Source organism: Branchiostoma belcheri, unplaced genomic scaffold (assembly GCF_001625305.1).
Source record: "Branchiostoma belcheri isolate BF01 breed outbred unplaced genomic scaffold, Haploidv18h27 scaffold13, whole genome shotgun sequence".
NCBI classification, from domain to species: Eukaryota; Metazoa; Chordata; class Leptocardii; order Amphioxiformes; family Branchiostomatidae; genus Branchiostoma; species Branchiostoma belcheri.
The window spans coordinates 850,370-922,458 of record NW_017802713.1 but is presented as its reverse complement, the minus strand read 5'-3'; the positions used below and the strand labels follow the sequence as shown (position 1 = coordinate 922,458).

Below are 72,089 nucleotides of genomic sequence, written 5' to 3'. Positions count from 1 at the left end.
AGCTTCCCATGTAATTCACTTGCAAAGAACATTTACAGTACACAATGTAATATATTGTCACTCCCAGTTGACTACGACATACATACAGTTTGTATACACGTCTGCAGTTTAATTTCCACCTATCGCTATTGTATACTGGTGGTATGATACTATGATATATATATATATGGTATAGAGTATCTGTTAGAACGTATTCGTATGTAACAAGCCAGCTATAAACTGGCTTTAACACTGTCCTGTTATTTGGAGGACACAAATTCACACAGAGATCTCATATTGTACAGAGCAGATCCGTTTTGGAAACACTCATCCACAGCTTTTCATGGTTGACGACCTAGGACCTTTTCCTTGATTCAATCTAGCAGGATACCCTGTGAATAATATGCTCGTAGCCCTTTGACCCCCTATTTCTTTTTCTTGGAAAATTGCCATGATAGAGTATCGCCTGCATGTGTTTGAAAATAGTGCTTTCTTCTGTGTGCTTAGATATCCGGATATATATTATTTGCCCTTTTGAACCCTTATATATATTTCTTTTTCCTGGAATATCGCGAACGCCATAGAATCCGGAATTAGGTTCTACATGTGTTTATATGTAGTGTAATGTCTTCTCCTACATTGAATCATGTTAACGTCGGGTTTTGTACTGCCTTTTAATACCAGTACACACAGCGTAATTGTGGCCTCGTCCCATAATAGAAAGTTAATTGGCCGAAGCGGGAATAAGGAATTTGCTTCAGTAGTTTCCCGGCCATCCGGCGCACGTCTTTGGTGCTGAGATATCCGTGGTGAATTATGTGCATTCGTGTGTGCCGCATCATATGGCCTCAAAATCGGTAATAGATTCATTTTTATTTTCTTTCTTTGATGCCACAAAGGTTCATCATGAATGAAAGCGCAGTTTATCTTCATTTTTATACACAAAAGCGTTAACACCAGTACTCAGTTGTGTCCAGTAGTGTTTAGGCCACAGGAAGTAATTTTATGGATGACATCAGCGCGCGCATTAATTTCGCCTGATTTTGAAAAAAAAAACACGAAATTTTGTTGCCTTCTGACATGTGGTCAACATGCCCAAAATGGGCAAAGATGTCTGAGATTTGTTGATACATACCCCTATTGCAGCTCCATGGTCTGAGCAATCCGACAATATGCAGAGCCAGCTGCTATCGGTAGGGGGAGCTAGGTAGCGTTAACATTTGTCGCTAGAGGTCCTCGGTGAGTTTCTGGGGAGATTTGTCGGACACATGACCACAGAACTTTGGGCGTGTTCTGGGGTTAAATTTGACTCAAATTGTCCCACGGACAAATGTATAAGCAAGTAAAATATTTGCACAAATGCCGAACTCATTGCCCCAAAGATGAGACTTGGGGGGTCGTGCGAAAGCGCACCCTTGCGTCCTGCATTTGCACTGCAGTATTCAATTGCGCACCTCCTTTTGTCGTTTTACGAACGCCACACCATTTACACTTTTAGTGTAACAGCGCCCATTAAAAGTGCTCTGACGCCCTATTTAGAAATATATAGATTATCAGGGTATCAAGGTTTATTAAGCAACATGATCGTTAAGTGCAAATCCATTGTTTGATTCTGTCAATTGGTGATTAGGCCACATCAATTTAATTTGTTGCTTCTCGGATCGCCATGTCCATTTTTTTCTGATTTACAAAAAAATAATGTTTTTTTTTGTTCTAAATCAACTGCAAAATGCTCAATGAAAGACATATTTTGGCCCCAACGGATGAAGAAAGTCCTCTTCTTCCTAGTTCTTAAAGGTTTTCAATGTAACAATGAAATTTTGCTTCATTAAAAGTTAAAAAAAATCTACTGTTTTAATCATAAACCAGCCTGGTATGTTCACTTCATGGCTCATATTGTAACATTTCCGGCTATCATGGGTTGCCTTGGCCTGTTTTGTTTTATTTCGCCCTGTCGCTTCATATTTTTTCTGAAAAAATCCAAGAAACTTGGCTATATATATATCCTTACAAAGAGATATCCAGCCATACATTCTGATAACTATTTTGGTGACCTTTTACCATCTCTTTAGTTGCATGGTGTCTTCTATAATGTGGATAACTGCACTAAATAGCACCTTACGCAAACTGTATATACAATTGGTATTGTGATTAATTTCGACTGAAAGTTAATTTCTGTTCTTTTGTTCCTGGTATTGTGATCCTTAATTGAAACTTTATTCGCAAAATCATGCCCGAAGGCTAATTGCTTTTACAATCAAGTATCAACAGGAGATAGGTAACAACTGTCTGGGAAACTTCTACTTCTACTACTAAGCTATTATGGGGTTCGACTTCTTCTTTGAAGGCAGTGGATAATGAATAGTCCCACATTCTGCATAATTAGTGGGTTTTGTGATCTTAGTAGAAATGCAGTTTTTGGTGATCTTCTAAATGACGAAAGGATGGAGAAATTGTTGTAACTGTCTGAAATAATCTGTTTCTTTCGGTCTCATAGTGAGGACACTGGCTAACGAAATGTATTTCATTTTCCACTGCATTCATTGTACAATATTTACATAATCTCTCGTGCACAGGTAGTTAATGAACGTCCCTTAGCCAAGTAGCTCGTATATATCGGTACACTTTATTTTGGCAGCTTTTCCCAATTATCATCTGCAAGCACAATTCTTTATATATTGGAAAAGTGTATCTCTGACAGATCAAATTCCTACTGCGTACAGTCAGATCCCGGTGGCGCCCCAGCCTCATTAAACTCATTTAGCATCAATGACAATCTGCCAGAAGCACCCTGATATCACCTGTATGTGTCCTATTATCAACATATTACCTGGCGTCGTATCCAACTCGGTTGGGTTAAGGCGGCCTAGGCTGATATTCATGTTCGAGTTCCGCCGTGTGTCTGCACGATTGCCACAAACATGTTTCGAACCCGAATCATGTTCCACCATGTTCGATATGACGTCATTCGAATAGAACGTGTGTTCGAATTCGGGGTTACCGGCGGTCATTTGTATGTTTCCCCTGTAAACCCGCGTTGTTACGCATTTTATTCACGGAGTATGACTTAAACGGCTTTACGCCCAGCTGAAAACAACATAATTCATCTTTAGAGTAATCCATGTTTACGTATTATCACTTTTTTATCAAAATTGTCCGAGGCTATTTTGCATATAAGTCGAAATTTTTTAACTGTGGCGATTATTTAACAAAAAATGACAGAAAAATAGCCGTTTCTGTCGTTTTTGGCCCAAAAAAACAATGTAACTGTCATTTAAAACAAAATAGCCTCGGACAAAAATAATAAATAGGGGGTTGGCTTTCTACTTGCAAAATATCATGATGAAAGGTGTTGTTACCGCTTGGGCGTAAAGCCATGAAGTAAACAGCTTTTTTTTAACCAAAATGTTGATTTTTAACCCAAAAATTCAGAAGTAGTAAAAACAAAATAACCTTTATTCAATGTGTTTCAAGTACTACTAGAACTGTGTGAAGTTAAGTTGTGATGCGACCAAGCTATCAAAAGTTACAGCCATATGTATGAAATACTAATTATAGTTGGCCATAGGCTGCCTTAACCCAACCGAGAATTAAAATAGCTGCCATGCAGCAATGCTACCACCCTGAACGTTGGAAGTTTATCCATATGTCGAGTGGCTTTTGTCACAATTAGGCCACAACAAGTAATTTTTATGGATGACATCAGCGCGCGCATTAATTTTCGCCTGATTTTGGAGAAAAAAAACAAGAAATTTTGTTGCCTTCTGATAACATGGTCAACATGCCGAAAATGGACAAAGATATCTGTTGCCATGCCGGAATTCGAAGGTGGATGGCAGATAAGTATAAAGAGAGGAGACAAGAAAAGGCTCTGATTTAATGTTTTGTTTCTTACTTTGATGCAGTGATATGTGATGTTGGCTAGTGTATGTGTAATGTTCCCACTGAATCAAAACCATTTGTACAATGATTGAGTCAAAATTTTAAAATGTAGGAACCTTGTTTTTTCTCGGCCCGCCCTGTTTTTTTTTCGCCCGCTCGCATTAGATTTGGAGTTTGCGGAGGATGTCATCCATAAAATTTACTTGCTGTGGCCTTAAAAGGAAATGATTGATCCTCAACCGTCTTGCCTTGATTCTGGATCCGTTGATCTTGATTTGGTCGCTCAGTTGGATTTAATGGCCGGGAATATCTGCATCAATGGGCAGATTACTGTCATTGATCACTCTTCATCGGTGGGGACAATCCTAGTAACTGCCTGGTGTACTTCGATAATGACAGTAATAATACAACTGTTAATCGCCATTGTTTTCTTCAGGAAGACTATAATATAGTATATAACTTTCCTTTATAATTGTGTACCTGGGGTTTTCAGGCAGACACCCCTTTTCTACGCACAACGTTTAATGTCCCTTCATTAGGCCTATAGGCCACAGCAGGTAAATTTTATGGATGACATCCTCCACAGACTCCAAATCTAATGCGAGCGGGCAAAAAAAAAACAAGGCGGGCCGAAAAAAACAAGGTTCCTACATTTTAAAATTTTATCTCAATCACTGTACAAATGATTTTTATTCAGTGGAAACATCACATCTACACAGCCAACATCACATATCACTGCATCAAAGTAAGAAACAAAACATTAAATCAGAACCTTTTCTTTTCTCCTCTCTTCATAGTTATCTGTCATCCACCTTCCGGCATGGCAACAGAATCTTTGCCCATTTTCGGCATGTTGACCACTGTCAGAAGGCAACAAAATTTCTTGTGTTTTTTTCCAAAATCAGGCGAAAATTAATGCACGCGCTGATGTCATCCATGAAAATTAGTTGCTGTGGCCTTATAATGCCATCTTCAACATAGGTAAAGTATATGATGTGTTATACTGAATGAAGCAAATCTTAACGTCAATTGTAGTTCATTCATTCTGAAAGAGCTCAGAAAAATGGGACCGTTGTTTGGTTGGCATGACCTGGAAGCCCTGATCGTTGAAAACAGCACTTGTGCATGCTGAAGATGATCGTGGCGTCTTGAGTGGCAGTGCTTTCCACAGATAAGGACAAGTTATGCAACTGACGTCTTCTGGGAGGCATTAATGCGTCTATTTACTATACAAACTGTTCATGAGAGCTGCACCAACAGAGCTTTCATCAGGGAACTGATAAGGCGGATGCTGACAGGCATATTCATAGCCGGCAGGCTGTACGGATGCGCACAGTCACGTCGTGTTTATGACTATGACATTTTCAAACCAGTAGGCGTTACTTTTTACTGTCTAAATGACCTTTGGTGAAAAGATAGACGTGTCGAATGAATGTCATTCGATTGTATTAAACCCTGATCATGTGACAAAGTTAATAATACCCCACCAATATTGAAGTGGGGGTTGCTGAACTTAGCACTAGCCGCGAGGAAGAGATATTTAATAAAACCAGACAGTTTACGTTCCTGCTTATTAGATGTTCTTCCCCATATACAATATCAAAGTGTTTGGCAGTTATCTACAATCTTCGGTAAAATGGAAACACTAGACATACAAGCAATCTGTGTTTGACTAGTCATTTGGGAATGTTTGAGTCGCCAATGTTCTTTGTTTATATGGTCGTTTCTAATCTAATCTATAGTAACACAACGTTAGGCCAAAAAGCAGTTACTCAAGCAACTGGATATGATTTTGAAAACGTCAGACGCTTCAGCTAGTATCCACTAGCTTTCGTCAGTGACTGAGAGACCAGACGGGAAATGCAGGTTTATAAGCAGTAACTATTGATTGATATGCAAATAAAGTGAAGACAATTTTTTGAAAGTCGAAAAGGGAACAAAAGTCAGACAAGTGAAGACAAGAATGCAAATAAGTCAGAAAGCTCCTGTTATACAGAACTGGTATAACGTCTGACGTGTCCAAAATCTTATCCAGTTGCTTGAGTAACTGCTTTTTGGAGTATCGTATTACCTGGATGTCTAACCTTCATCGACGTAACACAATGTTATATTGTACCATTACAGCCTCCGTAGGATGTAAAACACTCTCAACGACCAGGATCACGACAGCCTAGCGAGAACGACCTCTTCATCTATTTCTTCAATTACTTGTGGTTTGGAGAAGACTGTCCTTATCAGTGTTCCAGATGTGGCTTCATTACACTGCCTGAGCTCTGGCCTTGTCGTCTGACCTGCTTTCCTCTGAGTTTATGAAGATCAAGCATTGGTTAGGGTGAGAGAAGGTTACGACCAAAAGTTCAGTATGGGATATGAGGATCTCATAGTATAGGATAGAATGTACATCACATTGATGCTACGAAATTAATCATTATTGACTTTACTTTATTGCGGCAGTATAACATTAATAATAATAATACGGTGGTGCTGGTTAGAATATAGAGTGATGTACAGAGACATTATGATATTGTTATATTGATATTCGAACTGGAAAAGTTTTCTAGTCAGCATCAATTACTAACATTATCTGCATTTACATAAAGGAATGTCATTGGTATCAAGGCAATTTTCAGCCAGTATCTTAATGTTTCTTGAAAAGCTTCCAAGAATATAAGCTGTGAGCTGAATCCCTAAGCAGCGTACATATTGTACAATCTTGATTACCTCTTAGATCACAGATAGACGACACAATGGACCGACAGGATTGATAGTGTTCAACTTTGTAATTACGTTCTTACCAGTAGTTCCGGTGACTTGAGTTTAACAACAGCACGTACGACACACCTTAACTTTCACGACTTTTTACACTGCCAGGCTGGCTAATTGTGCTTTCCACTGACGTTTCTCGGTCATGCCCGGCAACAACTTTCGAAGTTAGTAGTTCTGCTAGTGTCAAGTTGCAGCTGTGCTGTTGCAAAATGTATTGGCTTTCGAATCGGTGCCACATTTACATTTCATAGACCTGTCCCACAAAATGGTTACTGGCCTGTTTTGTTCCTGACACTTGGGATCGATCCCGTGACCTTGTCAAGAATGATCGCTTCACATATCATTCAAACTCCTCTGGGTACACGATGGGCCAAATTATTGCCTCAATCGATAGCTTCCTGCCTGGGAGCCTTCCTTGGTTGCTATGGCCCCGTAATAGCAATGGAGGAGAGAATACGTTCAATAAAGTAGCAGAATAAAGTATAGCAGAAGTCAATTCACAAAGTTGTGCGTCACAAACGTTGGACTTACAGCTTTCTTGACTTTCTAGAACGTAAAAAATAGATTTGTTCTCTTCTAGGCTCAAATAGAACTAATTGAAATAAGAAAAAAAGGAATTTGAGCAAATATGTCTGTTATGGAAAACATATTTGGGTTATCCTTGGCAAGTTGTTTAGAATGGCCGTAATACTGGAATTAGTTGTGAGGTTCTATGTACTTAATCTATGGTCTATTTGTTTGCTGAGCACTGTATTGAAACAAACTAAAGTAGTCCCATTTTAGATGTTTATAAGGGATAAAATTCACATAAAAACACTGTTTTAATGGTTTCTTATCGATTCGATAGCTGAATTTCCAAATACCAGGCATGCCGCGATGCACCCTCTCATTGATCACTTACTCAACGGCTGTCAACATCGAATATTGGCTGTCAACGATGTCACAACACCCCTGGAAAAATGCCGTTATCCATTCACACACAAATATACTTGGCAGATATTTATTATTGGCAAAAATAAAGGAGGACTTATTATTAAACGTTCCCTGTAAAGCCCGCACCGGTTTGTCGTAGATAATCGTGATTATGTCCGGGGGCTGTCGCAAACTCAACAATGTTGAATCTCGTGCTAGGATATTGGTGATATCGTTCATCTTATTGCAAGTTATGTTATGGCCAATATTGTATCCAGAGCCCAACGCAACTGGAGTATCCTTAATAAAGATCTTAACGTTGATATGGGTATTTTATTGCCTTAAAGACATCCAATGCGATTTCAGGGCAGCAAAACTGGAAATTTTCTGAATAAGGCAATCTTTATGATATTGATACATACTGCTTCACATTAGCACATTTCAATCATTACTTCATACTTTGGCCATGGGTACTTAAAACTGGAATAACAAGCCCCAAGATGAGTCCTTTATTTTATGGGATGTACCTTAAAAATCAGCTCAGGGCCCTTCCAGTAACCATTTTTCCGTCAGAATGTTGGGTATTTTTGCTGAATGAGCATTGGGGTAGTGTAGTTTCATCTCAATATGTAGATAAGTGACTAGAATATTAACGTTGGAAAATCGGGTTTCCAAGTCCTAAAAACTGCACTAGATGTCTTCTCATAGCCGCTTCGTTTCATCTTGAGTCACCTTTGTGTTAGTTTTTTGGTTAACAAAAGATCCTGTTCAAAAACAAAAGACAAAGCACAAAACCAAACGATCCGTACAACGTCACCGTGTGATTGTACAATTACCATGTCTGGTGCATCGCAGCGGGAGTCTAAATATTGACAAATCGGATGCTTAACAACAAAGCACAACCGCCTTCGCGATTATGATATACACTATACAATAAACATTACGCATATGTACGAGACGGAAAACGCCATTTTCATAAGGGCTCGGAGTAAACTACCGCTACCATCTAATTGGGCACTACATTTTCTTCAATACATGAAAGGATACACGTACGTATGCTATGGAACTGCAAAATTGATCTCAAATCGACGTAGTGAAAGAATCAGCTTGACGATAATAAAGATTGTTGTTTGGATCTATACATTGAGATAAAACAACGTATATGATGCCAGTTCGTTTTGGCACGGCATCAGCTATGTATAATTTTCCATACGATTTCATGTATTTTTGTTTTGCTTCCTGGGCCTCCTTGGAAATCAGCTATTAGAATGTAGCTGTAGGAGCTACCCAGATATCTGCTACCAAGATCTCCCTTTGGAGATATTCCGGTGTCAATAGAACCTAGCTGTAATAGACCCAACAGCCAGAGGCTAATTACACTTGTTCCCGTAAAATATACTTCAGATCAAAAATGGCTGAATACGACAGTCAGAAAGTGTAAAATTCATGCCTTGTGGTAAAATGTAATCCTCCCAGGATGTAATTGCTTGTCGACGTGATTTATGAACTGGCATTAAATAGGAAGATTTACACAAATACTAAACATAATAGGACTCGTTCGTCATGACACAAAAGGACCGAATGATTCCCTACATCTTTAACATACCGTTCCATCATTTATTGAAAACCCCTTTAAACTCACGAACGGTAACAGCTACAACCGTTCATCTGTTAAATACGTTTATTAACAACCTAAGGGAAATAAACATCATGCGTATGTCTGATGAATACGTTAGCGTGTTTGCAGAATCGTTTGATCTTTTGGCTGCCTTTCCAAGACTTACCAGTCGCCTGACTAAAATGTTTCCATCGACTTTTGTTCCATCCGAGACGCCTTAGGGACTGAGGCTGACATCTAAGAGAGGCCCTCAGAGAGGCGGCAATGGAGCCCCACTGAGACCCATTTTCCGGCTTGGTCGCGATGGCCAAAGCATTAGACACAGAAAATCATTGAGACGACTTTCCCTAATTTCCTGGTCATTAAGGAGTGTTTCCTGAGAGATGGAATAATTGGTATATAATCCTTGACCTTCGAGAGACTCGGGCCTTGAGCCCACTGTTCGACTGGTTTATAAATAGAAAATCAAGACATGGATTTGGCAGACGTGATCAGTTGAGGCAATGGGAGTGCGCAGGGCCACGAGGCATACAGGTAACAGGCTGTTAAGCTCTACCGTGGGGAGTAATCTTCGTGTAAAACGCCATTTCTCTTTGTGCAATTGTACGTGGGAAGGATGCGGGAAGCCTGGTGGGGCGCTGCTGGTACACCGGTACGTCTGGCCGGCCTCCTCTCGTAGGTACATGTGGGTGGCGATTGGTGCAGCAGCTGCTGATTCTATTCTGGTAAGGTCTAGTGCCGATTCATAACGATGCTGTAATATTCTCATAATTTTAGCAGTGATATTGTTGAGATAGAATACATTTGTATGCCGTGGTTCAACAATATATACAGTGGTGGGTGCCAGGCACGTACGTATAGGTTTCTTTATTGCCTTCCTTCACCCATACCGTACCGTCTAGAGACGACGGATGTTGGTGATGATTTTTACCGTGACCGTTCTGTTCACCAAGTGATGATCAACAGGCAATTACCCCGTGTTAGAGCCACACAGGGTTCTCCCTGCCGGCATACCGGCACTTGACATCTCGCCAAATTGCGAAGGGGGAGACAGGAAATTGTAAGTAACGCTAAATCAGACACGCGAATTTCCTCGGGACTGTGGTTAGTGCCAAAGGTTCCGTCTTGCGGTGAGTTGCTCAGTATCTTAGAACTCCAGGACTCACCTTTGCGCTGTAGTGCACGCAACTTGATTTACTTATCTACGAAAGCAATCCGTTATCCCATGGACCAACTTTAAATCACAAAGCGACGCATTGTAACATGTTAACTCCGTAATAACTAAACAGGTCGACCAAGACGAAGGCAATTCTTCAGAATCACTGTCTAGTACGTTTTGCATCAGGTAAAAATGTAACATTTTCTTCGACTCGTATATGCACAACGGATCAGGCAACGTTTACCGATAATCAATATTTTCTTTCAAACTGATAAATATTACTCTATTGTTGGATTAATATAGATATGAAAATCTCTCACAGGTATTTTTACGTTTTGCATCAGCCAAGAGGCTAACATTTTCTTCAACTTGTATATGCATAACGGATCGAGCAACGTTTACCGATAATCAATATTTTCTTTCAAACTGATAAATATTACTCTATTGTTGGATGGATTATCTATAGATATGAAAATCTCTCACAGGAATCTATTTACCATGTTGAGTCAAGTACATTTTGCCATCAGCCAAGAGGCCAACATTTTCTTCAACTGGTATATGCACGACGAATCAAGCAACATTTACCGAGAATCAATATTTTCTTTCAAACTGATAAATATTTCTCTATTGTTGGATGGATTATATATAGATATGAAAATCTCTCACAGGAATCTATTTACCATGTTGAGTCAAGTACGTTTTGCATCAGCCAAGAAGCTAACATTTTCTTCAACTCGTATATGCACAACGGATCAAGCAACGTTTACCGATAATCAATATTTTCTTTCGAACTAATAAATATTACTCTATTGTTGGATGAATTATATATAGATATGAAAATCTCTCACAGCTATTTTTACCATGTTGAGTCAAGTACGTTTAGAATCAGCCAAGAAGCTAACATTTTCTTCAACTCGTATATGCACAACGGATCAAGCAACGTTTACTGATAATCAATATTCTTGTAAATTGATAAATATTACTCTATTGCTGGATGAATTAAATATGTATGTATGAAACTCTCTCACAGGACCATTTTGAGGATAGGGCTTCCTTTTATCTCATAAGATGATGTATATCTAATTTTTTTGGTTTGATGATAAAGCATTGCCCTGACGGAGACCATATACCAGTGTACCGGCATAGGGTGTCCTAATTGGGTGCTTGTCCCATCCCAGTGGGAAGGTTGTTTAGACAGGTGATTCTTCACGGCATTACGTCGTCTCCTGCTGCGCTACCTGCAGACGTTTCATACGTCATATTGTTAGTTTTCCATTGTCTGACTCATCTGTACCGCAGCTGCCCTGCTTTTAGAGCCACCAGCTTCGGAGTGGATTACCAGCTATGTTATTAACATTAGGCTACACCGACTTAATTTTATGGATGACATCCTCTGAAGACCCCCCAAATTAGTGCGCGCGGGCGAATAAAAAAAAATTCTGGCCAAAAATAAAAATGCTACTAAAACACAGGAGTACAAAGCTGGTATTGTGCATTTCCAGCAGTACATAGCGACGTACACAACAAGCCGACACATGCTGGCTTTTTGTGGTATTTATAAGTCGGCACTCAACGTATGTACTGAGCTCTTGAGTCGTGGAGCTTTGGTGCCATCGGTGCCATCCTCCCGGGTTACTACCGGCTCTGTATTGTCGGTAACTACCCAGGCCTAGAGCCAGGCCAGACGTGATCTTTTGTTTTTGAGAAAAGGCGAAAATCAATGCGTGCGTGGATGTCATCCATAAAAATAAGTCGGTGTGGCTTTAGCAACACTAGTTGCAAATTCAAACATTTTATCGTTTACTCAACAATTCATTACCGCAACAAAACGCCTCTAAAACTCATTTTTCCTATATATATATATATTGCATTGTGTCCTACCTTTTCACTGCGTTCCTCATTGGGTGGGAAATTGGTCATGTGCTTCGAACATCTTTGTTTTTTATTACATATGTACATTATAAACAAAAGCGGTCCGAAAATGGTGCCTTGAGGCACCCCACATTCAACATACGTATTATATATATCATCTGCATTTTCTTTATATTGAATTCGTTTTTGTTCATTTATCCGCTCATTATGTGTAAGTGGTAGCATTAAAATAAGTTTTAGGTACATGAGTGCGTTACCACTTTGTGTTGTACTATTCTCCTTAATGTGTGAACAATAAAAACAGTAGGTCGCATATTTTACACTTCCTTCCTTCCTCTAAGTGCTTATAAGGATATGTTAGTATACAATAACAACGGCGTTGGGGCCAACTTGATGTACAATCCGCGCAAAGTATAACCAAAAATGTTTCATTCCATTAACATTAGCACTACAATAAATCATATTTTATACTAAGTTTTCGTTCTAAAATGATTTGGGGCATATTCTAACTAATTTTAGGTCCAACCTGGTGTGCAACAGGGCAACCCCTCACGTTTAACCTAAAATGTTCTTTACTGGTAATTGTATGAGCCAAAAGAATATCTACTTTATGCCACACCAATTTAATTTGTTGTTTCTTGGATTTTTTCAGGAAAAAAATGAAGCGACAGGGCGAAAAAAACAGGCCAAGGCACCCCATGATAGCCGGAAATATTACAATATGAGCATGAAGTGAACATACCAGGCTGGTTTAATTAAAACAATAGATTTTGAAGTTTTAATGATACAAAATTGCATTGTTACATTGAAAAACTTGAACACCTAGGAAGGAACCAACCGTTGGGGCCAAAATATGTCTTTCATTGAGCATTTTGCAGTTGATTTAGACCCCCCCCCCATTTTTTAAAATTTTTTTTGCAAATCAGAAAAAAATGGACAAGGCAGATCCGAGACACAACAAATTAAATTGGCGTGGCCTTAAAGCTATTGAATGTTCGCGGATGATATGCAGTGTTGCTTGTGTTAGCGGTGGGTTAATATGTTTACCCGGGCCGGTACTTTTGAGAGTAACGTAGGCTTAACAGGGTATTTCCCAAACGTCAAAACAAATCTCCATTTTCATCGCAAGTTCGTGTCCTCCTGGAAATGTAAGAGTTGCAGCATTGAAATGCTAATTATCAGTTTGTGTGCCTCGTAAAATGTAGGGCAACCGTATCAGCTAGGATCTTTCTAAAGTACACATTTGGAATTGCAAGCTCTAATATAAGTCCTTTATGTCCTACACGTAGGAGTTTTAATGTGATTTATGGGTCGTTTTGGAGGCAGGGTTTTCTTCATAACCGCATCTATATTTAATGTTTTCTGGAGATGCCTGCATGTTAGGATTAATTGGCCATGATGTTGTAATGGAATATGGACGCATCGTGGTTATCGCTAATTGAAGATTCTGAAACTGATCGATATCTGCTTCTGCCCTGTGGTTGATACAAGGCCATGTTTCGAATAACCTTATTTATGGGTCAGAGAAATAGATTACGCTTAACATTAATTTTATCAAAACGATTGGAAAATATACGACAGAGCTCTTAAATGATAACGATCGAGGCAACCATCGTAACAAGATATGTCTGCTGCTTTATTTGATCAACCGTGTGGCCTGTGGACTTTAACATTGTAACGGTGTAACTATAAGGGATACCTTAGCGATGAGAGGAAAACCTCTGGGGTCAGGCTGTTGACATACATCTTATGCTGTATACGCGGAGAGAGCAACTTTGATCCAATGCATGGAGAACCGGATTGATTTTTGTCTGTCTGGTAATAGGTCCCCATTGGTGGAGATGACTCGCTGGCTGAGAAAATTGTGGACTGTCTTCGGGGAGTCGCCAACACAAAGCCATTTCTCTGTCTGATGGAAGAACGGGTCACGCTATATGGGCACAGTTATGAAATCCCTTTTATAACCATTAACGGGGATGTCGACTGGCAGACGTGCCTTGGGCAGACAGAAGCCAGCGTTCTTTGTGCTGGAGGACTGCTATAGTCATGGTAGGTAGTTTGGCAACAGCAGTAGCCTGTAGTTATACAAATGGGAAGAGCGGAGGAAATCGCATGCTTAGCCGTATATCTATGCAGCAGTGGGTGTATGATGTTGCTGAATGTCGCTTCTCATGTCCATCAGCTTGGGAAGGGATGTATCAACCGTAGACGAGACAATAGCCTCTGTACGGTAAACATACTTACTCATTGGCGGTCGGATTATGCAACGGCTAAAAGGATGACCAATTAGCCCAGATCCTAATCATCAACGAGCAAGGCTTGATCTAATATCCGATAATTCCTCTTGATTGAATCATCTATATGCAGCTTATCGAGGATTGTGGTTAATCGTATCTCTCTAACCGGGATAAGTGCCTGAGCGACATTGCCTCGCACTCTGCCCCTTGATTTGAGACTTTTGGTAAACGAATCGATGGCAATTTGCCGTGGTACCATCCTCCGCGGTCCGGTGTCTCTCACATTGCTGCCAAGGAGCCACATAGACGGACGGCGGAGACGTTTAGCCCGGAATTAACCATTGAGCTGTATCTGGTGGCACTTTCTTCACAAGATGAGGCGCCGATGCTTATGGGACACCGTTTGTCATCAAGATTGTGATGTATACGGACAGCCATCAAATGCGTAATGTTCCTCCGGTCAAGCGGACAGTGATGGCGCCTGTGATCTTTCGTTTGGACGTTCCATCACTGCCAGCGTGACAACAAAAGGTACGTCCATTACTCCTGCACATGTTGCTGTCCCTGGCATCTCGCTGATGTCCGTTCTACAGGCACGGGTGTAATAAGGTCACCCCTGCCATCAGCCTTTAGAGAAGGTAAATGAGATGTGTTAGGGGATAAACTCCATCAGCCGTGACATATGCCGCCAGGAAATGTGTTAATTGTCGATGGCACACAAAAAAGGCTGCATGCGGCCACGATACTCACGATACAGGAATCAAAGTACTAGTATTGTGTTTACTATGATATAATTTTTTCAGGAAGTTTACAATGATAGGATATAAAACTTTATTGCATGTTCTTGCCCAGATGGGCTAAATGCACAACAGAGGATATGCAGTATGCAAAACATGAGTATTTCATACTGGAAAGCTATATTCTAATGCAAAGTTCTAGGAATCTATACATTACAACAATACTATATACTACCTATCATCTACTGTTAGTTGCCCTATCTTCTCTCTTTTTGTAAACATTTGGAAACACAATTACATAGTTTGTCTACTGTACAATGTAATTCTGCAAATAACGCATATAGGTGTAGCTGGTTTGCCTAATTCTCAAATGCCCTGTACATAATTAAGGCCAAAGAAAATAAAGTATTAGTATATAAGTCGTCTTTAGTCTTATCACACGAGATATTGAATTGGGTTCTCTACTAAACCGTCTTTCTCTTTAAAATGTTTTTCCTCCTAGTAGGTTATACTACAAAAGGTCGTCCTTGCGCTAGGACAGTGTTGGCTAAAATTAGCTCGTGTGTTTAATCCATATCAATTTTAATAGCAGTCGAAAACCCTATGTAGGTCAGCAAGTAATAAATCAAAGTGCTAACGTATATTGCTTCGGCAATCAATTTTTGGACTGTGGCACCGCGCTATCTCGTTTTTTTTTACAAGACTACACATAACTTAACAATGCATAGATGGTGCAAACCGTTTATAAATTCTAGCTAAAAATATTATTCAAAGCTGCACTGTGTTGAGATCACGTTTTGCAATGTAAATGAAGTTTACTGTTCTTAATGTATCTTAGTGTATCATCTTCAGACCGTTACGGTATGATCGATCGTGGTCTCCACATTGTAAGGGTGACAGAGGGATTACAATAGTTGTGCTGCACTTGATCGATGGAGTGTTGATGATGTAGAATATGTCGCCGTACAGACCCGGTAATTCATCGTGAGTCTATGTATTGCCACAGCAAGTAATATTTATGGATGACATCGGCGCGCGCATTAATTTTGTTGAACTGATTTTGAAAAAAAAGAGAAATTTTGTTGCCCTCTGACAGTTGTCAACATGCCGAAAATAGGCAAATGTGTCTGTTGCCATGCCGGAAGGTGGAGGGCAGATAACTATGAAGAGAGGAGACAAGAAAAGGCTCTGCTGATTTAATGTTTTGTTTCTTACTTTGATGTAGTGATATGTGATGCTGACTGTGTATATGTGATGTTCCCACTGTATCAAAACCATTTGTACAATTATTGAGCCAACATTTAAGAATATAGGAACCTTGTTTTTCGGTCTGCCTTGTTTTTCTTTATTCGGCCGCGCGCATTAGATTTGGAGTCTGCGGAGGATGTCATCCATAAAATTTACTTGCTGTGGCCTATGTAGGGAGAAAGGTCCCCACGGTACGTCTCCCATGTGTCTGTGCCGTCTTGAGTTAGTATCAACATTTCAAACTGGATTATCTAGCTGCAATTTGTTACTGCAATACGTACACAAATTACTCATTTTTCTTCATGGAGTGTAAAATGGTACAAGAATTTGTTTGCTTTCTTATCATTTGCCAGAATGAGCAAAGTTGACATCCAGTGGAGAGAGTTAAATGTGGTAGGTACAGGGTTAGTGAGGTGAGGCAAAGAAGTTTGACTTTGCCACACACAAGGCACGCACTCCTGCACCATATATCGGTTTCTTTTAGGTTTTTTTCTTCCTCTCTGACTGGGGCCAGGGTAATTGATCGTGAGTCTATGTATGTAGAGAGAAAGGTCCCTACGGTATACGCACGGTATCTCTCCCATGTGTCTGTGCCATCTTGAGTTAGTATCAACATTTCAAACTGAATTATCTAGCTACAATTTGTTACTGCAATACGTACACAAATTACTCATTTTTCTTCATGGAGTGTAAAATGGTCCAAAATGTTGTTTGCTTACTTATCATTTGCCAAAATGAGCAAAGTTGACATCCAGTGGAGAGAGTTAAATGTGGTAGGTACAGGGTTAGTGAGGTGGGGCAAAGACGTTGGAGTTTGCAGTACTACACAAGGCACGCACTACTGCACCAGATAACGGTTTGTTTTACTTTTTTTCTTCCTCTCTGACTGGGGCCAGGGTAATTCATCGTGAGTCTATGTATGTAGGGAGAAAGGTCCCTACGGTAAACGGTATGTCTCCCATGTGTCTGTGCCATCTTGAGTTAGTATCAACATTTCAAACTGGATTATCTAGCTGCAATTTGTTAGCAAAAACGTACACAAATTAGTTATTTACTCATGTATCTTCATGGAGTGTAAAATGGTTCATAAATGGTGTTTGCTTACTTATCATTTGCCAGAATGAGCAAAGTTGACATCCAATGGAGAAAGTTAAATGTGGTAGGTACAGGGTTAGTGAGGTGGGGCAAAGAAGTTGGAGTTTGCAGTACTACACAAGCCACGCACTCCTGCACCAGATATCGGTTTGTTTTACTTTTTTTCTTCCTTTCTGACTGGGGCCAGGGTAATTCATCGTGAGTCTATGTATGTAGGGAGAAAGGTCTCTACGGTATACGGTATCTCTCCCATGTGTCTGTGCCATCAAGAGTTAGTATCAACATTTCAAACTGAATTATCTCGCTGCAATTTGTTAGCAAAAACGTACACAAATTACTTATTTACTCATGTATCTTCATGGAGTGTAAAATGGTCCAAGAAGGTGTTTGCTTACTTAGCATTTTGCCAGAAGTTGACATCCAATGGAGAGAGTTGACTGTGATAGCTACAGGGTTAGTGAGGTGGGGCAAAGAAGTTGGAGTTTGTAATTCACAAGGCACGCACTACTGCACCGGATAACGGGTTGTTTTACGTTTTTCTCCTTCATCTAACTGGGTCCACGGTAAATGACATCTCCGTGCATACAGATTGATCTGATAAAATTGTCTCAGCTTGACGCCGCCATTTATATCGGTTTAATCAGACGCGAGACTGCCTGCCGACACTAACGGTTTGAATTATAATAAATATCGCTGCTGTATTGTTCCAAAAGAACATTCTTTTATGTATCTTACAACGGCGATTCAATACTAGACCTTCCCATGGGTGACGCGAAACGACCGAACAACCCCATTCAATTTCCTGGGAGTCCCTCCACAAGCACCCGATTGCCTCAGTGGGAATTTCATTACAATAAATGTTGACGCAACAAGCTCCGTTAAATCAATTTTATCGGAAAATCATAAATAGGCGAGGTAGGATTCTCTTTGTCAGTAATGTTGTTGGTAATTTTGAGCAAGATGTGGTATAAATAACGACACCTTTATGTAAAGTGACAATGCCACTGAGAAAGGGCACCCAAGGGCAACGCTGCATTCTATTTTTAAAACGTGAATCCTAATAACGGTCGCGGAATACCTGGATATCATTGGCTTGTGCAAGAAAGCGGTGGGTTATTCTAATGTGTCATCTGACCCTGTTGTGTGTATTTTTGCTTAGGTCGGCGGTAAAGGAAGATTGCTGTCTGCATCTTTCCGGAGAAATGGGTAGACGTGTCACCATGGGACTGCTCTGGTTCACGCTAACTGCTTTTATGGTGGCTGCATCAGCAGAATCCTATACGTGGCATGTGGTAAGCACGAAGTATGGGCCTGTCAGGGGCAGGCGATTCCCCGCGCCAAACTACAGGATGAAGTCCGTAACTCGTTACCTGGGGATCCCGTATGCCAAACCGCCGGTTGAGAATCTCCGCTTCAGGCCGCCTCAGACGCCCGAGCCCTGGGTGAAGATGAGAGACTTTGACAGACCGGGACCGTCTTGTCCTCAGATTGTCGATGGAACGAACGACACGTTAACCTTTCCTTTCGCGCAGAGGAACATATTGCAGCCGTACACCGCGACTATGGATGAGGACTGTCTCTATCTCAATATCTACAGCCCTGAAATATCAGGTAGGTGACGGCTTTAATCTTGAGCTCTACCCCTTCCACACAACACGACAACTGAGAACAAATTTGAGATGAAATGACAGCTACCGGGTAGACAGGGCTGTTGGAATAAAAAAGAATAGCCAGGCAAACGGTGTAGAATTGCTTGACCTATTCTTTTCCATTATTCTTTACTTACTGATTTCCCACGTTCCTCTGTTCATTTCCCAATACGTCTCAATTGTGATTGATAGTGAAGTTACTGCAATTTGTCCTATGCCAAGTACACTTGAGCATTCTTTATGCTTTATCGTTTAAAGATTTAATTTTGCATTTTGCAACATAATAACCTATGTGTACATGTTTACTCGACAGAGTCATATGGTATGCTGTAACTGGAAACCTTAAACCAAACTCTAGACTTTTAAGAAACAGACTATATCAGATTATAGAAATAGATAAACACAACGAACAATGGCAATTTTTTAAAATGATGTTTATCTACTAGTATGTAACTCCTCTCACGTTACGAAATACATATTTTTCCTTATGTATCGTTTTGTATGATTATGTATGTACTATAATCTTTTGTATTGCTGTAATGTGAATGATGATAAAGTTTGAATAGAATTACGATATGCTGTAGCTAAGTCCTTCAAAACGCATTTGCCTTGGGCATGCCTTTTGAATTACAAAATTGTTTGACATGCCGTACTTCTAACGACAATGTAATAAGCTGTAACATACAAGATTAAAGGCACGGGAGATAAAAGCTTATCTGTTGCCAGATTGCCTATTCAACAGGTCCTTGATCATACGACTGCGTAGGTAATAAAAGACACTTATTCCCTCCAGGAAATAACACTAAAACGCAACATTCTAAACATATAGACGATGATTATCCCAGAGAGATAATTTTGCAAAGTACATGTACATGCTAAAATCGATGATTCAATATTCCATGAATCATCAACCGTAACCAAAAAAGACAGTCATAACTCGGGAGACACGAAAAGCAGGTAGGCAGAATTAGGCCACAGCATGTAAATTTTATGGATGACATCCTCCGGATCCGCAGACTCCAAATCTAATGCGAGCAGGCGAAACAAAACAAGTCGGGCTGAAAGAAACAAGATTCCTACATTTTAGAATTTTGACTCAATCACTGTATAAATGGTTTTGATTCAGTGAGAACATCACATATACACAGCCAGCATCACATATCACTGCATCAAAGTAAGAAACAAAACATTAAATCAGAGCCTTTTCTTGTCTCCTCTCTTCGTAGCTATCTGTCATCCACCTTCTGACATGGCAACAGACATCTTTGCTCATTTTCAGCATGTTGACCACTGTCAGAAGGCAACAAAATTTCTTTTTTTTTCTGAAGATCAGGCGAAAATTAATGCGCGCGCTGATGTCATCCATAAAAACTACTTGCTGTGGCCTTATACTAGTATAAAAGTAATATGAGGATAAGGAAACTTCAAATAATTGTTGGTGACATCGTACGTAGAACACCATTTACAAATGTGAAGATGGTGCAAAGTAACAACAAACATTTATTTTTATCACTTTGTATAATTTTCTGTATTTTTCATAATATTCTATGTAGAATTCTAGCCGTAGGCAATGGTCATTTTAGCATAATAGTAAAATTGATCATTGTTAAGCTCTTTTAGTCCAACAATAATGAAACAAAACGTACCAGATATCACAGTGGTACTGAAACTGGTCTAACGGTGATGCCCTGACCACTTTAATTCCCACATTGCCCCCTTCTCTCCAAGTCTAAATCTTTATCATTCCTAGAAAGTGTTCCTGCGCACAAATTAGTTTGTTAAAATTAAGCTTGACAAATTGTTATAGACTTTTGCTAAGTAGCATGAACGCTTTACACTGTAAGTAGACTAAAAGCTTTACAAAGAAGCACTTCATTGTAAACTGATATATTAGGTTAGGCATATATGATCAATATCGTTGAATTTAGAGTGTCCTATTTCACACAATTGATATCTAATTTGGCTTTAGACCACATAGTTACGTATAAGCTATTGTCAAAATATGATACTATCTAAATTTGCAGATGATTAGCATCACAGTAACTTTTTATTGGGGTAATTATTGAAATATAAATGATAATGGTTATACAAAATTATTAATGGACGCATAATCGTTCTAGAATCGTTATAGATGTCTATATAACTTCATATGAAGGGCTATAGCTACATTGTATAAGTGAGCAGATCTATATTACTAGTATGTGCATAAAGCACAACTTATGCCTGGCTAAATGTCTGTATGCTACATATTCAGTTATCATATTTCATGCAAGGCACTGATTATTTTCATATGCTCTGCTGCTTTCTGACAACCCGATGATTTAAAACATATCAACCATAAGCCAATTAACTTGGATAGCAATCAAAAGGTCATACTGCGGTCCAAATACCCCGCAAATATATTCACACCTCACCAACTTACCCTTCGTAATGAAGACTTCCCATGTACGAACATTCGCTGTGCCGATTCTGCATTAACGGGTGTATCCTGAAATGTGTATGGAATTCGGTTACATGATGAGGTATTTATATGAAGCTTTAGATAATGTAATCCGAGGTGAGACTTCCCGATTAATGTGCTTTAGTATAATCCAATCCGTGCGTCATCTCCCAAGTAACCAGTTCCACAGTAATGGATAAACCATGCTTAGGTTGTCATCACAAGCGAATAGGCTGTGTATAATAATAACGTTTCGCACCAGCTAGGTTATCATGAAGTAATGCATTGGGATTTTGATAAAGTAGGAGGTAGTCATTCTACACACCCACCACGGATTTCCCTGAATATCATGCATGCGAAATGCCTCGTTGGTAGAAACTATGAATCGTTTTTCAAATGTCAAGAGACATTGGAACCATATGTGATGGACAAGAGCCGTGATTTTGAGAAAAATGAGTTTAAGGAATGTAGCTTAGAGCAGGTAATAGAATGGAGACCCAACAATTGAGGTTGATTTAGACATTGTAGGCCATGTTAATTTGATTATATGGATAACGTCCTCTGAGAACCCCAAAATTGAAACAAGCGTGTGAATAAAAACATTTTGGCAAAAAAGTTGCCTTCATTATATTATGAAATCTAGGTGGTCATAAAGCTTGAACAAATGACTAAACACACAGAGTAATATTTGTTCGGCATGGTGAATAATATACTCTTGGATCTTGTCCTTTGGAATGGATTTTGGCATTCTGAGGCATAAGTACCGTTTTCCAATATTTTTTTCTTTTAATTTACGGCATATATTTGCTCATTTTGCAGCTTCTGTCTCCGACTTACAGTAAACTTTTTTCTGGAAATGGAAGAAAATTCATGCGCGCGCGGATGTCATCCATCATAATCAAATCAACATGGCCTTACTGTAAACAAAACTTTAAAAACTCGTTTCTATTGAAACCCACAGCAGTTTCAATCTCTTGATAATTTGCGGATAATGATTGATTTAAAAAGTTTAGTGCAATCATTATCCACAGATTATAAAGTAATCTTGTTGTAATCTAAGTAATATAATATTTATTATCTTCAACTTTACAAAGTTGGTTACTGCAGTACCACAGTCATTACGCTATAGAATTAATCGTGAGGAAGTTGAACAGGTTTTTCAAAAGTAATTTTGTAACATAACTTTTATATCTGTGGATAATGGTATTATCTATCCTTTTATAATCTTATGAGATTGAGCTGGATAATCACACGATTGGCAGCGACGGATAGTCGTATGCCAACGATCTAGAAAGAAATATATCATTATATCATAAAGTTTATGTTATCATCAATGTAGTTCCATGCATAGTCTACCATCTTTTACAACGTGCATTACAACAGCATACATAGCGATATTGTTGAAGAGACAATTTGGCGGGTGCAGCAAGGCGCAGTTTAACGACTTAATAGGCCTGTGTCGCACCCATACAATATCCGCCCTTATTTGCTTTTACTGCCTTATTTAGAGTGACAGTATATTCCTAAATTGATTTTCCACAGAGACCACATGTGGTCACCCAAATGTCACGCAGGTATCTCAGTAAGTCACTTGGTCCCTTAGTTACCGTCATTTTGGTGAGTGTCTCTCATACACTCAGCAAGAACGTAGTGCTACTGTTGTGAGCATTTATGGCCATTGGCTGTGTATAAAATGTTGGCAATTTTGCTGTATAATAGAGTCCACCCTCTTCGTTGCCGAGCAATTAGACAGAATAACCAGCAGAGTCGTTAACCCAGGACGGTCGGCAGTGAACATCCTCAGTATAATGGAGAGTCGTCTTATCCAGTCGACCTGCCAATAATAAGCAATTATGTAAAACGACCCACGGAGTTGTAAACTTAAGATGTTCCCCATTAGGGTTTGCCGATGGCTTATGCATGATCATATGAATACTAACGCCCAAGAATGGACTAGGAAGGATAGTTAAAAGGGCGGAAGAATTACCTCTTTCAGTAACGATTTTTCTCCACGTGTTTTCCATTTATTATACATGTTCACTTTCTTTCCAAACCTTTAAACTTCTTTTAATGAAACTTAATTCGCAAACTCATGCCCGAAGGCTAATTACCTTTACAATCAAGTATAATACTCATTACACAGTAACAGGAGACAGGTAACAACTGTCTGGGGAAAAAACTTCTACTTCTACTACTACGCTAGCTATTGTGGGGTTCGACTTCTTCTTTGAAGGCAGTGGATAATGAATATATATAGGTATTTTCAGGAATGCATTTTACTTAAAAAGTTAAAAGCACTAAGCCGTGATCTCTTACAGTTGTTATCCTCTTAGACATAGAGTTAGACTTACGAGTGACCGGGGTAGCCATTAGGTTGGATTACACTACATTAGACGTTCTGGTCGATTGTACATTTCCAATACGAGTATCAATATCCTGCTTTCTTATCGCATCGTTCAAGGCTTGATTGAGCAGAACCTTGTTGATGCTCTGCTAGCCCGCTGGCATGAGTTCAACAAGGAACGAAGTTGTCATTCCTTCTGGTTATAAAGATTTCTGTACCTCTAAAAGTTTTCAGTATTCTATAATCTCCTCTCCAAGCAGATCCCTATCGGTGGCAAAAGACAGTATCCATTAGCCATAGGAGTTTAGCTCGCCACCGACTACGCCAAAAAGCAGTTACGTATACTCAAGCAACTGGGTATGACTTTGGAAACGGTCAGACGTTTCAGCTAGCATCCACTAGCTTTCATCAGTGACATCAGTGACTGATTTTCAGTATTCTATTTTTAAGCATCACTAACTTCGGATGACCTAAGGCTGCCCCACATAAAAAATACTGTTATCAAGGTCTTCTGAAGAATGTTTTGAGTACCCGGCCATCTGAAATGTAAAATACATGTACCTTAGGGGTTACTGGTGCGGCATTAGATTTCTTTACATTCCCCTTTTTTTCTTAATGGTGATCTTAACGTTCTTGGTGGAATCCTGAGAGTTGACATTATGAGCAGTAGTGTCGGAAACCTTTATCGTACCAGGCATTTGGTACTTAACGTTCCAGTTCGAGTTGGTATGTCATGGACTTAGACTTGCCACTAAAGACTCCCTGGGTAATTGCAGGAGTCAGGAGGCCGGTGGTTCACTTTGTTCATTTCTTCCACTGGGTTCCTCGTGCTGTGAATACAGATCACTATGCATGCCTCCATGGCCCCATGAAGTATTATGTATACACCTATTGGGAATACTGCTACAATCCTCTTACCTGCAACTAAAGATGCGCATCCCATATACTATATCCTGGAACACAAAGGCGAAGATGTACACTAGGAAAACCTTACCAGATATGCGATTTGTCATGCCTCTGGCTTTTGAAGAGGTGCCCTTAGCTCCAATATCCCATTTCATAACAATGTAAATCCTGTATATTCTTGAGGGGTGTACAGTGTTATGTTTGCACATAAACACGCATCTCAAGGTGATGCGCGCACCAGCAACGGTAAGTAAGTGGAATTTTGTGGAGGTCAACAAAAGGATATTCAGGGTGATTTCATGTTTTTTTTTTAGAATATATAACATAGCTCTGATCTTCACGGGAGCTTATATTCTACGGTCACCCATAGGTTTACTATTTCTTACATTACCCGGACTTGTATCTTTATTTATTAACATATATCTATTGAGTATTGGGCAAAAAGCAAAATTATATGACATCTTCTATTAAAAACATACAACGAGTATAAAACACATTGACGAGATACATTTGACAAGATACATGCATAATTACAAGGTGGATAAAACCAAGATAAGTACAAACAAGACAAGTTGGTGGTCTATCAATTATGAGAATCTACCCGTACAGCAGATGAAGTTTTGAACTACATCAAAAACATTACAGTTTTGTAGGTGTGAGAGTGATGTGGACCCTCGAAGTAGTTAGGAACATACATAGGCAACTGTCATTGAGATGCTGTAGCTGGACTTGTATCTTTCCATGTTGAGACAAAAGAACAGCATTCATTACTAAAATTAAACCACTTTTTTCCTGCCCCAAAAATATTTTTGAGCAGCTTAATGTATACATTGTAATTCCCGCTGCAGTACCATGGAGAGTCGTCAGGAGCTTTAGAACCATCCTTTACCTTCATGTTCCCATAGGCTACCGTCGCAGGAAATTTGAAATATCTGCAGCTAGCTACTCCTGTAAATTGTAACCGTCTCTAGATAAGGCTACACCGGCTTAATTTTATGGACGACATCCTCTAAAGACCCCCAAACTAGTGCGAGCGGGCGAATAAAAAAATTCCGGCCAAAAATAAAAATGCTACTAAACCACAGGAATACAAAGCAGGTATTGTGAATTTGCGTCAGTACTTAGCGACGTATACGACATGCTTTTTGTGGAATTTAGGAATCGGCACTGTAGGCATGTACTGAACTCTTGAATCGTGGAGCTTTGATAGCCTGGGTGCCCGGCTCCGTATTGTCGCTAACTACCGTGGACTACCCAGGCCTAGAGCCAGGCCAGAGCCTCGGTGGACGTGATCTTTATCTTTTTTTGAGAACAGGCGAAACCCAATGTGCGCGTGGATGTCATCCATAAAATTAAGTCGGTGTGGCCTAAGGTGTTGAAAGAATTTATTCCGTACATGTATCTTATTCTGTGTCTTCTGGCCGGGATGCAAGGACTTTAAAGCTGTGCCGGCTAATATGTATTCCTGTATCTTATCATCAAACCACAGGATGCCTACTTCATGCACAGTCTATCACGGAAACGTTTCAGATAGCACAAATTCCTATATAGAACAGACTAGATAAAATACAACCACATTGTACTCCATTTCAACCGGATACTGTAAAAGCCCGTCTAATGGAACTGAAACATGTTATTTGAAAATGCCTTGAAACCATACGCACTTCCAAAGGAATACAAACAAGGTAGAATGAATTATGAGCACCCTGATACTTCACAAACCATCTGTTGATGTTACTACTTGCATACACCAGTATCCATTATTTTGTATTCCCGTAAATGTAGATGAAACAATATGATATTTGATAATATTGATATTTTCTCTTCATTTGCCTTGATTTTCGTTTACGTATTTTGGTTAATCAGTCTAATTGTGATTGTTTTTTGTTATGTTTAAGGAGAAGGGATTGTACAAGCCTTTAAGGCTTCATCTTCGCCTGCACAGTGTTTTTAATTTAATTTACTTCACCTTGTATATTGTTTTTTGTGCCAAATAAATGAATAAAATAAATGAAGAAATAAATAATTTAACGAAGTAACCAATTTGATTTTACTAGTGAGATCCTTTTTTCCCGAAGTTTATCAGGTAAGATCTTGGAGGAAACTTAGAACGTTCTTATTATGATTCATGCTTTTGTGTCATTAAATTGCAACAGGGATCTGGCTATCGATGTTCCAAAAAGCCCCCGGGCTGTTAAGATTGGGAGCTGGAATGATGAATGTAATCGTAAAAACTGGCTAGAAACGTGGGCGTGTTTCCAGGTGCAGGCACGGCCATTTGTCACAGTGCCGTGGGTCAAAAGTTTGCTACATGTGAAGACAAATGTACCCGTGTTAATGGATCACAAGTAGTAAAAAGAGTCCGTAAAAACATTTCTTTTTATTTTACAACTGGATGCGCACCGAAAATGAACAATATCTTAACAGTACGTTGAATGCTATATAAATTCTCTTTATTTCAACAAATTAACTTTTGCATAATGCTTCTACAGTGGGAAAATACTACATCTAAAATGCCTTTTAGCTATATTCTTTGCACAACTGAGAACGTCAATAGAGTGTAAACTGTCTCTTCCTCATGTAATATTAAATTCCATTGGTTGTGACAGGACATAACTATAAGTACACAAGCCACTCAAATACCTTAAAATGGGTCAGCGGACTGATGAATTAATGTCATTTAGCTAGTGAAGCAGCAACAGTTTGTTGTTTGTTGTCGAACTCATTTAAAATTTAAACTCATCACACCCAAGCAAAGCATAAGACGAACCTACCAACTTTTCTTTTGTGTAACGCCCGTTCGCTGGCTCACAAAGTTGACGAACTGGCCGTTGTAGCGAACCAGTCCGGAGCAGCAATTCTGGCTATCACGGAAACCTGGTTACGAATGGACATACCGAACAGTATTGTTGATCTAACTGACTACACCCTTCACAGAAGAGATCGCGGGGATGGCGTTGGGGGTGGTGTTTGTGCATACGTTAATTCCTGCATACCTCACAGTAGACTTACCGATTTAGAAGATGACTCTTTCGAATGTCTTTGGCTGCGCATACGACCTCATCGGTTACCTAGGGGCGTTAACAGCATGATAGTCGGTATTGTTTATAATCCTCCCCCAGGATCACTTAGGCACAAAGCAGATAAGGATGTCATCTCGTACCTAACTGCATCCATCCAGTCAGCTGAAGCGAAGTACCCTCTGTCCGGAGTCATTCTGCTTGGGGACACGAACCAGCTCAAATATAAGTCCTTATGTATGCGCGCTGGGCTGAAACAGGTAGTAACTGGTCCAACTCGAGGTGGAAATCAGCTGGACTCAATTTTCACCAACATGACAAAATACTACTGTAGTAAACCTTTACATCTCCCCCCTCTGGGCAGTTCTGATCACCAAGTTCTGGTTCTTCCGGGCACACCTTGGATTAAGGAGCCTGTCTACGTTTATCGCCGTAGGAAATGTACACCTGAGACAATGCGTTCACTTGGACTTGCTCTGAATCTCACCGACTTCTCCCCAGTGGAAAGCTTCCTACATGCAGAACAGAAAGTGGATCAGTTCTACTCGATTCTGCGTCCACTGCTTGACAGACTATTACCCTACAAAAAGGGGAAAGTTACCTCTAGGGACAAGGAGTGGATAACGCCCCGTATTAAAGGACTGATACTCGAGAGGCAGAAAGCCTTTATGTCGGGGGACACAACCGGCTACAAACGCCTCCGGAATAAGGTACAACAATGCATGAAGACAGCTAAAAAATCCTTCTATCTGAAAGAGGTCGATCATCTAAAACACGGGGACACACGTAAGTGGTACGGTCTTGTGAAGTCCATGATGGGAGCTCCGAAGCAGAGAGGAGGCAGCGTGCCGACTCCGGGCATAGACTGTGAGTCTCTCAGTGAACATTTCGCATCCGTCTGGTCAAGTGTAACCCGTAATACACCCGGGTTTTCGGATGTCTCGCATCAGCTTTCTGATGGTACAATACCGGAGCTGAGTATAGGACAAGTTAAACTGCAGCTTAAGAAGGTCAACCCACGTAAAGCTACCGGGGATGACCACATACCGACTTGGGTCTTGTCCACTTTCCATGAGGAACTTGCTCCTGTACTTTGCTGTATCTACAACTCTTGTTTGCAACAGGGTATCTTCCCTTTACAGTGGAAGTCAGAGATGGTTGTTCCAGTGCCTAAGACATCTAAACCAAAGGGTCCTGAAGAATACAGACGGATCTCTCTTACCAGCTGTCTGGGTAAAGTGCTGGAATCCTTTGTTCGTACGCTGCTACAGAGGGACACTGATCACCTGATCCATAACTCCCAACATGGTTTCAGGCCAGGGAGATCGACTGTATCAGCTCTCACACAGTTAACGCAAACCTGGCATGATGCGCTCAACAGCAAGCCGAAAATGGATGTACATGTCTCGTTCGTCGACTTCAGTCGCGCGTTTGACACGATCGACCACGGTAGTCTTCTGCATAGTCTGGCAAGAATGGGAATCAGACGGGACCTGTGGAGTTGCGTGAGAAGTTACCTGAGTGACCGTGTGCAGCGTGTCCGGTGGGATTCGCGTATCTCTGCCCCTCGACCAGTGCTAGCTGGAACACCTCAGGGAGGAATCATCTCGCCATCTCTGTTTGTCCTAGCTATGAACAGCCTTGACAACAACATCCCACAGAGTGTTACACCTGTCAAGTACGCAGATGACTTAACGAACTCGGAACTTCTTATGGGATCACTACCAGGTCAAATGCAAGTAGCCATAAATGAAGTCGACACTTGGGCTAAGTCCTACAGTATGGCAGCAAACGTAGGAAAAACCAAAGACATGGTTATTAGCTGTCGTAGGGAGTCTGTGATTCCCCCTCCACTCACGCTCAACGGAGAGACTATAGAGAGAGTTCCTGCATTCAAACTTCTAGGGGTGATCGTCAGTAACGACCTGTCGTGGGGTGCACACGTTGAATACATGTTGTCCAAGGTCCGACCTCGCCTTCACTACTTGCGTCTGTCCAAACGAGCGGGGCTTCCAGTAGACGTTCTGTTACAAATTTACAAGACATTTGTCAGACCAGTGCTGGAATACGGATCACCAGTGTGGGGAGGGTTACCTCGCGGGTTGGCTGACGAGCTCGAGAAAGTACAGAAAATCTGCTGCAGAATCATTGGAATTCCTTCCGGTCAACTGCCGACCCTGGAGGAGCGGAGACGTGAGGCATCCGTACGTGAACTCAAGAGGGTGATGGCGGATGACACTCACCCTTGCCAGCAGTTCCTTGAGCCGGGTAGACGGACAACCTACCAACTACGCCGTCAGACTTCCAGCTACAAGATACCACTTAGCCGTACAGAGAGACATAGACAATCATTTATCCCCAGATCACTCAACATCTTGCAGCAGTGAAGGACACTATAGACTTTTTAAAATCTGAAGGACACTATAGACTTTTATAAAAAATTTTATTGCCTCCTTGTATTTGTATTCTTAAGTTGTTCCACTCAATTATTGTCTATATTTTAATGTGTTATCGATATTTTATACAATACGTCATTATCGGATATTTCTTTTAACACTAAATCTTTTTAACGCTAAAATGTTACAATTGTTATTATTAATATGGAATTACATGTGACTTGCAACACAATTCAGGCTGTTTCAGCCTGCAATGTTGTTTTGATGAATAAAGTTTCAAAGTTTCAATTGCACGGCAATGTCGTAGGTGGAAAATACCGCTCCTTTATCACTAAACCACGTAATATTTTGCTCTTAAAATACATTAAAATGGGTCAGCGGACTGATAAATTAGTGTCATTTAGCTAGTGAAGCAGCAACAGTTTGTTGCTTGTTGACGAACTCATCTAAAATTGCACGGCAATGTCGTAGATGAAGAATCCCACTCCTTTATCACTAAACCACGTAATATTTTGCTCAGATACCTTAAAATACCTTAAAATGGGTCAGCGGACTGATAAATTAGTGTCATTTAGCTAGTGAAGCAGCAACAGTTTGTTGCTTGTTGACAAACTCATCTAAAATTGCACGGCAATGTCGTAGATGAAGAACCCCACTCCTTTATCACTAAACCACGTAATATTTTGCTCAAATACCTTAAAATACATTAAAATGGGTCAGCGGACTGATAAATTAGTGTCATTTTAGCTAGTGAAGCAACAACAGTTTGTTGCTTGTTGACAAACTCATTTAAAATTACACGGCAATGTCGTAGATGAAGAATCCCACTCCTTTATCACTAAACCAGCTAATATTTTGCTCAAATACCTTAAAATACCTTCAAATGGGTCAGCGGACTGATGAATTAGTGTCATTTAGCTAGTGAAGCAGCAACAGTTTGTTGCTTGTTGTCGAATTCATCTAAAATTGCACGGCAATGTCTTAGAAGGAAAATCCCACTCCTTTATCACTAAACCACGTAATATTTTGCTCAAATACCTTAAAATACCTTAAAATGGGTCAGCGGACTGATGAATTAGTGTCATTTAGCTAGTGAAGCAGCAACAGTTTGTTGCTTGTTGTCGAATTCATCTAAAATTGCACGGCAATGTCTTAGAAGGAAAATCCCACTCCTTTATCACTAAACCACGTAATATTTTGCTCAAATACCTTAAAATACCTTAAAAATGGGTCAGCGGGCTGATAAATTAGTGTCATTTAGCTAGTGAAGCAACAACAGTTTGTTGTTTATTGACGAACTCATCTGAAACTAGAGTTCCCCGATCTCATACCTTCGCCAAATGATGTTAATCTTTATGACTGACAAAGTTTAGATTAGATTATTCCCCCCTGATTTAAGAAATAGGAACCTTATTTTCATGAATTATATCATTTTATCATAATCTCAACCAAAAGACAGTCTCATATTAACAAAGAATGCATTCTAGCATTTCCTAATAAATTATGCAAATGAGGTCCTGATTTGAATAAATTATGTTTAATGATGTTCACCTCAATTTAACTTTCAAATACCACAAGTATGAAATTCCAGGCAGTTATCATTACATAATTATAAAATTTTCTCATTAATTATGCAAATTAAGTCATTATTAACATAATCAACATCTTCCTGTGTTTCTCTCGTTGTCAATTACCAATGTCACAAGCTTCAATTGTCCTATCATGGAATGCAGCTGATTTATAGAATTTCCCCATAAATTATGCAAATTACATCCATATTTGCATAACTGTCACATAATTATATTAAGCATCACGTAAGCTACCTACATACCAAAAATCACGACGATCCGTCAACCGGTTCTTGAGTTATCCCCTTTTGAATATTTTCAAGAATTTATCCCTGCAGTTCCAGAGCAAGCTGCTAGGGGGCCTACACTCACGTCACTTCTTTCCCAGCACAAGAGCTACCTACCATCTAAATTTTATCACCATAGCATGTCTAGATCATGAGATATCAAAACCGGAAGTTCAGCTGCAGTACCATAACATGCCGCTAGGGGGTCCAAAATCTAATCATTTTGAGGTCTCATCAAGACCTACCCACCTACCAAGTATCAAGACAATCCATCAAGGCCTTCTCAAGTTATCGTGTTTACAGACAGACAGACAGACAGACAGACACACACACACACACACACATACACGAACGCCCCTGAAAACATAACCTTCTTGGCGAAGGTAATTACACGGCAATGTCGTAGATGAATAATCCCACTCCTTTATCACTAAACCACGTAATATTTTGCTCAAATACCTTAAAATACCTTCAAATGGGTCAGCGGACTGATGAATTAGTGTCATTTAGCTAGTGAAGCAGCAACAGTTTGTTGTTTGTTGTCGAATTCATCTAAAATTGCACGGCAATGTCCTAGATGAATAATCCCACTCCTTTATCACTAAACCACGTAATATTTTGCTCAAATACCTTAAAATACATTAAAATGGGTCAGCGGACTGATAAATTAGTGTCATTTAGCTAGTGAAGCAGCAACAGTTTGTTGTTTATTGACGAACTCATCTAAAATTACACGGCAATGTCTTAGAATGAAACTCCCGTCCCTTTATGACTAAACCACGTAATATTTTGCCAGCCAAGCAACATGGAATCTGAAAAAAAAATATCTGGCAAGTGCTAAGAGACGTCTCCTGTGGCATTGCTGCAACAAGGGTTGTAATTTTCTAGAGACGTAGAGATAATTAAAGAGGGTGGAATGGGCTACCGACTCGGTCGAAGAATATCAGCTCTGATTGTGAGTCAATCAACTGTACCAGGTCATTATAGGGCTAGAAGATCATTGGGGTCACCCTGCAAAAGCCACAGAGAGTTTCTTCGTGATCTGGCCAGTAATCAAGTTAAACAGTGCTGCTAGAATGCGCATACAAAGCTTATTCTCACTCAGAGGTACTCCACTAGGCCTGAATTACAGATAAACCCTTTTGACTAGTAATTGCAGTCAAGGCCAGTTTATCGACCACGGAGTAAAGGAGGTATCATTTGTTTTTGTACTAAAGGCTTTGTAATGCTGATGCTAGCTGGCATGTATCAATCATTGTCCTTAAGAAGCTTAGGTAGTCATTTGCTTTAGATGATTAGGCTTTACTGTCCGTGAGCTTCAAACTGGTAATTTGAATGAAACTTGGAACTTTGTTTGTTTATTGAGATCTCCATTAGTATGGTAAACTCCATACTATTCTTCCTGGAATCCAGCAACATAAAATAATAATAATAATAATAACAATAATGATTATATTTTTGATAATAAATAAAACATACAAATTATGCTGAAATTATGACAAACTTGAAACAAAATCAGCATAGAAAAATAAAAGTGAATTGGAGATCAGAGGTCAAATAATAGAAATAATATGTATGAAAGGAAAGTATGTACTTTCCAATCAATGCAGAATTGAAGTAACAAAACAGTAAGCAAATATTTGAACTGACATAAATAATAACAAAAAATATAAATAACAAATGAAACAATCTCACTCACTCTCACTCTCTCCCATAGCTTAGTCAGCCGTCGGGGCAGCATGCTGTTTGGCCAAGTTCTTCCACTGCCGGCGGTGCTCCGCCAGTCTGGCCATCTGGTTGGCTGTTAGACCAGTCCACTAATCTATACGCAATCTATACAATCTAATGTGATTCCTTTCAATTAAGTGATTAAGTAAATGACTACAAAAGAAGAGATCTCGGAGGAACTTGGTGTTTGATAAATAATATTAATAATAAACCCAATGTGAAACTACTTCCTCGGTGTTCCTCTGACGTTCTGAAGAACTCAGTCTGCATACATACAGGCAAGAAAAATATTCTTTAGAAATTACGCTGTTTTCAAAAGCAATGTTGACCCTAATTGTACAGATCAATGCATCTCTAGGGACATGTACGTGTAGGGGTGAAATGGACAAAAGTTACAAGTTCAAGAAAATCGATCTTGAAGAAATAACAAACGGCCATGTTCAGATTAAATGTAAATGATAAAATACATTTCTGATTCTGATTTAGTGATATTTACATACAGTACTTCTACAGCCAGCTATAATCCTATTATAGAAAATAAAGGACCAATTTAAAACTAAAAAAAAAACATTTCACAACTAAAACGTTCAGATTTAGAAGCTTCATCAACATCCGCCATCTTTCTTCACCTCTGAAGGATAGTCATGTGACCTAGGAGTCAAAGGTCACCCAGGTCACGTGACTGGACGAAGGTATAATCCTATTATATATCCGTCGATGTTTAGAGTCCAAAGTTGTCAAGAACTTAATTTGATGTGTTGGGACAAAGTTTTAGTGTATCATTATCATTAGTGTATCAAAGTTTGAATGCATTTTTATCAATAACTGTATGTCTGGACAAATCAACATATAACGAGTCGTTACCATTCAAATTATACGACCTTCGTAATTATTTAAGATTCCCCACCCTATGTAAGATGACACTAAAATTATCTGTTATTTCTGCACACATTGTCTTTCCTATAGGGCCTCCCGACCCAAATGAGAGGTATCCTCTAGCAGTAATGGTGTTCGTCCACGGCGGAGGCTACACATCTGGTACCGGTAACGCTTACGACGGGACCGTCCTGGCCAGCCATGGCCTCGTGGTGGTGGTCACCATCAACTACAGACTAGGAATTTTCGGTAATATGCTATAACATTAGCTCATGACAAACCACATTTATTCACGAGATTATGTAATAGAACTTTATTTGCAAAATCAGACCCTAAGGCTAATTGCTTTAAAAATTTACAGATTCAAAGCTAAGATAGTACAATACAGTAATAGTCAGCAGACAATTACTGTCTGGTAAAACTTATACATCTACTCCTACGCTCGCTATTATGAGGTTTGACTTCTTCTTTGAAGGCAGTGGATAATGAATAGTCCCACGTTCTGCATGATAAGTGGGTTTTGTGATCATAGTAGAAACGTAGTCTTTTGGTGACCTTCTAAATGATGAAAGGATGGAGAAATTGTGGGAACTGTTTTTCATTTAACATTTTTTTGAATTGCAAACAAAGTTGAACGTTGCTCTTTATCTCAAAAGATCTGACCTGTTGTTTCTTGTTTCAAAAGGATTCCTGAGCACCGGTGATAAAACGGCACCCGGAAATTACGGACTTCTCGACCAGATCGCAGCCCTGCGCTGGATCAACGAGAATATAGGAAACTTTGGCGGCGATCCATCCAGGGTAACCCTCTTCGGCATTGGCGCTGGGGCGGCGTCAGTGAACCTCCTCACATTGTCTCCACTCGCAGCAGGTATGACCCAGAAGTTACAGCTATTGGTACAGGGTTACCTATCTGAAACTTTGATGTGTTACAGGGCAGACGCATTGGGAAATCAGTGTGCTGCATGCTTAAGCAGACTAAACACCACGGGAGAGTCGGGAGTGTGAAATTTATGTGACTTAGCTGGGAGGGTATCATTGATTGGTAGTCTGATCGATGCACTGCCTTGTTGATAGCGGAAAGCCCCAAAGACCTACCTGTTTTAAAGTTGTCATACAGTATGAACACAACTCTTATCATATATATTCTCGATGATATTAAGTCGCGGGGTTGCCATCAGCTGCTATTATGTTTAACGGCGCGTTGCAATCATGGCCATCTCGGTGTCCCCCTAGGTCTATTCCGGAGAGTCATCCTTCACAGCGGGTCTGCCCTCTCTACGTGGTCGATGGCGAACGATCCACTGCGGTTAGTGACGACGATTGCGGAAAAATTGGACTGCTGCCGAGTGGACGTCGCTCAGACGGTCCAGTGTCTCCGGAACAAATCGTACCAAAAATTGCTTCTCAAAGACGTCACACTGAGGGCGCCGGCGTCAAGATTCTATTCCGTGTTCGGGCCGGTGGTGGATGGAAACGTCATCCCGGATGAACCCAGGCGGTTATTAGAAGGGGACCTGTTCAGAAGCTATGACTTCATGGTTGGGATTGCAGAAGATGAGGGATACACATACGTCGAAAACCTTCCCGATATTGAATATGGCATATCCGAAAATGGGTACAGGGCTGTTGTGAACTATTTTGTCAACCAGGTATTCCCGTATCGGGAAAATGAAATAACGGACGCTATACTGTTCCTGTACACCAACTGGGGGAACAACACCAACAGAACGCGCAGGGGAGGCCTTGTGCGGCTTTTCACTGAACAGCAGGTAGCCGTGCCTTTGGTCGAGGTGGCGAATCTACATTCCGTGCGTAACTCGGAGAGTTCTACCTACATGTTCGCGTTTAACTACCGGACCAACCTCAGCCCCTACCCGGACTGGGTCGGGGCATGTCACGGGGAGGAACTGCCGCTGATATTCGGCGCGTCCATTGCTGCTCTGGGGATGTTTGGACATTTGAATTTTACCAAAGGAGAGTCCATGTTAAGCGGTGCAGTTATGACTTACTGGAGTAACTTTGCCAAAAGTGGGTAAGTTGGTGCAAGTATGTGGTTTTCTTTACAAATTTCATCTTAGATAAAGATACATGTATAGCATGCCGCCAGCCCACGAGATACTGGCAAATAATTTGGACATCTTTACTAAAACTGTTGTCAATTCTTAGGCAGTAGAAGTACACTTGGTAACAAAGTAACATGTTCAAAATACTGCTCATTGTGTTTTAGCAACGCGTACCATCGTCAAAAATACAGCAAACCATACGTTGCCAATCATGAGTAGCAAGCTACTGTTTGATATGACTTGACTAAGATCAGATGTTGATTTTTTATCTGTTTTTCAGTGACCCCAACAAGCCTCAGGCTCAGAAAACAAAATTCATCCACCAAAGACCAAATATATACGAGAACCTAGAATGGAAGAGATACAGCATCGAAAACTGCCCAACTTGTGCGGAAAACTACCTCCATTTAGGACTGAGGCCGCGGCTTGCACAAGGATTCCGATCTCAAAGAGTGGCATTTTGGATAGACTTGGTGCCAAAGCTCCTCTATCCGCAAGCGGTACCGAGTAACAACTATCTTTATCCAGATGTGGAGGCGAATGGTCTGTGTGAGACTCTTGATATTCATCAACCTGGCAGTGGTGTCAGCATCGCTCGACCAGGCCAGGGGACAAAGACGACCAGTATTAGAAAAGGGACAAAATGTGTGACGTTGCCAACTCCCGTTGTGCCATCTGAGAGTACAGACAACAACATTCCCTCACCTGTACCAGACGATCAGGACTGGGAAACGCCGCGTGAAAGCAAACGCGACACGGGGAACATTTACCCGCAACTCAGCATCGTCATAGCCATTGGAACCGCGCTGCTCGTGGTAAACATTACAGTATTCGTCATCTGTTTCAGCAAAGGTAAGAACCAGGACTCCGGGAACCTAGAAAATGGACACACTAGGAAAAGAGCCCGACAAAGTGTAGATGACGACCATAGTTCCATAAAATCCAACCCATCTGATCATGATAGTAGAGAAAAAGAAAGGAGTCACAAAACAGAGATGATAGAACTCAAAGAGCAGCGTAGCTCCAAGCAGTCCCAGTTGGATCCTACTAACGGCTTTGACAGTAAAACTCTTGTACATCTATGACATGTTTGTATGGTTGAAGACGTGTGTAAGAGTGTGTGTTATGATATACTGCTTAATAAAATCCGGGCTATCCGAGCGCATAAAATATTGAGATATCATTTGTCTTTGCTATCTTCTCCGCTGTTTGATGAATAACATGCAACACTTTTTATCACTTGTCACTCCCCAACCGACATTGACCGTCACTTCAACCGCTGATTATCTTATTTCACTCACGTCTAACGGATTTTACTGTACATCATTGACTGTGGAGAGCTTTCCTAGTTCTTAGAGTGAGTCATATGTAGCCTTGTGTGTAAGTCGTAAATTGCTAAAGTAACCATCTTTTTTATTCGCCAGTAAGACAATACATAAATTGTGCCGCCCAACTAAACCTGAAATTTTCACTTTGAATATATGACAATCTTACTTTGTTGTTTAGTCAATTAGTTAGTTAGTTAGTTAGTTCGTCGTGTTAACTCCATATTATTTTGTATCTATTTTGATTTAATTTGTTTGTTTCGTTGTCACTTATTTACAATACACGTGTGTAAAAAGAGGCCATAAAAACAATTGGATTTTAGGAGAACCCACTCGATAAACCCTTAGGTTTCTTGGACACATTTGGTTGTACATATTCATTACATACTGTTTTCATTTGTGTGTGTAAACTCGCAATAAACAAATAAATAATAATAAACAATCCATAAATGCAACAAGCCTATGAATCAACTTGAAGGTAAATGTAGCGTTCCTCATATACAACATTTTATTCAAAACACTCATTTCACAAGGTTGCTTCAGTTTATATAATTGTGTATTTCAATGTCGATCAGTCGCACATGTCAAAAGTCAGTAATTCAACACCCACTGGTACATGGTAGAAATGTGTAATTCATACGTTTACTATATAGTTTAAATAACTATTCAAGGACTCCCTTCAGAATACAAAATACACGTGGACTTAATAGTAACAGTAGATTACACATCATCTTACTCACGAATACATAGTTATCTTGAATTATTGAAATCGCAAAATAACATCAAACAACAGAAAGATCTTCTGGCAACATGTTAATATCTTAAAGGAATAAACAGAACTGTTATTTCGTCTTAATATATGCAATATTTTAATGTTTTTGTAAAGTTAAAACCTTTGTTACAACATAGAGGTTGGTTCTCACTTAGAGCTTTTGCCCAGTCACTCTGGTCTTCCTCAATAGATTGACCCAGTGAGACTTGACACGAGGCTAATGTTATATCATATCTTGTTTTCCAAAATGGATGGAGAGCAAGGTATTTGTTCAGGAAAAGTTATTATAAAACCCATTAATCCAAGGATTAGATAGTCCAGCAACAAGTGCATGTAATCCCCTGGATCTATGATTCAGTGCTCTCGAGTCACGATGACTCCGAAACAAATCGAATCTTGGATACGAGCACAAAGTTTTCCCATTACTGAATATTGATGGCAGGGAGGCAGCATAGACCCGGATACTTTGTACGTCGGCGCCAGTCTGTCCGACGTGGCGGGGAAACTCCTGAAGTGGAAAATTCCGTCGCCATGGGACCTTCCCACAGGAACCACAGGACATCAAAGGCAGGTGATAGAAACAGCCATGACCTGATCACAAGGTTTGAATTCGACATGGAATATGACCTAGCTTATATAACAACATCTAGGGGGAAACGCAAATCTGTATCTCCATAAGGCACACATGATTACGGATAAGTGTAGCACATTCTTAGATGCCCCGAAAAACTACAATTAATAATGGTGATTCACAGGAGACAAAGATTAAGAAAACTTGAAAGTGTGGCACATTCCTAGATTGCCCGAAAAACTACAATTAATAATGGTGATTCACAGGAGACAAAGATTAAGAAATCTTTAGAGAGTACCAGAGGCATGATGCTCATATCGTATGTAAAAAGAGTGCCCCTGGCATTAGGGAGGCTGCCCAGAGGCCATGGCATTGCCACAGAGATTAAAGCTAGAACACTCTGGTGTGCTGATTCATTCAAAGGACAAGAAATACACATTCATGTACCGAAAAACACATCCGTGTACCAAATCAAGCAGGAAATAGCACCACATTTAAATACTTATAATTGTATTCTTATAACTGTATTCATCTAAAAACATACTAGATTTCCTTTGAATGCATCATTTTGCCGTGAATTTTAAGCTTCGTTGCTCAACAGGAAACATGTAAAAGCTATACAGTGTTCAATATCTATACATTATTTTCCACTTAATTTTTCCTAATTAATTTAACGTTACCATGTGCTCCAGAGCTTCTCCTCCCGTTACAGACTAAAACGCAATACTAACACATTCAACTATAAAAAATGCCTTTGCAGTTCAAAATACGTATCATGGAACATTAACTTTATACACGATAAGAATGAGAAGACTGGACTTATATAATTCGTCAGAGGCAACTGTGTGGTATATGATGAGATTGGTCTCGACTTATCAGTTTTACACTTTATACAACACGAGTCTTGGTGTCCTCTATATCCTCATGTTCCACCAGGCAGCTGCTCTTTGTGGCTATTTCCTCCAGTTCTAACGTCTCATCACTCTGACTCGACTCGTAACGATGTGCAGTCTCGTGTATCTTTAGCAAACTGTGCATGTCCGATGCCGTCAGTCTTGTCCTCTCTTGTCTATGGATGATTTCATCAGCTTTCCTGCGTCGCCGCCTGGCTCTCTTGTAACAGACAATAAGTACGACAAGGTTTAGACACAGTAAGGTCGCGCCGACGGCAATGACGACACTCAGTCCTGATGACTTAGGCTCCATGTGGTCCGTGCTGTGATGGAGATCAGCCCAATCATGCGGAATCTGGTCGGACGTACCTTGATCAGTTGCCGGGGAAGGGGACACAGCGGTTGCGGGCACGGGGATACACTTGTCCGATGCCTGCTTCTTCCCACCGAAGGTCTTCAACCTATCGTCTGGATAGCGCACTGCAAGTCCGTTTTTACCGGCAATAGTCCGAGCTAGGTCAGGAATCTCACACATCTCGTTGGGAGTGAGTGGCGGGTGTAGCTTGTTGTGTCCGGGGACGGCCTGCGGGCGCAGCAACTTCGGGACCAGCTCGATCCAGAACGCCACCCTCTGCGACCGGAACCCCCGCGATGTCCGCGGGTTCATCCCCAGGTACATGAAGTTCTCCCGGCACGTGCTGCAGTTGTCCACGCTGTACGGCTCCCAGGCGATCCGCTCGTACCTGTTCGGCCTCTCGTGGATGAACGTGGTTTGCTGATTTTTAGGTTCTTCCGGATTTCTGAAAAAAAAGTGATACAAAACAATATTTAATCGACACTGACATTTGAAACTGATATCAGCTCGCTCTTAGATATACTTGTATTCCCAATTATTCATAGACATATGTACATCCATGTGTAAAAACAATATTACTATTGAAGGTTGTCAAACTCTGCAGATCTAGACTCACACGAGAAGCTGCGATGACTGCAAACATCGCGGTGAGGTGCTGTAAAACTTCTCCTACTTACCCACAGTGGCCAAACATGCTACATTGTTTCTAATGTAAGAGTGCATTCCAAAAGGATTAGGCCACAGCAAATAAATTTTATGGATGACATCCTTCGCAGACTCCAAAATCTAATGCGATAGGGCGAAAAAAACAAGGCGGGCCGAAAAAACAAGGTTCCTACAATTTAAAATTTTGACTCAATCATTGTACAAATGCATGGTTTCAGTGGGGACATCACATATACACAGCCAGCAACACAAATCACTGCATCAAAGTAAGAAACAAAACATAAAGTCAGAGCCTTTTCTTGTCTCCTCTCTTCATATAGTTATCTGCCATCCACCTTCCGGCATGGCAGCAGACATCTTTGCCCATTTTCGGCATGTTGACCACTGTGAGAAGGCAACAAATTTTTTTCCAAAATCAGGCGAAAATTAATGCGCGCGCTGATGTCATCCAATCCAATTGCTGTGGCCTTATGTAAGAGTGCATTCCCCAAGGCTTATAGGAAGAAACGCAGTGCAGAATCATACGTGTAAAGGACTTAGCTTACCCGCTTTTGGCAAAGTTGCTCCAGTAGGTCATGATGGCAGCACTCAACATCGTTTCTGCTTTGGAGAAATTTTGATTTTGAAACATTTTCAAGGGTGCCAAGGGAGCGCCAAATAGAAATGGCAGTTCTTCGCCGTTAACTGCCCCTGCCCATTTCGGAAAAGGACTGTTGTCCGCTCTATACGTGAAACAGTAAAAATAAGTCGAGCTTTCCGTATTTCGTATAGAGTGTGTGTTGGCAACGTCAATGATAGGCACTGCAATCTGCTGTTCCGTGAACATACGCACAACACTACGTCGCCTTGTCTCATTATTGTCGTTTCCCCAGTTCGTGTAAATAAACAAGATGGCGTCCTGAATTTCATTTTCTCTATAGGGAAAGACGTGATTGACAAAGTCGCTGACGACAACTCTGAATGCGTCTTCTGGGAGACCACTGTTGATGCCTGACAAGTTGCCGACGTAGTTGTAGCCATCGTTTTCGGCGATACCAAGCATCAGATCATAACTACGGAACAGGTCTCCTTCCAGAAGCCTTCTCGGATTGTCCGTTATAACAGTGCCGTCCACGACAGGACCGAACATGGAGTAAAACGGGGAGCCTGAAAACGTGGCTTCCTTGAGGAGTAAGTCAGTGTAGGGTTTGTCGCGGAGACAGTCTACTGTCCGGAGGGTGTCGTCTCGGCAGCACCCCACTCTCTCCGCTAAAATTGTGGCTGAGTGGCGGGGATTATGTGCCATCGACCACGTAGATAGAGCCGAACCACTCTGGAGAATGGCACGGCGAAACAACCCTGCAAAAGTGCACATAAATAAATCATAACACTGTGTACAGAATATATAGACCCATTTGTTACAGGATATGGGGAATCTGAGTTGGAGAGCACTTCATAAAGGAACAAGGACGAAGTAATTCAAACTTCTGGTAGGCTCTATATATAAATTTTCAGATACAGTTTTATTTTCTAATCGATAATGCAATCATAATGATCTCCATAAGTACAAACCGTAAGAATGTATCACCTGTACATACAAGGCATACACCAAAGCTAAAGCACGTGCACAGTTAAAACGAAAACTCAAACATTTCGCATGGCAATCAAAGAACTTCGTGTGTTTTTACAACCATGCATAAAATTTATTGAATTACTGAATGTAATTTCAGATGATTGTCATGTTACCCATAGCAATGCAAAGTTAGTCTCCACCAGATCTCTTTTGCAGGCTGAATAAATAGTAGAAATCCGCCTAACAAAAATGTAGCTGGCCAGGGGAGTTGCCTGTGCCTATGCAGGCAAATTGGACCCTCTATGGCCGGCCAACTCCCCTTTGTTTAAATTTATTTACTTCATAGGTCACCGCAAAACAAGGCTCATGGGAGCCATTAAAAATGTTTTGGGTTACAGTACAGCCAGTGAGGACAGATGTTTGTTGACCTTAGACTTGAAAAGTTTAAGGTTATACTCATCAGGTTAACAATCACGAGGTAGCTTATTCCAAAGTGATGTTGTTCTGGGAAAGAAGCTTTCAGCGTGGAACTTCCTCCTAAGAGGTGGTGAATGGAGGAAGAAAGGGTGATTTGCTTCGGTGGAAGTGGCAAGACGTGTCCTTGCTGAGAATGTTCGAAGTGGGGGCACTAGCGAATGCTCCACGGAGCATTTACCGTTGAAGTAGCGATAAAATAACGCAAGGCTTGCAACATTACGCCTATGTGTTATGCCGATTTCTACTATTTATTCAGCCTGCAAAAGAATCTGGTGGAGACTAATGCAAAGTATTCTACCTGCGGCTTTTGGGGACATGGTTAACAGGTTGACGGAGGCGGCCCCTGTGCCGAACCCCACGAGTGTGATCCTGGTCGGGTCGCCGTTGAACGATCCGATGTTGTCACTGATCCACTGCAGGGCGGCAATCTGGTCCATGATCCCATAGTTTCCTGGGGCACTCTTATCACCCGTGCTCAGAAAGCCTGCATTTAGAATAGAAAATGTATAGTTGTACTTTAATACTTCTCTTGGTATAACCTGTATCTGTATAGCCGGTATAACCGCCCTTCGGCGTAACACTCCAGCTTCGCAGGCACGCGGCGCGGCGGCAGCTGGCTACATCACACCGAACAACGTGTTACACCTAACTTTGAGCATCTAACTCCAAACATTCCATAAAGCTATCCAATGACAATGTCCCTATTGCACTTGGTGATAGTAAGTTCTACTCTGCGATAGATCTGGGAAAGAATAAGTTTTTGAACAACTCAATCCTTGGTTGATATCTCTGGTACTTGGAGGCATGACTTCTTATACATAACATTTGTTTTCATAACATATCTACAATTAATATTCAAGAGTCTCCATTAACCTTTAGCACACCAAAGTAGCTGTTAACTACATATAGACAAATTGTCTATATTGATCATGGTGTCAGGTATCAGGGAGAAGGTTAGATCTGGACGGGGCACGATACCGACTTCCAACGTCTTTTGGACCATTTCGTACGTTGCATTTCGCACGGCCACGTGTTGTCACATCAATTGGATTGCCCATGAGTAGGAACTGGACCAATTAAAAGCTCTGTTTACAAGACACAAGGACGTACCAAAAACTCCTAGTCTGTAGTTGACGGTGACCACGACCACGAGGCCATGGCTGGCCAGGACGGTCCCGTCGTAAGCGTTTGCCGTACCGGATGTGTAGCCTCCGCCGTGGATGAACACCAGAACCGCTAGAGGATACATCTCCTCTCGATCAAGATTCCCTGCAGTTATAAAACACGCAAGTTTGCATATCAAATGTAATGCAACCAATCAACCAGATTCGCAACATGTTTAATATTCACCTTAAACAAATTCACGCAAAGGCCACCATGTCAACCATCCTCACTTGGGTAGGGACTGACACGGTCATCATACTCGGAAAATATGTATCTGTACAAGAATCTGTATCTGTACATGAATATGTATCTGTACATCAATCTGTAGCTGTACATGAATCTGTATCTGGTAAGATCTCGAGTGATTGCCATACAACCATATGCAGACAAGGTGTTCCCAAAATAGCTGCCAAATAAATGGCCGCGGGGTTGTCAGGAAGCAACTTTATCTGATAGTTAAACTTGTCCAATAAAACTGCGTTCGTTCACCCATACTTTACAATGGATCGCATTAAAAAGTTACGTTGTACAATAATCAATGCTGCGACTCTAACGGCACACAATCAGTATAGGTGCGACTCATGTGGCAGACATTGGACCACGCGGCTAGCCACAGGCGCCACTCTATGTAGGAGACACATGAACTAGGATCTACCCACGGCCATCATACAAGTCTGCCATTCGTTAGGAATTCAATATGGATTTACAATAAACACGGGGCCTGAAACGTGCGTTGTAAATTGATGCTATCTTGGCATCGCGGCAGTAAAGAATGGAAACAATATAACATTGCTACCCGTGTTATCGCTCTTTTGCCTGAACTGCTGACCCAAGGTCGCAAACTGTGCCCCCCGTGACGATGAAAAGAAGATAATCTTATTGTGGTGCCATATACAATTGCTTTGTGGATACCATGAAGCTCTGTAGGAATTTTTTTTTCAGAATAAAGGATGATTTAGACCCCAACAGGAAAAGGGGGATGCAGGTATACAACAATCACTTACAGTAAGATTTGGTATGCATAGAATACGTCCTTGGTGCGTTTTAAGCCGATTCCTCCTACACAAGTGCGTGTCCTTCGTTTGACACTGAAGTATCGATAAATATCAGTCAATGGCGCATCCGCGAAATCCTTCCCTGCAAACAAGCGTTTTGGAGGACTGATAGAGTACTTGGTATTCTCATTGCGTGTGGTGAATCTTTTGATGTGAATCGTGAGTTCAAGTCAACTCCTCCACACACATGTGGTGAACTCCAATGTGTCGTATGTTACTGCCAAGAGCGTTAAAGAGCTTAATCTCCTCGTGATCCCTCAACAACCGTAACCTGTGTACCACCCCGGCAGGATGACTACCCACCGAGAATTATGCATGCCGTGCAGTGCCGAGATAGCTGCGGTGGTGCATCTTTGACCAAAGGAACCACCGCTGTGGATCAATGTGCACCAAAGACGAAAGCAATTTGCGTGCGTGTACGCGTGAGCCAATTATTTGAAACCTTTGAACGTGATATGCAGGCATATTGGCATATCTAATACCACTTTCTTTCCTCATAATCGATAAGCGTCTATGCTGCAACTTTTTTTTCCTTTTGAAGGACTCATGTTAGAAATAAGTGTCGTGATCTTATTGCACTGGTGGAGGTTTAAGTGGAGTAATTATATTATTCCGCCAAGCATAACCATGCGTCTTGTGTGGTAAATGGATAAAGCACGAACCTTGGTCCTCCGGACTGTATATATTCAGGTACAGGCAGTCTTCATCCATCCTTGTCAGGTAGGACTGCATCGATTTTCTGAAGCGAGGAGGGAAGGGGAATGTAGCGTCGTCAGGCGGGACGATCTGCGGGCAGGCGGCGGCCGCTGTGGTGCAGTCCCGCTCGTCCGCCCAGTGCGCGGGTGGCATCGGCGGCTTGAAGCGGAGATCCCCCACAGGTGGCCGTGCGTACGGGATGCCCAGGTACCTCCGGACGGCCGCATGCCGTGCTTGGGCGCCTCGATCCTCCTCCCCCGGACAGGCCCGTACTTCGTGGTGACCACCGGATCGCCGTTCTCATTTCCCCACACCGTGATGATGAAAACCGAGGCCAGGAAGGCAAGAGCAGTCAATCGTGGCTTCATCGTGGCGGAAGACACCGTTGACCTGATGATATTTCTTACGGAGGTGCTGGAGTCGGCTTTCCAGCATGCATCTGTACGGAACACATATTCGTCAGCATTACGTCTGCCTCAAATGGACTTCCGCAAAGTGGGAAAGAACACGGGGCAGTTTTATCTGTAACCCAATGTAAATGGAAATGAGTTTGGCCGTTAGTCTATCATGAAGTTCAAAGCTATCTTACGTATGGCGCCAAGGCGGCAGCACACACACACAAGTGCAAAAAGTTTACTTAGAAAACGTCGTGTTGATCAAACTTGAAAGTCTTTCACGTCACACACAATACCTCCAATGTATATTTTCAAGCATATATTACAGTAGCAAATGGAACCACCTAACCTAAATAAGTGCAGTTGAATTTACAAATTTATTCTAATCAGCATTGAGTAACCTACATGGGGTATATTACATGAATGGATTATGTGCATCGTAGCCAAAACAGTATCAGCAATGTTAATTCTCAACAAGATATCCCACGCACAGGCATACCCATGCAGAAATGAACAAATATCAAATACCATCAGGAACCAAGTTATGCTAAACGTACATGTCTTCAAAGAAGTCATTATAAGTTATCTTAAACCAACCTGCTCCTGTGTTACGCGTCTCTCAGAACATGGAGTTAGAAGGGAAACTCTATGCTCAGAAGTATTACAAGACACAAAGCCTCCAAACGGATCCTCTAACAGTTCTGATGTTATCGGAACAACCGTGTCATTATTACAATGAAAGTGATGCATGCCGCCGTAATGCAAAAGTGCCGCATGAGGAAGCGCGTAATCCTGCTTCAGTCAAATGCTCAAATGCAGCGAAGGGAAGTCATCGTTATTTATTAAAGGGACCTCAACGCCCTGAGAAATCTCTCGTATGACATCTTGATGAAACGTTCCTTCCGGGCTGTTTCAGCTAGCTTTACCCATGGGATTTTGTGTGAGGGAATTCTTGATTGCCGAGTAGAGATAGCGGTAGCGAAACCTAGAGGCAGTTTCTTAGTCCCACTTGCCTTGACCCGTACAAGTCACATGTCGAGCGCGGTTTGCTTAAACTTCACTTCTCATTTGAATAATTGTTTGGCTCAGGTTCCATGCAGTCAAAACGCACGGCGATGGAGTGTAAGAAATATTGATTTAGAAATGTATGGTCACACCAACATTATCCATCAGTTGTAACAATTAACCCTCATCCGTACTGTACAGCTCGCCAGACTGATTAATTGGTACACTAGGGTCCACATATACCCACAATTATTTCATGTACCTGAACATCATATTTCAAGCAAATTTGGCACAAGGTAGGCTGGGAACATGTGGTTGGCAAATAAATTCGATAAATATTAATGCGTACTACATAACTACATACCTAGTTTCAGTTACATCGTGTATATCAAACCCCCCCCCACACACACACACACACATCAATCTGGACGGGGGACGATATCAACTTCTAACAAACCTTGACCCTTTTCTGACGTCACATGTGCATAAATTCAAAGTACGTGTCCTGGGTAATTGGGAAGGTATCTGAAGAGAATTAGGTTACTCAGTTGAACATTCCAGGCCAAGTGAGTCCGTTTTTAGTTGGAGCTAAACTTTTTTCACATTTGTAATGTAATACAAACCAGATGAACTTTCATCAAAATCAATTTGAGTGTGTCGTACATCAAATTGTATAAATTACCTAAGATTCTGGACTAAACCACTGATCCTCGACAAAACGAAGTTCCATGTTCAAGTTTTGTTATTGCTATTATGATCACATTCTAGCTAAGAACGGCATCTTTCTAGCAAATTGAAAAGTCCCCTTCAATACCTAAAGAAAGATGGTGGATGCCGTCTGAAAAATCTTACGCTTACAGAACTTTGTCGTGCGTAACAGTTTTAAATCCTTCCTTGTACTATTAAAAGTCCCTGCCTTTCCATGAAAGATAGCAGTCTCGGTCTACGTGCTCCAAAATCACTCCGTGAAGTTCTTCTGCAATTACTCACACTTTAACATGTCAATTGAGCAATAGTCTGAAAGGGGACGGCTCAGAGGTGCTTTAGGAAATTACACTGGTGTTCTCTGGAGGGATGGCAATAAGCACTGCAGTAAAAGATGAGAACTTCCACGGCTTAAAATCGCTCCCATCCTGCATGCAAAAAAGGTTCCCCATGCAGCATTATCTCAACAGCCCTTCTTGTCCTTACATCATAACCGTGAAGACTGGGTGATCTGTTTTAGAGCACTGAGCCTCAGAGGATCCAAAGATAGTGGCAGTAATCATTATAATAGAGTATTAGGGTTTTCTTTTAACGATATGGAAGCTCTCATGTATAGTCACTATCTTTTTTTCGTGGACACTCCTATCTGATTCGTGTAATTTCCTTACAGAAGCCTGAGTGTCTACGCCACACTGGGTACTTTGAATGCCATTCAAGCCGAGCGTTGATGCATGGGATGCCTTAACGAAAACCATTATGCTCCTACTCTTTCTCCAAAAGCGTTCAACTCTGTACGCCCTTCAAAGTACCCGATGGACGTTTGAGTGTATTGTTTTCGTGTTGAACGCCCTCGTGCACAGTTGGCTATTTGTACCTGGCTATTTGTACGACTATGCTGTTTAGAAATCTGTTCTTTTGTGAATTTACAATTATACGCACGTTTTTAAGTTCATGCAATGGCAATGTTTGGAACGAATTCATGTGCTGGGGGCGTAGTTATGAAATAAAGACATAGATATGAAGTAATAATATTTCAACATAGAGTACATTACAAACTAATATTTAGTAAAATATACGATGTGCTTAGGATTACCAGAGAGGTACATTAATTACTTTGTTCTCACTGTTTTACATACAAATAAATTAAAACCGCAACTGTTGTCCTAGATTTTAAAACGATTCTTATCCACGGCGATATATACCCAGGTACAGGACCACGCCTCATATCCAATACCTTTATCTTAAAAGTAGGAGAAGGATGCATGTCATATGACTTTTTTGATTGTATGGATATGTATAAATTGCTTCCGAGCAAATTGCATTTTCATGTTTGCCAAAGTAATGTTGGCAGCATACCTAGTACCTGCATCGATTTGATCTTATGTGCAAGATCAAAATACCTATATTTTTTAAAAACTTTATTTGAGTACAATCTTTCCTGGGGGCCTGGGAATGTTAAGTGTATTTTTAATGGGAAAGCTTCTGCCCTTAGGACTAGCTATACGTTGTACGGATATCGCGCATTGAACTGAGTAAGAATTTTAATATGACTTATGATTTCCAGTACTAGTAAGGTAATGGCACCGGTAAAACTGAAGCTAAAGCCTGGAGGCTTTTAAAGCATACCTACGTACAAAAGTACTCGTGGCTATTTCTACCCACATTTTAGACCGAAAGAGGAAGATCCTGAACAAAGTCAGGGGATCTTTCGTACTTTACTCTCAGCTGTAAAAAATAATTCTTCTGGGAAATCAGCAAGTGGGTATATATCTGATAACTTGTAAGCGTTCGGACCATAAAAATGAATGATTGGTGAGTTTCAGTTAAAATTATGCAAGTACATATCATATACCGTTGACGCATAATCGATCATATGGTGGATATGACGTAGAGCATCGTAAACATTCATTTTATGATACCCGTTGAACTTATATTTAGAATCTTGATAGACTCATATATACCAGCTAGTAATCTTATTTTCTGCCATACACTGTGTTACTTTCGCTGTGTGACTTTTTTTATTCTAATATTTCATGACCAAGCATGGCGACGGCACACTGAAGTTATATCAACTTATTTTATGCCGCCACCAACACAGAGGACAAATACAGGACAGGACCATACTCATTTTCACTTGAGTTAAGTGAGGCAAGTCGTGTTAAGTGCCTTTCGCAAGGGCACAAGATCGGTGACATGTCAGGACTCGAACCCGGGACCTCTTGGTTCCGAGTCGAGCACTCTGCCACTACGCCACACGACCCCACACGACTTTGAATAAACTTTGACTTTTCAAATAGCATGCTTACTAAGTATTGTTTCACCGCCTTTCAGTTTTTTATGAATCGCCCAATCTCCATGGCATCTCTTATACACCAACAAGGATAAGTAATGTGATCCAACTGGGACGAATTACCTAAAGATGCCTGTTGAGTAAGAAAAGAAATCGATGTCTATTTCATCTGGTTGTGAAGGCAAATTGCCTTGCTCTTTTGGTTGGAAGGTTGCCATGGCCGCAGACACACACCACACCAGTCTCTCACGTCTATGGTGACGGTACAAATCACTGTTTAGTGAACAGTTCCCCCACCTATAGGAGCTGACATACACGGTGGTAATTTGTCAATAGTCATTTGTGAACTTTAAAAAAAGGTTAGAGGTAATCACATCTGTCTGGCGGTGCCTGTAGCAAATCATTAAGTCAATTTGCAATCTTGTTTACACTCGGGTCACTAATTTTGCTATCAGCAATCCTATCTGTGCAATCTTACCTGGTCGCCCAATTTTGCTGAAGTTTCTAACTGTCTGCGTTTAGTATTAAGATTGTAATCTTAAGACACGAGAACGTTGATCTGACTGACGCCACATTAACAGCTTGACCCAACGGCCTGCCCTTTGGCTATATCTCGTAATAGGGATTTTAAGATACTGTTAGGATGTAGACATTCAATAATTTGAACAATTAACAGCACGCCAATCAAAGCTTACGTAACCAACAAAAGATTTTGCTTAAGAAAAACAAAGACATACACGTGTCTGCCTGCTGTGCTCTGGTAAAGTCATAGTAGCAACCTCCCACTTGAGCTTATGGCGTCCCGACCGATACTCCAACATCTTGTATAACAGTTTCTTCGATTGTTAGGTCGATTCCACCAGATTCCGTGGTTAGATTACAAATTGACTTGCATTTTTTTTTCTAAAACATCGCAACAAGGAAAAATATGACTACAATATGCCCAAGAGAGACACGTTAGCACCACCTGTGTATAACTATGGGGACCCTTCTGTTTACACCCATGACTCAAATGAGTATTAAACGACATCCGACCCACCTGATTCCCTACTTAACAGTCACTGGAGATGGCCACATCAGATGAACTGGCACGGCCGTGGTTAATTGTCCTGAACAACACGAGATAGATCGGGCCGGGTCCTCCGGAATACTACACGGGAGAGACAAGGGCAGAAGCAGGTAGACGTCTCCCGTGCAATGGCCGGCTGTGTATTACATACCACGCACGTCTGAACCTCTTTGTCACACGTCAAACCAAATGATTGGGTGAGCCCCGCCGCGACTGGGTAATCCCTGGTAGAGCTGTCTCCAAAAGAGAACCTTTCCCTTGCAGTGTCTTTTCGTAGTTATTTTGAGCTCTTTTGCATAGACAATTGAGTGACAAAAGGTCCATGTAGTCATGCTTGGAATCTTTAAATTTGTATAGGAAGGAGTGCTTTCGTGCTTTCTTCCAGAGGCTTTTGATTTAGAAAAAAAGGTTTGCTGTATTCATTCCGGTTATGTCAATAAAGCCCAAGGACAAAATTCTTAAGAGATATATTGAAAAACCAATTATCTTTAATAAAACATAAATATGTACTGCAGGGGTCTTCTCATTTACCCTGTAAGCTGCCTGTGTGGTGTACACATCATGGTTTCCACCTTGATGTGAAATTTCTCCACAGGGATGATGATCATGATATTCATCATTCACGACATCGCAAGTGTTTTAGTCTCTCGGCATCGATAGAGGCACTACTAAATTGGCCTTGGCGCCGACGCCATCACATCTGCCATCGATTGGTCATCAGAACACACTCCCATCTAATTTGCTGGCTGTTCAATAAACGTGACCTATTTCGTTACTGTTGAGTACCTGCGGAGGTCATTGTCGGAGAGTAAGCTATCTATCTGACGCATCGTCAAGACAGACGACCACTTAGGTCATCAGCAAGGAAGTCTTTAAGATGCCACCGATACTGGAGCATATTCATCAACAGCTAAACAAAGCGTACTATATAAGGCCATACCAATTTGATTTGTTGGTTCTCGGATTGTCTTAAAAATATGGTTAACTGGAAAAAAACTAATGAAAACAAAGTCTGAGAACCTGGTTGATGCCTTGGTGGACTCAGTTTTATGTTGTAAATACAGTCATATTCAAGTTTTCCTCCTAGCTCTCTGACTTAATGATGTCCACTTTCTATATTTTGAACTAAAAATGTCCAAGAACCAACAAATTAAATTGGTGTGGCCTAACTGAGTGCAATGGATTTTATATAGTAATATATTATATAGCCGTGGGGATATACCTTTCATATTTGTTAACATAAATTACATTACCTACCAAATATTGTACGTATTTCTATTCAAACAATATTGAATTTCAAACTGCAATTTTCCACTCTTTGTTGGGAAGATGCGTGATGCGTGATGGTGGTTTGAAACCAGCGTGAGCCACAGTAACCAAAATAACAATAGTTCTTTCTCCTTCGTATATATGTATGGGCTTTGTGGATACCTGTACAACAATCTATTCCTTAGTCTGGTTGGTTATTCAAGATAGTGTTCCGAACCAGAATTAGTATTAGCCACCTCTCCAGTTTAATAACAACGAGAGCAGTTAGGTCGGCGCGGTAACTACTCCGTAATGAGGTTTCCCAAAGATTGCTCTTTGAGTTGCCTGAAAGAAATATTACCAACTCCACTTCTGTCCTTGTATGGATAATTGATTACGTAGAAGTCATGCATTGTAAGCATGTGGAATACGAACTACCTAATACACGGTGAAAAATGAACTTTCAGTATGGTGTCTTGGTACTTGAAACTATTCATTGCATAATTTTCAATTTAGTTTCTTTGGTAACATTGATGGTATGAGATTTAAGAATGCAAGCGACCTTACTTTGAAGCTTGTGCTATGTTAGCATGGCCTGTAATGGCTTCCAAACAAAGATACATTGGCAACCGTCTGAAATCCCCATGATAATTTGTTACGTCCTTTATCGATGTAAACGTACAATTTACCAATACTCTCTGGACCAGAACAGCGATAAAAAAACGCAGACATCTATAACTGAAAAGGGTTAATAAATATTTCGCAATGTTCTTGTATATCGGCAATGTTTTCCTACCAAATTGTTGACAAAGAACAATAAAATTCTGCCAGTTATGATTCTGACGACTCTACGATATTTTGTCCCCCACGGAATTCTTATTTTCTTATTATAGCTCCCAGACTCAATCCATGGCTACTCTAAGTACAGTTTTATGTGAAATGACGATAGATAAATTTAGTTATAGCACTGTGGCTTTACATGTGGGGACATTATAACAGAATATATGGTATATAATGCGCACTGCCTGTGCCAAGTAACGACATTAGAAGTGTGGTATTGGCCCAATCGATTCGCACGACTGCCACTAGGCCTAGAGCTTACAGCAGAGTTAGTGGGTTTTAAACCTGATGTATAAAGCCTCTCTCCATTGTCCTTTAACACTTAGTGTTTGAGTATTCAGAAAGGGTATGTGAGCTTTAAATTGTCTACAAAAATCCCTTGACGTGACATAGTTAGCTAGTGAGATGATCTGACATTGCACTGTCTAGCTGATGAGCAGTGGTCTGGTTTGCGGTGTACAATGATGTATGTTCAAAGGAATGAGAGCAGAACGACCATCAAATACTCCGCGGGATGTGAAAATTCAGGTCAAGACAGTCCACTCCATCCTGGAGCACGTCATTCGTCATGTCCACGGCCTCCTGGTCTTCCCGTGACCCGCATGGGAGGGTGGAGGCAGCAGTTGGTTGGGTCAGGCTCAAATTATTTTTAGGGTTTTGAGTAAGGTCAAAGTGTCGGGAGTAATTTTGTGGATTTAATCTATGATCAAGCCTTTAAACACCAGGGTGTAGGACAAGTGCCGGCAATTCAATTTGTTCTCCATATAGACTGCACGAAAAGTTAGCACCAATGGTAGTATGAGAGTAAAGTTGGGTAATGTTGATGCAAACACTACTGAACTTTACCAGATTCAATCTATGATCAAGCCTTTAAACTCCAGGGTGTGGGAAAAGCGCTGGCAATTCAGTTTGTTCTCCATATACGCTGCACGAAAAGTTGGATATACCAATGGTAGTAAAATGAAAGTAATGTTGATGCAAGCACTACTGGACTTTACCATGGTAGTAGATAAAAGTCAAATCCGGTAATTTCAGACTTAACAATGGTAGTAAATGAAATTACCGGACTTGACTTTTATTTACTGCCATTATTAAGCCAAGTAACGTTACTGTCAATGTTGATGCAAACACTACTGGACTTTACCATGGTAGTAGATAAAAGTCAAATCCGGTAATTTCGGACTTAACAATGGTAGTAAATGAAATTACCGGACCTGACTTTTATTTACTGCCATTATTAAGTCCAGTAACGTTACTGTTTACGAAGTAAACATTACCCGACGTAACTGGTAGTTACTATCATTGGTAAATCCATCTTTTCGTGCAGTGATAACGAAAGCACCTAAGTCATGTACACGTAGTCATTGATGAAGCGTCCATGCTTGAAAGCAAAGGTCATATCAGTCACGAAATTTTTCATGTTTTAAAAATAACTTGTTTAAGTTAAGTGTAAAATTATTCACAGCAATTTACCATGAAGAGCACTAAACAATAGCCATAAATCATAAAGTTACAAGGTTATACATTATACATAATACATCAGTATCCAATACCTCTAGGAATACGCCCTAAAGGATTTAGCGTTAACACATCCATCACGTCACAACACTATTGCACTAAGTTCAAGGATGTGTTCAGGGGATTACAGGATACTCGATCAAGCTGTTACAATAGATGTGAAATAGTTTTGCTACTGGCAAGCGTGTAACGTAATGTCTTACAGTTGTTATCTAACATCCCAGGAGGTACACTTAAGTACTGTCTTTGGGTCTTTAGGCTGTTTGCTGGTGATTCCTGAAGTATTGTTAATCTTTACGATCATCATGCTGTCATAGTAGTGTTTCCTGCAGGGTTTTGGAGAGAATCGAACCCAAATATCTGGTATCTGAATATGCGGTAGATATTGGAAAGCTCATGCTTTCTATGAGCATTTTCATATCTCCAAAATATGTGTGTGTGCGTGTGTGTCTCTGTGTGTATGTATGTGTGTGTGTGTGTTAGTGTGTGCGTGTGTGTGTGTGTGTGTGTGTGTGTGTGTGTGTGTGTGTGTGTGTGTGTTTGCATGAATTCACGTGTTGCTACCTCGAATCTGCTAATTTTTTTTACTTATATAGAGTTTACTTTAGTTTGACAACTTTGAAACTCTAAAGGCCGAGTAGGAGGTAAAGTATTGACAGCTACAGGCACTGTCGTATACTGCTAATTAGAAAATGGTGTGTATTTGTCATGCCATTACGGAAAAAACGATACACACATCAATAAAAGTAGGATTCTGTCTTAGTGTGCCTGGCTAAAACGTGATCCTGGTACTGTCGCATTGCACTGAACATCAATTCAAAAATCATCACGATTGACCCGTAATAAATGGTATTTGCTTTTTAACCGCAGTTCAAAGTTGATCATCCAGCTGGTTGTGGATGGAATGAAAATAAAATCAACTGTTTATAGACAGCGCAGTTATTGAAGATGTTCTGATCATGACCACCCCGTTTATGTGTGCCGAAGGTTACCAGATGTATCGAATTCAGATACAAGAATAGCCGTAAAATGCATGAGTGGAATCACACGCCAAGCCAGTGGACACGTAAATGGTTTTTGCAGTCAGCATGGTAAAGCTTTTCCAGACAATCTTATTGAACAGGTCTAGCCAGGCAAATCAACTGCAACATCTTCAATTTCATTCTGTGAACAAGTTCTCTTACACACTGTAACAAGTTCTCTTACACATGGTTAGCTTTTAACTAACCAAAGTGGACATCGTACATGGATGATGCATCTATCCACTGCCCACGTACAATCATTATCCCACGTACAATCTTATCTATAATTGGCCGTTGTTAACTATGCAATAGGTGCAGTTCCATGTGCGTCGTTATTCCGGAAAACATTCATTTTTCTGAGAAATGATAAGGATGAGCCTGGGGAATCTTATCTCACATTTTCACAAGTACGAGCCTTTGTCTTACTTCGTTACTTATTGTCGGATAAGACTTGTAAATGTACAGCGGTCGTGCTCTGGGGTAGTGTTAACTTCAAAGATATGCCGGTGCATGACTGACATTCATGCAACAGTGAAAACTAAATATGCACTGAGGACGTTCGGACAAAGGTCATGCATAAAACTCGACATCAAAGACAAAGTCGTACACACACAGACGGGACGTTGATTCTCTGATAGACGTCTTGTCTGAGTTTTGTCGATTTGATTTTCTTTCGTCTTAATCGATCTCATTGCCGTACATAAGAGGTAACCCTGTGGGTCGACAGCTACCGCTGAGCATAAAATCGTTACGCCGATTTTTAAAGGCGATGAAGAATCACCTCAATTACACCCTTCCTTTTAATGGCGGGGTGGCAAATTTGGCTGAAGAAAACGTGATTCTTTCAAGTGCATTTCATCTGCTCGGCCTTGACACTAAATGTTATAGCCTTAAGGCCATGTTGACTTGATTATATGGATGACATCCTCTGCATGGGAACCCCAATACTGATGCGAGTGCGCGAATAAAAAAAGTTTGGAAAAAAAGTTGCTTTCATTATGAAATCTACGTGGTCATGAAGGTTGAACCAATGACACGGAGTATGGTATGGCGAATAATCTACTCTTCAAATTCTTTTCGTTACATTTTCGTCTTTCTCGTTTGATTTTGGCATTCTGTGGCATTGGTATCGTTTTCAATTGTTTTTTTTTTGTGTGTGCAACGTACACATATATTTGCCCACTTTGCAACTTTTTGTACGATTTACAGTATGGTTGAAAACTTTTTTTTGGGGGGGGCGCGCGCGGATGTCATATATATAATCAAATCAACATGGCCTAACATGTAAAATCCAGAACTTCCTGTGATGTTTCTGTGTTAAGAAAAGGTCCTGCGAGTACAGGCTAGCTAGCTCCACTCCTTTCCGTAAGTCGATACCGATCTACCGGAGGTAATTTATCACAGCCCTTGCCCTTACAAGGTTATATTGATGTGACGGTCACGTAGGGCTAAGACTTAAGCACCAACATACCAAGTCAAGATTGAACGTTCCCTGAATTCCGTCTCGTGTGTTGAGCTCTCCGGACGTGTATCAAAATGGAACATGAAAAGTTTCACCTCGTCTCCTGCAATATTCCCTGTGCTTAATATGCTCTTTTGGTTTTTAAACATGTATTCATATGGGCCTTTGTAACTGAAATAAAGAATTAATAAAATAAAAGTAAAATATGGGGTATCTAAAGTTTATCGACATCATCTGTCGACCCTATATGGGACGGGGCATCTTAATATATGTACATAACTAGGTACGAATATCTCTCCCAGATTTCGATACTATTTAAAGCCGAAATATTTTCGAACGACTAATTTTCAGCAAATTTGTTCTTGATGATCTTAGCGTATACATGCCACTCATTTTTTAAATGTAGTAATTAGCGAAGAATTTCGTATGTTCATTAAGAACTGTGGAAGTACATATATCATTGTTGCCGTCTTGCGCCAAAGTATCTTTTTGAAACGATAAGAATCATATCATAAATGTACTCACTTAGACTGCAGGAACCTCTCTCTCTCTCTCTCTCTCTCTCTCTCTCTCTCTCTCTCTCTCTCTCTCTCTCACGGTGCAATCTGACAACTGTGTGTTGTTTTAGGACAGCTGGTCTTGTCAGTATGTCGATTCTCCTCACAGTAAGAATCAACCCGCACCTACGTACATGTGGGTGTGGTGGCACAAGCGAGCCTAATTCACATTCACCCGTGCTGCACCCCAATCCCTCTGTGCTGGGAGATAGGTTGAAGCCGCTATTATCAAAGCGGCATTAGTAATACTTCAGGCGTATCCATCGCAGGTACAATGATGCCTTTGAATCATGGTGGCCTCTTTGAGCTCCCAGCGAACATTTGAACCCATGAATACCAGGCACTCTCCAACACGTTGTGGAGATAGATAGGTTGTATTTTATGTATGAAAAGCATTTCTTTTATAACAACATATACAGGGATACAGAACGTAAAATTTTGTTGACGCACAGTTAAATCTTGGCGTTTTTATTATGAAACATCAAATAATGTCGTAAAAGTATAAATCAAAATAGGAATAGCTACACAAACTCAGCAACCTATGATTTAGCAACAAAGTGTTGTATGAGGCAGTCTAACAACTCTACTAGCTCAAAATCTCCGAGGAGAACTTTTGCTGGCTAGACAATATCAAATCAGCAAGACGGTATCTAATAAAAAGAAAGCCCGATAATGTCAAAACACGTCAAAAATAAGCCGAAGCCAAAACCTTTGCTTGGAGAGTAGCCAGATCATAATACAGGCATTTACGACAGTCTCGAGCTGCAAAGATGCGTTTCTACTTGTACTTACTAAGAACAGATAAAAAAAACAGATTTCTGAAAAGCAGCGGCGAAGATTTTCGTTCTAGCCTAAAGGCAAGACGTCGGAAATGCAATAAGACACGAGGGATTTCTGGACACCAAAACACGGAGCTATCTCCTGTGCCAAAAGCTTTGAGAAAGTGGTGGCAAAGATGCCGCCGAATGCGGTTGGAAACTGGCCAACTGCCCAGAGCGAACGTGATCTGTACCTTATCCTCAACGCAGCCAATTGCGATATCATAACTGAGGGAGTCCTAAATTTCAGTTTTGCGCTTGTACGTGTTGTGTTATGCCGAAGGGTGGTCAGATAAAACCGGCTGACTGATTCTGAATTCAGACACGTAATGCATACATGGATTGGGGGCAAAGTTTGTGAGCAAGCCTCTTCAGGGAAATGGAGAATACTTTAATACGCACCACAAATGAATAGAACGATGATCAGCTGCAAGAAAAGCAGGGTTGAACTCAAAGTTCAGCACAAAGTTGTTGTGTGGATCCACCATTTTTCTGACAACTTTTTCCCCCAGGAATTTGAACTTGAAACTATTTTCTAAACCATTAGTAGTGCGTTTGGAACGGTATTGTTAGCGGCTTCAGTGCACTACCACAGTGAACCAGTAACACCTAGCTTCAGTCCACAGTGAACCAGTAACACCTAGCTTCAGTACACAGTGAACCAGTAACACCTAGCTTCAGTGCACAGTGAACCAGTAACACCTAGCTTCTGTGTACAGTGAACCAGTAACACCTAGCTTCAGTGTACAGTGAACCAGTAACACCTAGCTTCAGTGTACAGTGAACCAGTAACACCTAGCCTCAGTGCACAGTACACAGTGAAGCTAGTAGTGCGTTTGGAACGGCATTGTTAGCGGCTTCAGTGCACTACCACAGTGAACCAGTAACACCTAGCTTCAGTGCACAGTGAACCAGTAACACCTACCTTCAGTGTACAGTGAACCAGTAACACCTAGCCTCAGTGCACAGTGAACCAGTAACACCTAGCTTCAGTACACAGTGAACCAGTAACACCTAGCTTCAGTGCACAGTAAACCAGTAACACCTAGCTTCAGTGCACTGCGAACCAGTAACACGTGCACCTAGCTTCAGTACACAGTGAACCAGTAACACCTAGCTTCTGTGTACAGTACACCAGTAACACCTAGCTTCAGTACACAGTGAACCAGTAACATCTAGCTTCAGTGCACTGTGTACCAGTAACACCTAGCTTCATTGCACTGTGAACCAGTAACACCTAGCTTCAGTGCACAGTGAACCAGTAACAGGCTAGCTTCAGTGCACAGTTAACCAGTCATTATAGCCCTGATGAAGATGACAGACGGGTATCCACTCGTCGACTCTTATTAAAAAGTGGCTCTGAATAAAGAACTTCGATATTCAATCTGATGAAATTATTCACCTTGCTGTTACTGACCTTTTTAGAGCGGTGCATTATAGAAACTTTATTTGCAAAATCATATACGAAGGCTAATTGCATTTGCAATCAAGTATACTACTCAGTGCAATACAATAATAGAAGACAGACAACAACTGTCTGGGAAAACTTATACTTTTAGTTATTATGGGGTTCGACTTCTTCTTTGAAGGCAGTGAATAATGAATAGTCCCACATTCTGCATAATGAGTGGGTTTTGTGATCTTAGTAGAAACGTAGTCTTTTGGTTATCTTCTAAATGACGACAGGATATATTATATAGTACGCAAATTAGTTTATTCCCAAGCAATTCACAAGCAACTATCTAGGCATGAAAAAAATTGATGACAAATTGCTTTTGTACTTTTAATTTCGTGAAGCTTTCTTCACGTTTTTGTGTCCTCCAGCGTGCAATTGTGACAATTTGTAGAAGTGCAACGTTAGCTGAACAAGTCTTCCCACAGGAGACGCCGACACGTAAGTTGAAGCATTACTGCTGAAGATACAATCAGAGCCGATATATCATGCTGACAGGGGTTTGCTGTGGAGGTGCTCGGGTCAATGTTTTGATAAATGGTGTGATAGCCTGACGTTGAGACGGTACATGTTGAGTAGTCTGAAGCGATATCGGGGGATTCAACCACTCTCAGAGGTTTAGGCTTCAGGAGTTTTTATGGTGCTTTTTAAAAAATCTCTGGTATTTTTTTTAAATACTGCACTGCTAATGATATTGTCTTGATTCTGATTGCAACGACCAACAGATCTGCCAGAAGATCAAGATTAAACTTTTTGTAGGACTTACAATGCTCGGGCTTCAGGCAGGTTTGTTGGTGGTTGCAATGAAAATCGAATTGGCAAGACAACATCATTAACATGGAAGTATTTTACATAAACTGCAGACTTAAGTATTACTTTTTCGCCATTTCTTTATTTGCATTAGAGTTCTATCTAAATTACTTCGTAGTGAATATCGTTGTGGAGGTCCATAGGGAGACCGGGAAAGTAACACTTGGCTAGACTGTGTTCTTGAGGGTGCCAGGTTGGTTGATTACAGGCAATCCAAGATTAACCATGTAGGAGTTGATGGAAGTCACCCAGAACCGCCCGGAGTGGCGAATGATGCCAAGGAGACGGAGACTACTTGACGCAGGCTACTCATGAGAAGACCTCAAGTACAAGTACATGAATTTGGATGTGGATTTAGGAGGGTCTAGGCGGGGTACTTGAGTATATGGTAGATAGAATCGTGGGATACAAACATCTTGAATATGTTTGCACATACAAATATATGTACATATATTGAACTGAAATGTTTATATTTGCATTTTCAAAAATTTGATAACCTACTTTTTTTTCAAAACTAGTGTGTTTAACGACAAGACATATCGTACAAAACAAAAGCACCCTCTAGCGAAGTACACTGGTCTGGCAGCCTCATGGATTTCAAACTATTCAAAGAAGAAGAAAATGCTTCACTGACATTTTAATGGTGGGATATGTCTATATTTTCCAAAGGAAATTATTAGTCCTAGTCAATTACATGAAATCCATAGACATCCACTTGCTAGAAAGCTCTAAAAATTACAATTAAAAAATTCGCTGATACAATAGCAACATTGGTTGATTGAAAGCATGGAAATTGTTTCATTGGTACACCTTCATGTCTTATACACATAGTCAATATTCACGTTCATAAAATACCTGAAATTTCTCATAATGCTTCATTGTAAATCCTTTGGTGGTTGAATCTTCCAACTATTCAAATGTGCACTTTGGGACAAAATCAAAGTGGTCCAATCTATGCAAGTGAGGACTTATAAAACCAATTTAGATACTTTCAACACAAAATTACATACGGGACTGAAAAACATTAGTTCATATTCATCACAGTTCTTAATGTGAGGATACATCTATGACATTGAAGAGCCCAAGGCGTCCCAAATTTGTCTCTAAAAGTTGCAATAATGCACGGTACGGGACTGTGCCTATAAACATACATCAATCACCTCTTCCCACAGAAGGGCAACTCACAATTAGGCCACAGCACGTAAATTTTGTGGATGACATCCTCCACAGACTCTTAATCTAATGCGAGCGGACAAAAGAAAACAAGGCGGTTCCTATATTTTAAACTTTTAACTCAATCATTGTGCAAATGGTTTTGGTACAGTAGGAACATCACATATAGCATCAATTTCTTTATTGTACTATTTCAAATGTACCATTTGTCACATAAAAAAATCGAGAGACAATACATGGACATCTAAATGAGGTATATACAAAGACATATACAACGTAATTAAAATATACACAATGTCCATCCTGATTGCATCCAGTCAAGTCAGTCAACATCACATATCACTGCTTCAAAGTAAGAAACAAAACATTAAATCAGAGCCTTTTCTTCTCCTTTCTTCATAGTTATCTGCCATCCACCTTCCGACATGGCAACAGACATCTTTGCCCATTTTTGGCATGTTCACCACTGTCAGAAGGCAACAAAATTTCTTGTTTTTTTCTCTCCAAAATTAGGCGTAAATTAATGCGCGCGCTGATGCCATCCATAAAAATTACTTGCTGTGGCCTTAGAGAGGAACTCCTGTGAGTAATTATGGTGGAGTCGGCCTCATCTATTACGGGAAACGGAGGTGTTTGGTCTTTAATGAGTTCCACTAGACAAGCATGATGATTCCTTAGGCTCCCCCTTTTTTTAACAAAACTCAATTTTCGTTGATGTATTTCCATCTCGTAAGACTGTAGATTTGAAGACCCTGATTGTTATTTGGGGAGATAAGGAAGGGACTCTGAGGTTTCCTGGGGTGATCCATAACGTACAATTAGCACGGAGCACGCTGGCTTCGACTCACTTCAATTATTTGGACGTTAATTTGAAGAGGGTCTGCACTGCATGCATAAACAGGCACAAGGACGTCTTATTTCTAAAACGAAGTGTTGATTCATAACTCTTTTAAAATCTGCTAAACGTCAAGGTCAATAGTTTGGAACCTATTGCATCGATATGAGTGGCGTCTGGCTATTTATTTATTTATTTATTTTCATTCAGCACATACATACATAATAAATAGTTATACAAAATAATACAAAAGAAATGTGCAAGGGCAGGACGAAAAGCCGCAATGGCTTATTTAAAGTCCTCCCCTTCATGTTTACAATCTCTACAGTTTGTTGAATGAAATATAAATAACAATGAAGAAGTAATAAAAGGATAATCAACAAGCACAATATAGAAAAGAATCAAATTAACAAAATAATTAAGTTTAGCATACTATACTAGCTATAGTGTCTATCTTTTTTTACAAACATGAAATCGTTAAAGAAACCAAATTTGTTACAGTTACATACAGTTTGCAAACAAGAAAATTGATATTTCAAACCAAAAATACTTTTGCGGAGTTAATTTGGCGCAACAAAAGAGATGTCTGACTTTCTATAGGCCTATTAAAAAGAAACTATAATAGTATGTTCTGGCAATCCGTATCATATATGGATGAGTTATGTCGGAGGGGCCATTACTTCCTATCTAACCTGACCTTCAGGGCAATCTGCGGTAAAATACCTCATCCGTCCTGCCACTGTATTTAATTATCGAAAAACACAATAAAACGTCTGTTTACACCCAAAGCAATACTTCCGAATCAGGGGTTACTTGTAAATACTCAGTCTGCAAACGGTATAATTTGAATTATCATTTCACATGTTAAATGTAGACTCGAGTGTTCTATGATAGCTGGAGTGTTACGCCGAAGGGCCGTTATACTGGCTATACAGATAAAGATAAGAAAAGTAAACTTACTTCACCCATATGGCCATAGCATTGACATGTACATGGCTGAATGAAAAATGCCTGGTCCTACAGATTTAATAAAACTTCCCTCCACACCTCCTGCACCGCCCCCGGCACCGGCGACTGGGGTTCATTTGTCTTCCCGCCCGAACAATTATCTCTGATCATCTCGCTGATTCATTCACACCACGGGCAAAAAATCATGGTAAATATTTGCGGTAGAACGATTCATCAAAGGTCCTTCATAAATAACTACACTAAAGTTAATTATATTTACCGAAGGAAAATATATTGTATTGCTCTGTTACCTCTTCTTCTTTTTCTTCTCCAAACCAATAAGGTCAAGACTAGTATTGGGTTACATCATGTTGCAATTTTATATCAGGAAGGATTTAGACTCCTGTCTGACCATATATATGTAATACTATGTGTTTGAGTAAGAATTAACAGATCAGACCATATACGAAGGTAACATTATGCATTTGCTTTGCAAATGTTACCTTTGTTGTCATATTTGACCTTAAACACAATTCCTTCATAATATTCAAGACAAACAAAATGAAAGCAAAAGCATCTACTTATAACTTTACAGCTACCCTTTAAAAGATAGCATTTTGAAACGCATGGCTTACAAAAGCCCCGTGTTATACATGCTCGCTGTTATCTTTCAAATGACCTACACTGGTTGCTTTGGAATCCCTTTTCGCTTGTAAATCCCACATTTACCGCGATGTATGATACCATCGGACTAGTGTAAGGCGGCGTGCATGACAGCATGATCCCTCTTGACCGTGAAGACTTACACGGATTAAGTGCTCTCCAACGACCTTCTATGGTAAGTGGCCCTGTGAGCGAGCAATGCCTGTATAGTATATAGTTACGTACATCTATACGGCAAGATTTAGAGTAGTAGCAAACGAATTTAGATGAGGTTTTATTAAATCTGCTAGATGGTTTGATCATAAACACAGTTAGAACAAAAATGGGCGCATATAACAAAGGATGATACATTCATACAAATATTGTCTTCACTTGAAAGTTCATCTGTGTTGGTAGAAGTCATTATGCAGCAAGTTTAAACTGTAATTTCCAACACAAGAAATTGCACTCACCCAAGCGGTGGATTGTTCATTCCTTGACAAAGACTGGAGTTGTACAGTCGAAAATTTGGGTGAGTCCAATTTCTTGTGTTGGAAATTACAGTTTAAACTTGCTGCATAAACTACAAATGTCTAAAGAAGAGAGAAGAAACATGTAACGTTGTTACAGCTTAGATATAGATAGAACATTGCATAGTTTGCCTATTAGTAATACTTTTTCTAACATAAGAGTGCATTTAGCCCATCTGGGGCATGAATATGCAATAAACCCCATTGTCACAAAAACGGCCATAACTTACCAGAGGGCAGATGTTTCATTGGGTCGTTGATTAGGGGTAACACTTATCCATATTGGTATTTTCCCCGGTAGAATACATATAAATCAGCACATGGGTATGAAAGTTCACGTTCATTTTGGGTTCCGTGCAATGGATGACGATGGCGTTATCAACAAGGCGTCAAAGTCAGGTCCGATGTCATTGACCCTTTTTTAAAGGTACCGTAATTACATAGCTGCATGTACGTGCAGATGCGGTCTAGCTTGCATAAATGTGCAAACGACTGCATGTGAAAAGGGCATTTTTTCCTTAAATCCATATTTTAATGGCTTTCAAGATAAAAAAAGGAAAAAATATTCATTTGGATCATCATCATGAATTTTGATTCTTCAGCATTTAATGATATTTAAACTTCGTAAACTCCATTATAGGTTTGTTTAAAGTTAAAACTTTTGAACCAACACAAAAAATTCTCTCACCTAGAGCTTTCGACCAGTCACTCTGGTCTCCCTCAGAGTCTGGGTCAAAGTCATCACCCTTCATTGAACCGTGACGGGGGCCGACATCGTCTACCAGATACCTTTGATCCAGTGTTGACGTCACACTTCAAAGAAGCCACGTGACTAGCTTCACTGGGTCAGTCTACTGAGGAAGACCAGAGTGACTGGTCGAAAGCTCTAGGTGAGAGAACTTCTTTGTGTTGGATCAAAAGTAACTGCCAACACAGATGAACTTTCATGATCCATTTTAGGTTATGTTACTACTTTCTAATGTACTCTAATCTTCGGTCCACTATTGCATTTTGTCATGTTGTTGCACTGATGATATATATTTGCCCTGCCACTACTACTACTCCAAGGAACTTAAAATGTAAACAAGACTGGCAATGAAAACGTACATTGCCATGGTGACGGTGGGTGGTTGCTGTTAGGGTTATTGTTTGCATGGCACTGCCATCATTTCATGATTTTGAGGAATACTTGGTACTAGACAGATACAGTGCACCCCTCTCCTCCCCTGAGCGTATAGTGAACGAGCCCCGGGGTCACAGAAAGTAGGGCCATCTGGGGCAGAGAGGTCTTCCCAAGGGTTCCAGGAATGCGGGCATAGATGTGGGTCAGAGAAATGCCTGTGGACATTCCATGCCTGTGGACAAAATGCCTGTACCATTCCTAGAATTATTGCAAACTGCACACAATACTGTACCATTAGGCTCCTCCCTGAGACGTCGCCAAAAACATCTAAGGTCACAAAGTTGGTACTAAAGGTATACGCTGGTGAAGACCTGTGGCCTCTATATCCCTCCTCTAAAATGGTCTAACAACTTTTCATCCTTAACCGATGAAGTTGACCGATAACGTTTGATTGCTCTTTAAACTGCTCTGACCTCCCGTGCCCATAGCGACCACAATTACGGCCTCTTTGTAAAAAAAATAGCTCGCGATAAAAGAGGTCCAGGCTGGCTTTGTTCCAGGGGCAATCTGAGATGGGAAGCCGGTGTGACGAATCATTCTCCAGGCCCGCCTGACAACTGCTCTTTAAACTGCTCTGTTACCTGTTCTTCCTCTTCTTCTCCAAACCAATAAGGTCAATGACCTGAACCAGAGGTCTGTCACCATGGTAACTAGTGTTGGGTTAGATCATGTTACAATTTTAAAAGGAAAACATATTGTTTTGCTGTTACCACTTCTTCATTTTCTTCTCCAAACCAATAAGGTCAATGACCTGAACCAGACGTCTGTCACCATGGTAACTAGTGTTGGGTTACATCATGTTGCAATTTTATAGCAGGAGGGATTTAGACTCCTGTCTGACCATATATATATGAATGTGTTTGAGTAAGAATTAACAGATCAGACCATTTGCGAAGATAAACATTATGCATTTGCGTTGCAAATGTTACCTTTGTAGTCATATTTGACCTTAAGCACAATTCCTTCGTAATATCTAAGACAAACAAAATGGAAACAAAAGCATCTACACTGTACACTTAACATCTACCCTTTAAAAGATAGCCAGCGTGACGGATCATCCTCCCGGTAGGCCTGACAGCCTCCTGCCAGACACACCATTACCCTGGCGCCCTCCCACATCTCCGGCTTTCATCTCAGCCCCGGTCTCAGACACCGCTCACCCGCTTAAGGCCACATCAAACATTCAAGGACTTTTAGAATTCCCTTTGTGAAAAATGTACAGGAACAATCAACAGTTAACGTCTTTCGGTATTAGTGTTAGCCTGATATCGGTTCTGTCTTGTTGTCTATTTCGCTGTCTTTTTACCAAAATCTCATCGGTATTTATCAAAGTCTTCTTTCTCATTTAAACATCATAAGACGAATATCATAGCTAATAAAACATTCAAATACTTTATAAAATTCCCTTTGTGAAATATGTACAGAAACAATTAACAGTTTACTTCTTTTCATATTAGTGTTAGCCTGATATCGGTTCTGTCTTGTTGTCTATTTCGCTGTCTTTTTACTAAAATCTCATCGGTATTTATCAAAGTCTTCTTTCTCATTTAAACATCATAAGACGAATATCATAGCTAATAAAACATTCAAATACTTTATAAAATTCCCTTTGTGAAATATGTACAGAAACAATTATTAGTTTACGTCCTGCCGTATTAGTGTTAGCCTGCTATCAGTTCTGCCTTATTGACTATTTCGCTGTCTTTATTTAGAATTTAATGGTATTTATCACAGTTTTTTCTCTTTCAAACATCATAATATAATAGCTGATAGTATCAATATGAAGAATTTCAATATGTTTTCAATTGTCTTAAATAGGAAATGATGAGTTGCATATACAACTTTCTTTAAGTCACTATAGCTCATGGAATACCTACAATCATAGATAACAAGAGTATCTAGTATGTTTTGGTACAAAAATTAAGATACTTTCCCTCAAAATATTCCTAACATTATACATAAACACATATGTTGTGTTACGTCGAAAATTAAATTGCTAAAAATACAGAAATTTTCACAAAACAATCCTGCTAACAATGAAATAAAATCCACAAACCTGGAGCAGCCCAACTGATGTAGATCTTGGCACGAGTTCTAAGAAAGCGTTGGTCATCACGACTGCCCACTCTAAGATGTCGATTTGATGCTCGCCAATCAGAGTTAGCCAAAATGAGAACTGAAGTGACGCAGAAAGGGCCCTATCGTCAAATGTATAAAACGCACTGCGTCTTTCGTAGAAAGCCTTGCCACCGTATCTTTCACTAGAATATAGATAAGACTCCTTCTCCCAACGCAAATCTCTCGCTAGCCGAATACAGCTTAAAAGGGAAACGCGAAGCAGCAGAGCCTTCAATTAATCATAAAGATGTGGCAAGTAGTAAAAATAGTACAATTACTTACTGTACCCTATCCCCATGCGAATGTATTCCTCTTCTGCATTTCTTAGTATCCTGCTGTGTTAAACCAAGGACGTTCTACAAGCTTCTTGGTTAAACTTGCGTTGATGCTGTGTGACTATTCAGTGCAACCAACTATAATCATTACCTTGCAAAAGTAAAATCAGTAACGCCACACCAATTTAAGTTGTTGGTTCTCGGATTCGCCTCTTAATTTTTTCTGATTTGCAAAAAAAAAAGATTCTGGTTCTGAATCAACTCAATTCAAATATGCTCATATTTTTTCCTCCAACAATTAAGGAAAGTTTTTTTCTTTCTAGTTGTTCCAGTTTTTCCATCTATCAATGTAGTGGTTTGATTAAAAGTTCAAAATTCATTGTCTACATATTAACCCAGCCTTTTGTGTGAACTTCATCGCTCCTATCGTAGCATTTGGGGCTATAATAGTATGCCTAGACCTGTTTTTATTATTTTTTTTCGCCCTGTCGCTTCATATTTTTTTTAATAAATCCGAGAACCAACATATTAAATTGGTATGGTCTAATCTACCTAACCCAAGGAATCTATTCTAGTTCTTACAGCTGATAGATTGTTTATCGTAGATTGTTCCAGGGGGTAACAGAATTACACGTTCATGGATCATTAAGAGGTGGGTGTTAAAGAGCCTCCAGGTGGCTCATTTCCTTAGGCTACAAATGTTATGAAATTGCGTTTTGACCTCCAATGCTAGGTACCACGAAAAGCGTAGGGTACAATACGTTTATGCGTAGGTCACATTTCCAGGCCGGGGCCCGGCCGGGCTGTTTGTATGAACGAAAAATCAACAATTCTTATCAGGAATATACACAAATTGTACTCATGATTATCTTTTAACCTTTTTTTGTGCTCTGTTGTCTTTTGTTCCATAAGACTGCCCGGCCGGGCCCCGGTTTGGAAATGTGACCTCAGCATTAGCTTGACAGTCTAAGGGCACGGTCACATTTCCATACCGGGGCCCGGCCGGGTTGTTTGCGTGAACGAAAAATAAAAAATTTGTATGAAGAAAAATAAACAATTTGTATCAAGAGTATACACAAATAGTGCTCATGGTTAATTTTCAAAAACTTTTTTGTGTTTTGCTGTCTAATTTTCGTTCCATACGACTGCCCGGCCGGGCCCCGGGTTGGGAAATGTGACCGCGCCTTAAGTGAAAGGACTAAAAAGTCTCAAAGCAAGAAAGCAACTTAAAAGAACGTTGGGAAATGGACATTCCCTCTACGTGTACGCGCGCACATTCACGGTGACATGATGGCTTACCAGCTCTCTAAAGTTTTTCCCGGAGCTGGGTATGATTTATGTACACCGAAGCACCGCGGAATAACGCGATAATCCCCCATTGTACACTCCGTTGGAATCTCTGGCGCTACGCCTGTAGTATACCAAGTGGAGGTTTGCTGCAAACTGGATAATTTCACTGTATTATGTTCTACCTTGTTTCTACGTTATATGATGTTAAGGTTACAATGTTGTTTCTCTAGATCTTATCTTGGTAGTATGATCTTATGTATCATGTATGTTATTTAAGTTACTTTAATTATGTATCAATTTGTAATCTGCGTAACTTTCTGATACCTTTCTTAATCTTGAGTTACTTTTGTTAATAGATTTTGTTTGGGCCCCCTCCTCCCAGAATACATTGAAAAACGCCATCAGGCGATATGTATTTCCTGGATAAACAAACAAACAAACAAACAAACAAATTTCGTTAACTCAAGAACCTCAACACTGCTTGATCATAGTTACATTCAAACGACACATTTTGATAAGGTTCAATTTTAGCTTTGGCCTTTGGTAGATGCTTTGCGAAGGTCTCATATTTTGTATAAAGTTATGAATATGGATAGCCATACATGTTGTAAAAAGTGCCTGGCAGATAGAGATGTACATGTAGATATGTGGCAACAATGTGACCGGTTTTGCCCATTTACGTCAGCACGTAGAGCTATCCTAGCATAATCAGATTGGCACAGAATGATATGATAGGACAATAAATAAAGGGTTTACGGTGATGACAACCATTCACATTTTGATTGCCATTTATACCCGTTAAAACTGTATGATAACAAAATGGCTTTGAGTGATTGATTGAGTTTGGTATCGCCACAATGGAACGCCTACGTTACAGGCTTTGAGCATCCTTTTGGTAAAGCAAGCGAAGATCCTCCTAATGCGAGAAGCTTTGGGGTGATTTCCGTCCACGGTTAGACATAAATTGATACAATCGGCGTAACGGTACATGCTGGCTTGCAGTGATGAATTTAGTCGTGATTCAAGATATGCTACATGTATATACATAACGTTACATACTACAGAAGGTTTCCATATACATGACAGTTTTATGAAGGAATCAAGCTCTACATTCAATAAAGGGGTACTCAATGGCAGAAGCGCGGGTATCATGGCCAATTGAATAAACGTTTTTTCTCAGAATATACAACTTTGTCAGTCCATCTATAGAAGACATCTATTTTAGGCAAAAATGATAGAGTTGTGTGGACATTTTCATTTCCAAACCCCCCGAAGACCCTCGAGCTCCAAAATTTCCCTCCCAGCATGCATTGCAATGCAGCCCTCCCTCCGGTGCTACAGAGGAAGGGACTTGCTTGTTAGCTTTCAAACTGAATAAAACAAGGCTGACTGAGGTATGTATCCTAAGATGGGGTTAAAATAGATTCTACAGGCTGTTGAGACATCATAGGTGTGTGAATTATCAATTAACATGCCGAGAAGCAAATTATATCCTGGTCATTTCGACTGCAAATACATGTATGGCATGACTAACTTGATATTGGGGGGGGGGGGGCATGTTCTTTCCAAAATATGCAAATGAGTGGTTAGTC

The 72,089-nt window shown here is 40.4% G+C and overlaps 1 protein-coding gene and 1 pseudogene across 1 annotated transcript; one reads left to right on the top strand and one right to left on the bottom strand.

The window, feature by feature from the left end:
• Positions 1–14,745: 14,745 nt before the first annotated feature.
• LOC109463863 (neuroligin-4, X-linked-like) lies at positions 14,746–37,942 on the top strand. The gene is made up of 6 exons (XM_019760735.1): positions 14,746–14,956; positions 18,665–19,116; positions 34,810–34,968; positions 35,405–35,590; positions 35,956–36,754; positions 37,066–37,942. Exons 2-6 carry the CDS (start codon positions 18,708–18,710, stop codon positions 37,868–37,870), a joined length of 2,358 nt encoding a protein of 785 aa, XP_019616294.1. The 5' UTR covers positions 14,746–14,956; positions 18,665–18,707; the 3' UTR covers positions 37,871–37,942.
• A 2,326-nt stretch (positions 37,943–40,268) lies between these two features.
• Positions 40,269–46,699, bottom strand: LOC109463872 (annotated as a pseudogene).
• Positions 46,700–72,089: the final 25,390 nt, after the last annotated feature.

Bases quoted from the DNA above. Each gene is read 5' to 3' on its own strand.
- LOC109463863 (XM_019760735.1), top strand. From the start codon at position 18,708: ATGGGTAGACGTGTCACCATGGGACTGCTCTGGTTCACGCTAACTGCT. The intron at 35,591-35,955 runs GTATGACCCAGA...GTGTCCCCCTAG, and splicing joins ATTGTCTCCACTCGCAGCAG to GTCTATTCCGGAGAGTCATC. The intron at 36,755-37,065 runs GTAAGTTGGTGC...TCTGTTTTTCAG, and splicing joins AGTAACTTTGCCAAAAGTGG to TGACCCCAACAAGCCTCAGG.